Here is a 72,089-nt window from a genome sequence, read left to right on the forward strand (position 1 = left end):
AAGGAGTACCTTAATATCCAGATAGTTTCCCTTGAGGCCCGGCTGCCACCGGCTGGTAGGACAAAAGATGTTGTGCAAGTTTCTCATTGCGAGCACGTACGACTATAATTGGAACACATGCCTATTGATTGATTAGTACTTGGATACCGTTTTATTATTATCCGCAAATGCCCTGCTATGATTGTTACATGAGTTTCTCTCATCCATGCAACGCCCGTTATCCGTCCCCGTGCCTACAGTATTTTAATCCTCGCTGTTTACTAAAATCACTACCGCTGTCTTTGTTACTCCGCTGCTGTTATTTCACTACTCGCTATCGCTATAAAACCGTTACTATCGATAAACTCTTGCGAGCAAGTCTGTTTCCAGTGCAGCTGAATTGACAACTCCGCTGTTAAGGCTTTCAAGTGTTCTTTGTCTCCCCTTGTGTCGAATCAATAAATTGGGTAATACTTCCCTCGAAGACTGTTGCGATCCCCTATACTTGTGGGTCATCACTCCTCCAAGAAGAAATAAGTACTTCGGCTATCGTCCAAGGGCCGGATCTGAGGCTGATCGAAGAGACGAGCAGCGTCGGTGGGAAGATGAACGCCGCCGCGATGAAGATTGGCGTCGCGAGGAAGAAAATCGCCGCCGAGAAGATGAGCGGCGTCATGCAGATCAAGAGCGTCTCCGCTTCGAGGAGCGCAGACGAACTGATGAGCGTAGGCGCCTTGATGAGGAGCGTCAGCGTGAGGCGACCCGCATCTCGGAGATGGTTGCGCGTGAACGTGTGCTGGCTGAGAAGACTCGCAAGGAAGATGAGCTGCGCGCTCGAGATCGATGGGCTCATCGTTCCGAGATGGCTCCTGGAGCTTCCTCCAACCACAACTATGCTCGCTCTGCTGATGTAAGTCCCGTTGCTCCATCCTTACCATCATCTAATACTGTCGCCGCAGATGCAGTAGGGACTGGTTCTCATTTTCAATCTCAGCATAGATCTGCGGTAGTTGCTAATAGTTCTCAGTCGCTCGTTTCTCTGCCGGAGCCGGTGGGGTCCTCTGTACCACCACCTGCTCCTGCCTCCATGCCGCCAGCGAGTAGGAGAACTGAGACTCCCCGTAGAAACCTCTCCTGTTTCAATTGTGGTGAAGACCATCATATTTCTGTCTGTCAAGAACGTGATCCGTGGGAGTACAAGGCTCCTTTCTTTGGTAGTGAAGAATTTGGTTCTGGATTCTATTCTATTCCTGTCCCAGAGGAAGATAATTACCCTGTTGAACAACTTAATTATGCTCATATTACTGTGGAGAAGGGTGAGGTAAATTGTAGAAATATTGAACATGAATTCAATGTCTGGGCCGAATCTATGAAAATCAATTGGCGTTTTTTTGCCAAAGAAGTTTCATCAACTGAATTCAGGACAAGGTTCCCCTCAGCAAAAACGATTGAAGAACTTGCCCACTTTGGAAAATTATTCATGAGAATTGTTCCTGGTGCAATCATCAGCTTAGAGAAGTGGGTTGGTGACATTGAACCAATATCAGTCATGCAAGAAGCTTGGTTCAGAATCAAAGGCATCCCAATGAAATTCAGGAACAAATCCACTGCCTACTATGCTGCTAGTCTAGTAGGCAAACCTCTTGCTCTTGACAAAAATTATTTAAGGCATTTTGCCTTTGTAAGGGTGAAAATTGGCAGCCAGGACCTAGCTCTAGTCCCCAACTCTAGGATTGGAGAAATCAAGAAAGGTTTTTATGAATTTCAGTATTCCAGAGAGTTGTTTGATCCCTCATCTAATGCTGGCAATAAACCTGCTGTTCCTGTTGATGCTCCAAGTAAGGAAGGTGATCAAGGTACCCCCAAAAGGCAGAGAATGGGTATGCAAGATTCTGATGCTGGCTCCCAGTCAGCTGATACGTCTCCGACGTATCGATAATTTCTTATGTTCCATGCTACATTATTGATGATATCTACATGTTTTATACACATTATATGTCGTATTTATGCATTTTCCGGCACTAACCTATTAACAAGATGCCGAAGAGCCAGTTGTTGTTTTCTGCTGTTTTTGGTTTCAGAAATCCTAGTAAGGAAATATTCTCGGAATTGGGCGAAATCAACGCCCAGGGTCCTATTTTTGCACGAAGCTTCCATAAGACCGAGGGGGAAAGGAAGTGGGGCCACGAGGCGCCGCCACACTAGGGCGGCGCGGCCCAGGTCTTGGCCGCGCGGCCCTAGCGTGTGGGGCCCCTGTGACTCTCCCGACTCCGACCTTCCGCCTACTTAAAGCCTTCGTCGCGAAACCCTCTGTACCGAGAGCCACGATACGGAAAACCTTACTGAGACGCCGCCGCCAATCCCATCTCGGGGGATTCGGAGATCACCTCCGGCACCCCGCCGGAGAGGGGAATCATCTCCCGGAGGACTCTTCATCGTCATGATCGCCTCCGGAGTGATGAGTGAGTAGTTCACCCCTGGACTATGGGTCCATAGCAGTAGCTAGATGGTTGTCTTCTCCTCATGTGCTTCATTGTCGGATCTTGTGAGCTGCATAACATGATCAAGATCATCTATCTGTAATACTATATGTTGTGTTTGTCGGGATCCGATGGATAGAGAATACTATGTTATGGTGATTATCAAGTTATTACCTATGTGTTGTTTATGATCTTGCATGCTCTCCGTTATTAGTAGAGGCTCGGCCAAGTTTTTGCTCTTAACTCCAAGAGGGAGTATTTATGCTCGATAGTGGGTTCATGCCTCCATTAAATCTGGGACAGTGACATAAAGTTCTAAGGTTGTGGATGTGTTGTTGCCACTAGGGATAAAACATTGATGCTATGTCTAAGGATGTAGTTATTGATTACATTACGCACCATACTTAATGCAATTGTCTGTTGTTTTGCAACTTAATACTGGAAGGGGTTCGGATGATAACCTCAAGGTGGACTTTTTAGGCATAGATGCATGCTGGATAGCGGTCTATGTACTTTGTCGTAATGCCCAATTAAATCTCACTATATTTATCATATCATGTATGTGCATTGTTATGCTCTCTTTATTTGTCAATTGCCCGACTGTAATTTATTCACCCAACATGCTTGTATCTTATGGGAGAGACACCTCTACTGAACTGTGGACCCCGGTCCTATTCTTTTACATCGCATACAATCTACTGCAATTGTTCTTTACTGTTTTCTGCAAACAATCATCTTCCACACAATACGGTTAATCCTTTGTTACAACAAGCCGGTGAGATTGACAACCTCATTGTTTCGTTGGGGCAAAGTACTTTGGTTGTGTTGTGCAGGTTCCACGTTGGCACGGAATCCCTGGTGTTGCGCCGCACTACATCCCCCCCGCCATCAACCTTCAACGTGCTTCTTGACTCCTACTGGTTCGATAAACCTTGGTTTCTTACTGAGGGAAACTTGCTGCTGTACGCATCACACCTTCCACTTGGGGTTCCCAACGAGCGTGTGCTTTACGCGTCATCATCAGCCCCTCCCAAAGTTCCAGGTAATTACACTGGGTCACATAGACAGTCTGCTCTGCAAGCTTCCCCTTTGTCAAGGAAAGATACTGGCAAGAGGAAGCTGTTTGAAATGGAGCTTCCTGGTACTTCTGAAGAGAATTTGACTCCTTCCTCATGTGTCTCTGACATTCCTCCTCCTCTTTCTGGAGTTCATAAAGAGGTGGTTGATGCGCTTGCTTCTCTTCCATCTCACTCTGGAGATGGATCCTCCTCACAAAAAGTTGCTGACTCCTACAAGCAGTTCCTTAATTCTCTGGTGAAATCTGGCAGTGACAAGGTTTTCACAATCCAGAAGGAATACAAAGATCTTCTTGATCCTATTGCTGAGAATGTGAATGAAGGGAATGGCTCTTCTGAAGAATTAGTTGATTATGATGACAGTGACAACTCTCAGAACTCTGACACCCCATTCCTGTCACAGGGGCAGGGGATTCTTGCCTTGGCTGCTCCCTCTCTCAGAACTGAAAGAACTGCAGTGGTTATTCCTGTTGATGGCTCTCAGCCTTAACTTGAATCTCAAGAAGATCCTCTCTCACAGGTTGATAACCCTCCTATTGATGATGAATCTTCAGGTGGTGGCAACCTTCCCAGGGCTGGTGGAGATCAACAACAACCTGCTCCCAGGATGAGCTCCAGAATTGAATCTTTGGGAGTTCACAATACCAGAATTGAAGCTAGGGCTACTGGGGTTGCTGAAGCTACTAACATCCCAGGTCTGCATGGAGATCGAGATGCTTCTGAGCTTCGTGTGGGTGCCGATGGCCTCTTACGACTTGCTGCTGCAGCTGGAGCCGGAAACTCTTCTACTAGAAGTGCTGGGTGTGTCGATCAACTTCGCTTGGAGGATAAGAAGACTGATGACTCAAAAGATGACGCCGCTTCCTGATGTCGTGCTGAAGTTCTACCAAAAGTTTATCGAGTGCTGCTTGCAGTTGTTCCATTCTGTTCTGTTTTCCTAGATCCCCTTGCTGTTGACAAAGGGTTGCAAAAAACTCCTAGTCTGGTTCTGTAATAATGTTCCTGAACGTTAGCATTAGGCGGCGATCTCTCCCCCTTCTTTTGCTTTTTCTTTTGTGGCAAAACTGTGCTGTATTTTCGTTATCTCCATGGTAATGAAAATTCGATCCCCTGGTGGGTCGTTTGGAAAAAAAAAGAAATTGAGATTTTTGAACATCTCTTAGTGTGTCTCTCTAGAAAAAAGATTATATTGCTGCTTAGCCTCACGGATCACCACTTGAGCCACAAAATATTCAACCAAATAGTCACATCTTATTGAGAGATAGCAAGATAAATAAACTTATTTAAGAACTTATAGCAATCTGCAAGATTCTGCACCTGATCGCTGATGGATTTTGGCCTTCAACCTTAGCCCATGTCCCAATACAAATTCTAAAATTCTCTTGGTCCATATGACAATGGTAAGTGGTGGAGGTATATTTGCAATTTCCATCCATGCATGGCCTAGTAAGTAAAAGCACAAATTAGATAAAAACAAGCGAGCATGATAATAAGGCGAAATCAAACAACACAATGAGGAGGAGGTCAGGGCCAGCCTCCCCCAGCTCCTGCCCACGTGTGGTCGCCGGCACAGCCAAGGAGAGGCCACACGCCGGAGCTGCTGCAGGTGGGTGTCTGGACATCGACGAGGATGCACAAGGTGATGACGTCCATGACATGGCCGACCAGGAGGGGGAGCTTGCCTAGACCGATTCAGACCACCACGATGCCCACCAACCTGAAGGACCTCTCTTTCCCCCCTCTTCCTGTCATGATATAGAATGTGTTGTGTTGTGCTACCCTATAACTGAATCTTGATGAAGATGGCGACATGTTTGTGTGCATGAACCTCTGACTCGTGAGGATATAGATGTACATTTTTATTTTAAACTCTACTAATAAATGTTGTAGTATTGTTTCAGGCCATAAAGGGCATGGGATGCTTTACCATTTGACGGTTTTACAATCTTGCTTAGGCTTTTATGCTAATTATTGTTGTTAAAGCTCTGGTTCTGGTATTGTTTTCATTCTAGTTACTTGCTTATGCTACAAATCCTTATGTTTTCAGGTTTGTTACCTTGTATGTTAGTGATAAACTATGATAGCTAGATGGTAACTCTTCCTTATTTTTACTAATCATTTAATGGTTGGTAATTTTTATTTATGTTGCACATGTTACTAATCGAAGCACTTGTTGCTTTTTTTTTCCTTTTAACTGTATAAGACGTTATTATTGATCTTGGTAGGTAGGTACATGTTGTTTTGTCATATGATTTCTTGTTGTATTGGGGTACATGTTACAACAATATTTTGCAAGAAAGCATGTTGTTTCATCATCAGATTTCCATGCTCTCTTGTTTTTAAATCTGTCCATAGTTTGTGACGAAAGCAAGTGGTTCTTCTGTATTTATTATGTACCTTGTATGATGTAGAATTTGGAACTGCTGGAGATTGCGTAGACGTTTTAGGGCTTGGGTTTTATGGTAGAAGTTGATCTCTTGTTTGTGCTCCATGAATATTTCTGTTTAAGTCATTTTCTTGTTGTTATACTCGTTTTTAATTGCTTAGAACAAGTAATGTACTGCTTGATTTGATTAAAATGAGTTTTATTCAAGTTGGAGGTTTCCCTAAGTCTTTACTCATTTTCCTATCAATCTGATAAGAAATGTTTTGCTCTAGAAATATTGGTACTCGTTGGTGTCTGAAATATAGCTATCTGACTATTTATTGTAATTACATGGCTGGAGCTAACTTCTTTAGTAAATAAGTAGCTACTATTTTACTGAAGTTCACTTATACTATGAGCTTTAATGTTGTCCTATGAGCTTCAATGTTAAATATTTCACTGTTAAAAAAAATTGAATCTGAAAAGGAAGTTCCGAACAGGTAAAGCTGCATGCCAAATTGACTCCAAAAGCAGTTTTCATCCAAAATACTAGTGTACTAGTTTGTTCGGAATTCTCCGAACGGAGGTCTGTAGCCGTAGCGATCACGTATTCCCATTACCGTGGCCTAATATGTTTTGTTTCGTAGCGGCCGCGTTTCCGTTCCCTCCGATCGATCGCTATACGTATGTGTACATCCGCGGCGCTGCTCTGCGCTCACCCCACCACACGGCACCACCGGTCCACCGCCACCCACGACGATGCAGATCTTCGTGAAGACCATCACCGGGGCAACTCTCACGCTCGACGTCGAGAGCAGCGACACGGTCGACAGCGTCAAGGCCCAGATCCATGACAAGGGAGGAATCATCGTCACCTCCGACACCGACGACGACGACGACGACGACCAGCATCAGCTACCTTCTCTCGTCTACGCCGGGAAGGAGCTCGAGGCGGAGGACGGCCGAACGCTGGCCGACTACGGCATCTGCAAGGAGTCGACGCTGCACCTCGCGCTCGGTCTCCGCGGCGGCCGCCGCGGCCGCGGCTACGGCTACTACCGGGGGGCCTGCTTCCCCTGGGCCATCGAGCCAAACCTCCGAGCGATTGCTTTCGGCTACAGCAAGGACAAGATGATCTGCCGAAAGTATGTTGGTCTCGTTCTTTTTCCATCTCGGGCAGTCATATTATTACCAGACTCACTTTTCTCCGCCATTTGATTCATATATAGGTGCTATGCGCGCCTTCCTCCCAGGTCGACCAACTGCCGCAAGAAGAAGTGCGGCCGCAGCACCGACGTAAGTTTCTCTCTACAAATTAATTACCAGTAGTAAGTTCGTTATGTGATCTCTGACGACGAAATCTCTGTTTCTTCCTTCAGCTTAGGCGGAAGAAATTGCGTGGACCATGGTGAAGAACCTTTACCAGGAGAAGCTAGCGGTGGCATGCACACTACCACGTACGAAGCCACCAGCCTCCATAAGGACCCATGGATAGATAATTAGATATGTTTTCATAGGCTTACTCTGCGCCAACGCATGATCTGCATTTCTTGCTTGGCACACTATATATGTGCAGAATTGATGGTGTAACATTGTGTTTACATATTGTATTTTCTAAGCCATGGAGAATTCTCTTAAGTAACGAAGCGTTCTTAGGGTTCTTTTGATTCATAGGATTGACATAAGAATTATGTAGGATTTGAATTCTATGAAAACAAATTCTATACAAGCCATTTGATTCATAGGAACATATCCTATAGGAATTATTCCTATAGAAATCTTGTAGTGTAAATTATATAGGAAAAAAGCATTAGCTCATACCTTACGAAAAAAATTATTTGCTACAATCAAAGACACACCATATTCCTATAGAATTCAATTTACCAAGGCATTCTAATCCTACACCTTTCCCTATTCGTACACTCTTCATATTCCTATGAATCAAAGAAGCCCTTAACATGTACACAACTACCCTAAGAAAAATAGGGATGTGTCCGCCCGTTCCTTCAGCAGTTCAGCGGCTCTTTTCCCCCCTCGTTCATAAAGATGAGCCAGATCATTTGGGCGCCCTTTTTGTTATTAGACTATTCTTTTTCGATATGAACACATTGAAACTTCTCTGATATGTTTTGCATGCATGCCTATTTACCATCGGTTATTTTTTGAACAAAAAAGGATTTGCCTTAAACTCATTGAGTAAGGAGAAACAAGTTGTACAAAGTATTATGCTTAAGGCCGTAAAACGAAAAAAAAAAGAAACCTACTCTCCGGAATAAGGTGATCCAAATGTTTCGCACCGGTGAATATTCATGATCTCGCTCCCAATTTCATACGTGTAAGGAAAAACATGCTCATGGTGCTCATATTCTTGTAAACTCTAACATTACGCTGATTGCAAAGCTCCCAAGAGACAAGCATCACAAGCGCCATTGTTTCCTCATTTCGGGATGACATGAACAATGTGTAACCACAAAGATTTGATGTACTCGAAGGCAACAGTTCAACGAAGGGAGGCAAAGCCAATCTTTGACCATAGTACATATCCTAGTGGCTTAGTGGCATTTGAAGAGAACTAGGTGGAAAAGTGCGCTTCGCCGGGTCGCTACATTGTGTTTTCGCACTTTGTTGTACGGAAGGTTTTTTCTCGGTAGGCAAAAAATACCTATGGGTAAGGATATTTCCAGTATTTAGGAAATCTCAGAAATACCGGCCGAGATTTGTCAAACCAATTTACTATTTCGTCCAAAATTTACCAAAAAAATAAATTCAGATAAATTAAATTATTTGAATACCGGAAAATTTCGTTTGGTATTATTTTTCTCGGTGGTAACTCGTAAAACCGGTTTTCGCCGAAATCATGGAAATTCCGGCTGAGGAAAAAAACCCTGGTTGTAGGCGGGATTGGCTAGCAGCTGTTTTCAGCCAATGAACCGATGATTTGAGATTCGAACATTTTCAAAGCCTTTCATAACAGGATATTAAAATCAAAGCTGATGTATTAGGATAGCACCGGTTAAAAAGAATGTTTCAACCAACAATGGGAGATGAGACTATTTCATATCTAGGCAATACTTGTATCAGCTAAATTGAAGAGCACTTAAATATTGAACTATGACAAGTGCTAGGAATCAGCTGGTATGCTAGCCGTCCTATCTGATGTACGGTGAATACCGTCTAACAATTGAACATTCAACATCCAGAAACGTCCCTTTCACTGAGCCAGGTTTCATCTGGAGTTCAAGACTTCCAAGCACACCTATCAGTTCAATGCTGGGTTGAATATTCATTTTTTTCCTTTTGCAATAGTAGCTGCTAGCCATAGGCGTCAGTATAGTCCGCGTACTTGAAAATAGTGAGACGGTAGGGAGGCTGGCTTTCACAGTAATGCTGGTATACTCTTCGTGTAATAATATGTGCATGGTTATAAACAACCCAATGTGGTGACCTTATAGCAAGGTAATTCAACAGGCATGCATTCTTCAACTTGGTGAAAAGAACTCTGATCTCTCGCGCACCACGACCGTCTCGCCGAGAGCCGCCCCACACGCGCCCCGCCGTTCGTTCGTTCGCCCGGCCGCTCGGCATATTTGTTGTCCAGGCTCCACAGAGAATTGAATCGTCAGCGGTGGATTGGAGCGCGGTGACGGCGGAGGACTAGGTGGACGAGCTGCAGGAGGTGGAATGGTCCACGCCACCGCGCCCTGTCGCGGGGTTTCAAATTCATACGTCCAAGAAGCCCTTGGTGCTGTGATCGAGTAGATCTGCGCGGCATGACGAAAACGTATTCGTTGCGATCACGTATTCCAGTTATCGTGGCCTACTCTGTTTCGTAGCGGCGGCGTTTCCGTTCCTCCGAGCTCCGACCGATCGCTATATATGTACATTCGCGCGCGGCGGCGCTTTGCGCTCACCCCACCCCACGGCACAATCGCTACCACCGCGACCCACATCCACAACGATGCAGATCTTCGTGAAGGCCATCACAGGGGAGACTCTAACGCTCGAGGTCGAGAGCAGCGACACGGTCGACATCGTCAAGGCCTAGATCCAGGACACACCGGTAGAAAAAGGGCATTTAATCCCGGTTCGTAACTGCCATTAATCCTGGTTGCGCAACCAAAATTAAATATGCGGGACTAAAGGGCCCCCCTTTAGTCGCGGTTGCTTACGAACCGCGACTAAAGGTCATTTCATGTGGCCGCCAGCCGTCCGTCGGGGCGGAGGACCTTTAGTCGCGGTTCTCCTGGCCAACCACGACTAAAGACCTCCGCAGGTTTAGGGTTTAGCCCCCCCACCTAAATCTGGTTTCTTTTTAATTTGTATTGTCTTATTTCTTTTATATTTTATTTTGTGTTTTATTTAAATTTTGAAGAAGTTTCGGTACACATATTCTACGCCACTATATACATATGCATATGAATGTACAAATTCAAACAAGTTTGAAATTAGAACCAACAAGAATTCAACAAGAATTCAAGAGGAATATACAATATATATTCAATCTCGGATGACCATATATATATACAATTTCGAACAAGTTTTCATACACAATTTACGACATCAGAAGTTCTACGTCCTCGTAATATTGTGCGCCTTTAGGATGGAGGACTCCCCTCATCAAAAATCCTGCTATTTCCTTTGAATTGGTCGGAAGCGAATGATACGTCCATTTTGCATTACTATTTTATATATCATAATTTACTGTTATTCGTTGATATCTTTTCATATTTAGAGATGATACTTACGTTATTTCATCTATTTTGCATGTTTCATGATTATTGGAGAATCGCGCACCGGAGTCAGGATTCTGCTGGAAAAAGCACCGTCAGAATGCAATATTTCGGAAGATCAGCAATTGACGGGAATTATACTGCAAATCCTATTTTTCCAGAAGACGGAGGTAGCCAAAAGGAGGAGCCGAGGAGGGCCGCCATGGGTCCCCCCATAGGCCGGCGCGGGCCCTGCCCTGGCCGCGCCGCCTTGTGGGGAGGGGGCCCACATCCCCCTCTGGCCTCCTCTCCTTCGCGTACTTCTTCGTCCCAAAAACCTAAGCTACAGAGGATAGTCACGAAGAGTCACAGCCGTCTCTGCGGGGCGGAAAACACCAGAGAGAAAAGAGCTCTCCGGCAGACTGAAATCCGCCGGGGAAATTCCCTCCCGGAGGGGGAAATCGACGCCATCGTCATCGTCATCGAGCTGGACATCATTGGGATCATCATCACCATCATTTCCATCATCATCACCGCCATCTCCACCGCTGCACTTCGTCACCGCTGTAACAATTAGGGTTGGATCTTGATTGTTTGATAGGGGAAACTCTCCCGGTATTGATTTCTACTTGTTATTGATGCTATTGAGTGAAACCATTGAACCAAGGTTTATGTTCAGATTGTTATTCATCATCATATCACCTTTGATCATGTTCCATATGATGTCTCGTGAGTAGTTCGTTTAGTTCTTGAGGACATGGGTGAAGTCTAAATGTTAGTAGTGAATTATGTTGGTTAGTATTCAATGTTATGATATTTAAGTTGTGGTGTTATTCTTCTAGTGGTGTCATGTGAACGTCGACTACATGATACTTCACCATTTATGGGCCTAGGGGAATACATCTTGTATTCGTTTTCTAATTGCGGGGTTGCCGGAGTGACAGAAACCTAAACCCCCGTTGGTATATCGATGCGGGATGGATAGAAGGATCTCAGAGTTTAAGGCTGTGCTTAGATTTATCTTAATTACTTTTTTGTATTTGCGGATGCTTGCAAGGGGTATAATCACAAGTATGTATTAGTCCTAGAAAGGGCGGTGCATTAGCATAGGTTCACCCACACAACACTTATCAAAACAATGAAGATTAATCAGCTATATGAAGCGAAAGCACTAGACTAAATTCCCGTGTGTACTCAAGAACGTTTGGTCATTATAAGTAAACAAACCGGCTTGTCCTTTGTGCTAAAAAGGATTGGGCCACTCGCTGCAATTATTACTCTCGCATTTTACTTACTTGTACTTTATTCATCTGCTATATCAAAACCCCATGAATACTTGTCTGTGAGCATTTACAGTGAATCCTTCATCGAAACTGCTTGTCAACACCTTCTGCTCCTCGTTGGGTTCGACACTCTTATTTATCAAAAGTACTACGATACACCCCCTATACTTGTGGGTCATCAGCGAGCTTCTCGACTAAGCGTCTTCCGGAAGTTATTCCTCTTGACGTTGTTATCCGACGGCGTCCGCTCAGAGGTGTATCGAACTCACAAACATAGTATCCACATAGATTGGTCCCCGGTGGCTGAATATCCCCAGACAGTAACCTTCTAAATTCTAGCTCTTTTTTGAATTCACCGACCGTCTGATCTGAGAACCGTCTCCAAACCCGCCCCAAAGTTGTCCGGCGTCATTTGGGACGCGCTGGTGCGAGCCCATTTTCGCTCTCAATCCCCAAAAAGCTATCAAGGCCGCTATAAGGGGTGCCGGTGGAGATGCTTTTAATGTGCGGTGCGAAGCTTTTAATTCTTGACGCTTTTGGTCCCGATATTGATGCAGCATATATCTCCACGTAGAAACTACTTCTTATATAGTAAAGATAAAGATAGACCGTGTACATCATTTTGATGTTTGGTACTAGCTTGCAGAGGCTCGGATGTAGAGCTCCCATTTCGGAAAAAATATTGCAAACATAGGCGTAACTTGTACTTTTTTCAGTCATACCTGGAGGTTGATCTGAAAAAGAAAAATGTGCGTCGTCTTAAGTCTTAATCCACTACATGGCATCTGATGCCTTGATCTCACTCTCAAAGAAGTAGTGTGGCGCATCCTCTATTTGGGAGAGCTGTTTCCACACCGATGCTTCCAAAAACGGCGGTCTCGATAGATATTTTTTTATACAAATTAGAGATTCATTTTAGTGTCATTCAGGATGATCGAGGAATGAATAATATTTTCGGTTAAATTCGAGTAAAACATTATTCACTCCTCAATCCCGGATGACATTTGAAACCTGCTTATCTCTAACCTACTACCTACTGACCACTTGGCTCTTTGGAGGTGGACGATCGGCCGCTGCTCTCTCCGGTGGTCTCTCCCCTGCTCTCTCCGCTGCTCCTCCACCGATAATCTCCTGTTCTCTCCGCCACGAACATCAAGTACGCGGCTCTATCTGCGGCCACCGCCTCCTGATGCAGCTGCTGCTCCAGCTCCACCCGCCGACGGTGATCCAACTCCTGCCTCTGTAGCCGTAGCTGCATCTCCGCCAAACGACGCGCCTCGTAGATTTCATCCTGACGCTGCGTCTCCTCCCGCTGCAACTGCCGCAGCGCAAGCTCCTCCCACCCCTTCTGCCGTCGCGCCTCCCACCGGCGTTCGCTCGCCGCCTCCCACCGCCGCTGCGCCTACAGGATCTCCAGTCGCTCCGCCTCCTCGAGCGCCACCCGGTTCTCCTCCTCATGGTGCCGCCGCTCCGCCTCCTGCCGCTGCCACTCCGCCTCCCGTCGCGCCTCCCCGCGCTCCCTCCGCTCCCGCCGCTCCGCCTCCTGGCGCTGCCGCTCGCCCGCGTCGCAGGCATCTACGGTCGCCGCTAGCGCCGCCTCCTCCCACGCCTCGTACTCTGCGAGCTGCGGGTTCACCTCCAATTCTTCTACGGTCGCTTCTAGCGCCGCCTCGTCCCACCAATCCCACATTGTGCTTTTTTCTAGGGTTTTTGCAGCAATGGCGGGGGAGGAGGGATAATATAGGCCGCCGGCGAGGCGGGAAACATCCCGCGTGGTGTCGTGGCGGGAGAGTTTCCCGCGCGGCACCGTGGCGGGAGAGTTTCCCGCCAGGAGTCGTGGCGATAAAATATCCCGCGCGGCACCCTGGCGTCACTGACAAGCGGCTCCCACGCCCAAAAAAATTCAGCCTCGCGAGGCGCCGGCGTGCCCGATTCGCGCCCTTGGCGAAGGGGCCGGCACGGGGTTGCCGGCGATTCTATTGGGCTCGAAAATTGGCCGGCGGCATTTGGGGCGCGCCGGTGCGAGCCCATTTTCTCCCCCGACCCCCAAAAAGCTATCGGTGGCGCGGGTGGAGATGCTCTTACGAATGCAAGCGGTCGGATGTTAAATTTCCTCTTTTGGAATCTTTGTGGACGTGTTGATTGATGATATCTCCCTTCACATGTAACTCCAAGTGTTTATTTACGCAACTTTGCCACTTATCATGTAACTGTGACCTTGTTTTCTACTCCGTATTTGAAACTGCAAACCTCCTCGTGGCTCAGGCTACTTACTTTTAGCAATATAACTGTGTTTTTTTAGAAGAGGCCGTTTGGTTGTTGGAGGTTTTGGGGCAATCCAATGTCGTTCTGTTTCAAAAACAGCAAAAAGTTATCTTCTGCCGAAATCAGCAGTTCCTTCAGCTGGAACTGGAAGCGCTAGATGGAATGGTTCGTTCTCCGCAAAAGAGTGGCTCTAGAGTCTAGATTAGCTGAAGTGCAAAAAGGAAGAAAAAAAACGATTACGTGCTTTGATGCTTTGGGTTCGTGTGGGTGCTTGTCCTGCTAGGCTGCACCTCTTGAACATGTCCTAGTTAGCTGGTAATATGTAACCCATAATGTTTAACTGAATGTGCTTCTGTCTCACACACACTCACTGAAGAAAGTTCAGTTCAGTTGTTTTGGGAGCTGGAGTAAGTTCATTTTAGCTGAACTATTGGTGTACCCATTGACACTGAATCTTGTTAGTGAATAACTCAGTGCAGTGGCACATCAACTCAACCTCTAACTCTTACATCTTAGATACTCCAGCTAAGAGCATCTCCACCGGCGCTCCCGATAGCTTTTTGGGGGCCGGGAGCGAAAATGGGCTAGCACCGGCGCGCCCTATACGGCGCCGGCCAATTTTCGAGCCCAATAGAATCGCCGGCAACCCCGTGCCGACCATTTCGCCGAGGGCGCGAATCGGGCGCGTCGGCGCCTCGCGAGGCTGAATGTTTTGGGCGTGGGAGCCGCCTGTCAGTGACGCCAGGGCGTCGCGCGCGATATTTTACCTCCACGACGCTCCCGCCACGACGCTGCGCGGGAAATTCTCCCACCGTGACACCGCGCGGGAGGTTTTCCGCCTCGCCGGCGGTCCATATAATCCCTCCCTCCCCTACCTCTATAGTGCAAAAACCCTAGAAAAATAGCACAATGTTTGATTCGTGGGACGAGGCGGCGCTAGAGGCGGCCGTAGAAGTCGTGGAAGCGGACCCGTGGCTCGTAGAGTACGAGGCGTGGGAGGAGGCGGCGCTAGCGGCGACCGTGGATGCCCACGTCGCAGACGAGCGGCAGGGCCAGGAGGCGAAGCGGAGGCTGCGGGTGACCGAGGAGGCACGACGGCGGCGGGTGGCGCGGCGGGAGGACCTGGAGCGGCAGCGGGAGGAGTCGGAGCGGCGGCAGCGGGAGGAGGCGGAGGAGGCAGAGTTCTTGGAGGCGTGGTGGCGGCGGGAGGCGGCGAGCGAGCGTCGGTGCGTCGGTGGGAGCAGCGACGGCAGCAGGGGTGAGAGGACCTTTTGCTGTGGCGGTCGCAGCGGGAGGAGACGCAGATTCAGGAGGAAGTCTACGAGCGGCGGCGTTTGGCGGAGTTGCAGCTCCGCCTACAAAGGCAGGAGTTGGATCACCGTCGGCGGCGGGAGGACCTGGAGCGGCAACTGCGTTAGGAGGCGGTAGCCGCGGATAGAGCCGCCTACTTGACGTTCGTGGCGGAGAGAGCAGGGGATTATCGTCGGAGGAGCGGCAGAGAGAGCAGAGGAGAGACCACCGGAGAGAGCAGCTCCACCTCCATAGAGCCAAGTGGCCATTAGGTAGTAGTGTAGAGATGAAGCAGGTTTCATATGTCATCTGGGGTTGAAGAGTGAATAATGTTTTACTCGGATTTACCCGAAAATATTATTCAATCCTCAATCATGAATGACATTAAAATGAAATTTTAAGTATAATATGTAGTTTGTGTAAAAAAAAGCTACTATCGAGACCGTCTGTTTGGGAGCGCCGATGTGGGAACAGCTCCTTAAATAGAGGATGCACTGCCAGTGCTCCCAAACGAAAGTGCCGGCGCCCCTACTGGCGCCTACTTGGGGCTACCGGTGGAGATGCTCTAAGCGGTTGTTTTGTCAATGATTCTGGGCTCACAGTCCTCGCAAGATGCCACACTCTCTTGCAACCTGGGCTCCAACCAGAACACTGCACAGTGATCCATTTAGGCCTGATGGCCCAGTTTGGTTCTGCCTCTGCGCGGCCGTCTTCACCATTGAGCCCTTTCTCGAAAGATTCCTACTCAATCCTTGAAGCCGCACCTTCCCCTAAACCGCACGGCCGCCGCCCCCCGCCCCCCGCCGGCCATGAAAGCGACCAAGGTTCGCCCATCCAATCAGGCGAAAACGGCACCTTCCCCTAAACCGCGCCGTCGCCGCCGTCGCCCGCCGGCCATGGATGCGGCGAAGGTTCGCCCGTCCAAGCAGGCGAAAACCGAAGAGATCGACTTTATCAGCCTCCTCCCCGACGAAATCCTCTCCTCCATCATCTCCTTACTCTCCACCAAGGACGCCACCCGCACCACCGTTCTCTCCCGCCGGTGGCTTCCTCTGTGGCGAACGTCGCCCCTCAACCTCGACGACTCCCGCCTCCCACGGTTCGCCTGGAAATGCATCTCCAAGATCCTCTCCGAGCACCGGGGGCCCGGCCGCCGCCTCTCGCTCCGCCACATCGTCAACGTGAAAGCCACCCCCAACCTCGCCCGCTGGCTCAGCTCTCCTGCCCTCAACAACCTCGAGGTCATCAAAATCTACTACCACTACCAGCTTCTGCTGCCCGACTCGGTGTTCCGCTTTGCGCCGACCCTCCGCTACGCCTACCTCGGTGGCTGCCGTTTCCCGGAGGACGCTCCCCCGGGCCTCACCTTCCCGCACCTGAAGCACCTCATCCTCAAGGATGTGGAGGTCTCGGAGGACGCTCTCCACGGCCTTCTTTCCGCCTGTCCCGTCCTCCAGATCCTCCAGCTGGATTGGTGCTGCGGCTTCCACCGAGTGGTCATCAACTCGCCGACTCTCCGGAGATTCGGAGTGGTCGCCGACGGTTGCTTGGACAGTCTAGTCATACAGAATGCTCCTCGCCTGGAGAGATTGGTGGCGTTTGATTATATGGACATCAGGGTGATCTGGGCGCCTAGGCTGAAGGTGGTGGGCTTGTTGGATAGCTACAAGACTACATTCCATGTTGGAGCCATGGTTTCTCGGGTAACTGATGCCGTGCTTGATCACACACACATCCATTCACTACTCTCTCATGTTTTAACATTGGGCACATCTTTGTTCCTCAGGGAGTATCTACTAACAACCTGGCAATGTCGATGCAAAGTGTGAAGCTTTTCGTTCTTGATACTTTTGGCCCTGATCTTGATGCAGTTATAAACTTCATCAAGTGTTTTCCTTGTTTGGAGAAACTATACATCACGGTAACTTTCTTTTTTGGTAGTTTGTCTTCACTCAGTTCATACATCATCCAGTCAATTCAGGTAGCTAGTCCTTCATAAAGCAAACATAGTTAACGACTTCTACTCTTTTCAGTCATGTCTGCGAGTGGAGCTGAAAAAGAAAAATGTGCGTCGTCTTACCCCACAAGATCGGATTGAATGTCTTGACATCACTCTTAGAGAAGTAGTGCTGAAGGGTTACAAAGGCGAGCGGTCAGATCTCAACTTTGCTAAATTTTTTGTTCTGAATGCCAAAGTGCTCGAGGTAATGGAAATTGGTATCATGAACACATCCTATGAGACCAGTGAGGAATGGAAAGCTGACCAGCGTAGGCGGCTGCGACTGTATAGTAGGGCTTCTAGAAATGCTCGGTTTTATTTTGGAGATTACCCATATACTAAATTTGCATGCAGCAAGCACTCTCATGTTTTGACCATTGTTGACCCTGTTGGTTCCTCTTGTGGAATCTGTGGGCCATGCTGATTGATTATATCTCCCTTCATGTGTAATTTGAAGTTCTTCTGTATGCAACTTTGCTACTTGTCATGTATTATGATGCGACACTTGTTTTCTATTTCAAACTCCAAAATGACTGAGGACAACCTCGTCATCGTGAGGCAACTCCTATTTAGCAATATATATACCTTGTGTTTTTTCAGAAAAGTTTGTTTTGGGATTAGAGGTTCTGAGGCCAATGTCGTTTTGCTTCAGGGATTTTTTATTATTATTACTGTTCTTTCCAGCAGAAACTACTGGTTTGTACAGCAGGAAGCTCTAGATGGTATAGTTTGCTGCTCCCCACGAACTACTTTTGCCAGCAGAAATTAGCAGGCAACTTCTGTTTACCAATATACACTTGTGTTTTCTGAAAAAGGTCGTTTGGTGATTGGAATTTCTTGGGCAACAATCCAATGTCGTTTTGTTTAAGAAAAAAATAATTTATTACTTTTTTTTTGCTAGCAGAAATTAGTAGTTTCTACTGCGGGAAGCGCTAGCTGATATAGTTTGCTCCCTGCCAAAAAAGGAAGAAGATTATATGGTTTGGTCAAAAAGATTGGGCCTTCTCTTCAATCCTCAGTGGGTTAATCTGTTGGGCTGCTACACCTGATGTCAAAACTCGTTATGCTTTGGGAGCATATAAATACACAATATGTAGACACCATGTTACACCATTAATTCGACATATTTATGACAAGCAAAAAATGCAGATCACTGCTGCACGGGTAAAGTTGCTTCACCATCGTACCATTTTTTTCTTCTTCCTTAGCTGAAGAAGAAATGGAAATTTCATCAGATCACAGAATGGACAGGTACAAAAACTGGTAATTTGAAGAGAGAAAATTACGGCCGTGCTGCAGCCACACTTCTAACAATTTAACATTCAACATCCAGAAATGTCCCTTTCGCTGAGCCAGCTGATACTAGGAATTCACCCTACATCAGATCGGACGGCTAGCAGACCAGCTGATACTTGGCAGATTCTTAGCACTTGTCATAGTTTAATATTTAAGTGCTCTTCAATTTAACTGATACAAGTATTGCCTTTTGCGTGGGGATCTCGACTCCCAGCAAAGTTGAAGATCTTCGCCTACCTCGCCGACATTGACAGACTCAGCACCCGCGCCAACCTCTTCTTCAAGAACTGTGGCTCCCTCGGCGACCTGTGCCGCATGTCCTACCGAGGAGACCGGACATCATATCTTCTTCGACTGCACGTTGGCCTCTGGTGTCTGGGCTCGCCTTGGGGTCGATATCCCTGCTGACCGTTTCTCCTTCTGGGACCTTGCTCAGCCTCGCGACTTCCCTGTTGATGTTTGGCTGGTTGGAATGGCCGTGATGCTTTGGTCTCTTTGGAAGGCCATGAACGATTTGGTTTTCAACAATAGAAACTGCACGGTTCAGCTGGGCATTCACAGGGCTGTTTGGAGATGGCGCTTCAAAGTGGAAGACCGGCTACCTCTAGACTCCCTCCGATCATTCTTTCTTTCCTGTAACATGTAATAGAGATATGGTTCGCTTTTCTCTCCCCACCCCCTGCTGATTTATGTCGCATTATAAATCTTTGTATGGACTGACTGCCTAGTCACTTTGAGGGTAATAAAAATCACAAACGGGGGGGTCGAAAAAAAAGTATTGCCTAGATGAAATAGTCTCATTTCCCATTGTTGCTTAAAACATTTTTTTTTCCAGTGCTATTCTAATACATTGGCTTTGATATTAATAGGGTGTTACAAAATGCTTTGAAAATGTTTGAATCTAAAATCACCGTTTTATTGGCTGAAAACACCTGCCGCTACACCACTAGGATATTGCCTATTGTGGAAGATTGGCTTTGCTTCCATTGGCTGAACCTTCAGACTGGGTTGCCTTCGAGTATGTCAAATCTCGGTAGTTACACATTGTTCATGTCATCCCGAAAGAAGGGAAGCAATGGCGCTTGTGATGCTCGTCTCTTGAGAGCTTTCCATAGAGCGCAATGCTAGAGTTTCCAAGAATATGAACACCATGGCCATGGTTGTCCTTACATCAATCAAATCGACGAAGGCGAGAAGCTTTTGCCTCCGTTTCAAAAAAAAAAGATTATGAATCTTCGCTGGTGCATTTGGGTCACTTCATTTTGGGAGAGTATATGTAGGCTTTCTTTATCCGACTTATATCCTTCGGCATAATACTTTGTATAACTTGTTTCCCCTTATTGAATGAATTATGTCAATTTTTGCCTTAAAAGTAACCAATGATAAACTATGCGAGAGAAAAATAGACCAAGAGCAGTGGAAGCAACGGGCGGACAACAAGGCCTAATAATTTTATTACGGTAGCTATATACTACCTTTGTTCCTATTTAATAAACGCCGGCATCTTAAACATGCATGCAGAAGCCACTCCACGAGTCCATTAAAAAGCGAATGGAGGTATTACCAGTTAATAATGCTTATTCCCTCAGGGAATAACTGATTACAGTAGAGTACTCTCCATGGATTGAAAAACAATTTGAAAAGGGTAGCAAATCTCATGGGCATAGATATTTGCTACTCCCTCTATACCAAATATAGTACGTACGGAGTAGAAGTTTGATCAATGTGACATAATTCAGCAAACCCACGGCAAATATGCATTCAAGTTGATAGCTATCCTAATAAGTGGATAGTGCGACAATATGTCGAAGTTGTCACAAGATCACAACTATATATGAAGATGATAACATCAGCACCATAGAGAGCTGAACTTTTCGATACGATTTCTCTACTACTCTCTCGGTTCCTAAAACCAGAAATAGTTTGTCAAAATTCAACGTGTTGTAATACTCCCTCTGCCCTAAAATAAGTTGCTGAAATTTGTCTGCATATGGTTGCATTTAGACATATTTTTAGTGTGTAATATTTGTAATACTCTCTCTGTAACATTTTTAGTCTGTCCTAAAAATCGAACCTTGGGACATGTCGGCGCGGGGAGGAAGGCGGTGGCAGCGCGGCTTGCGGGAAGCAAGGCAGAGGAGGCCGGGAGCGGGACGAGGGAGCAACGTGGCCGTCGAGCGGCGTGTGGCGGCGTGGGGAGACGAGGAAGAGAGCGAGCAAGAGCGACGGGGCGAAGGGGAGTTTGGGATATGTCAGAAGTTTGCAAAGGATGTTTTTGTAAAATTGTCGGCGCGAAGCTTATTTCGGTACGACGGGAGTATAAAAATATGGTATGCCTAGGAGTACTCTTTAATTAAAAAAAAGAACAAAAAGGTGCAGCCATTTTGCTTGCGATCCAAAAAGAAGCCGCGGGCGCCAAGATCATAGGAACCTCACGTTCGCTCCAAAAAAAAACTGTTGTATAGATTTTGGTTGGAGTTAGGCCGTCTTATTAAGATTAGGATTCAAGCGCGCGAGCACTTGGCTTAGGCTGAACTCTTCAATCTGCCCCTGCAATTAGCACCCACCGGCAGAGTGTCACGCAGCCTAAAACCCCACCGAGCAGACCGGAGCTCGTGACACAGCACGGCGGAAGCTCCCCTGTACCGTACCGACGACGCGCGCGGGATCGGCGGCGGCTCCATCCTCCGTGCCATGCAGGGGCACGCACGCGATACGTCGCGTGATTCCGAATGAATACCAGGGCGCAACACATGGTGCCGCGTAAAAGCCGCAGGCGCAGGCCGGCCCGTGCTGCCGTGTCGTGGTGGCGGCGCGCATTCATGGCGGGTCTGATCGCCGCCGGTGGATCGCTCGGTGGCCGGTGGGTGCGGCGCCAGGATGGGCCCAGCCACCACACGCCAGGATCCAATGGCCTTGTCGCGGTCCGGGCAAGATTAAGACTAGTCATAGTGGGGAGTAACATAGAGTATTAACATGGTGCATGTTACTACCCTATGTTACTACCTTCATAGTGGATAGTCACTTAGAGCAAGTACAATAGAGTCTAGTCAGCTGACTATAAGACATTAAATAATATATTTTAGATGAGTTGGAGGAGAGAGAAGAGGAGAGAGAAGAGAGGTGGGCTACTATGCAATAACATACTCTTGCACGTGCTCCTAGAGCACTCTTGTGAGAGTGAAAGGTGGACCATATATTAGTAAAGTACTACATTCTTATAGCCAACTATTATACATGTTAGCTATATGATGACTACAAATGATATGACATCTTGTTATAGCCAACAGTTGGCTATACTATTAGAATTGCTCTTATATGTGGTATCATGGTGCATGCTATATTTATTAGATTGTAGACTCATCTTGTCTTGAGAAGTGTGATGTTATGGTAACATAGCTAGTTACCACCTCCCTCTTTTTCTTCATTTATTATCATGCCATGTCATCAAAATGCTTTGGAGTGTGTGATGTTACTTGCTATGTTACTCCCACTATGAGTAGTCTAAGATTAGGCTAGTCATAGTGGGGAGTAACTTAGACTAGTCCATAGTGGGTACTACCTCCGTTTTAAGGAATAAGGCGCACACGTATTTTAAGACGAACTTTGACCATAAAAATTGAGCAACAAAATCTTGATTATATTATATGTATTTAGTATCGTTGGATTCGTATTGAAAAGCACTTTTTAATGATATTATTTTCATACAAACAATCTTTATCTATTTGAAGTAATTCTTGGTCAAACAAAAAGCTCGTAAAACGAGGGCGCCTTATTCCTTGAAACGGAGGTAGTAGTAACTAATATGTGGTGTCATGCATTGTGTCATTTACTATGGTGTAGACTCAACTTGTCTTGGAGTGTGTGATGTTATGGTAACATATCTAGTTACCACCTCACTCTCTTTCTTCATTCATTGCTATGCCATGTCACCAAAATGCCTTGAGTTGTGTGATGTTACTAGCTAAGTTACTCCCACTATGAGCAGTCTTAGGGGCCTTCTTATTATGCCGCTGCCGCCCGGCGCACCCAGCGGCGAGATCCCAGATTTGTCTTCCTTCCTGGAGGCCTTCTTGTTCTCTTCCCTGCGTTCGTGCGTGACCATGACCATGACCATGGTTGTTCTCTTCCTTGCGGACCCTTCCGTTTTTAAAATCGAGCGGTGAGGCGGTGGCCAAGTGGAGCTTCGATCCAACTGTGACACCTAGGCCTGCAAAAATAGCTCCTGGCTCATGACCTGCTTAAGAAATCTGACTGTCTTGTAAGCTCGACTGGAGGTCGACTCGAAAACAAATGAGTTGAGTAAGTATATTCCATGGTTTAGACTTGAAAACGAGCTGAATCTTTAGATTATGTTATATAAGTAGAGGAAATAACTTATAATATTGTTGAGCATAAGGGAGATACCTTACAGAAGATGATGGAAACTTCCACACCCTCTATGTCGTTCAGACATGATCTTATTGATCCTAGACTGGCTACTTGAATGAATTGCTACAGTGGTTAGCTTTAATCCAGCTACTTCATGGAGTCGATGAATTCCGTTGGAGTCTTACCAAGAACGACAAATTCTTGATCAGCTCTATGTACAAAGCTTTAATTATACTCAGTCAGCCGGTTGTTAATAGTAAATTCATCTAGAAGTTGAAAATACCTCTGAAAATAAAGGTCTTTGCATGGTATCATCGTCGAGGTGTATTGAAGCTAATGAAGCTTAGCCGTGATCGTGTTTTGTTTTTCTTCTATGATTACTTTGTTAAATGCTACTGATACTTGAACGGCTGTGTGCATCCTAATTATGCAGAGGTTGAGTGTAATACTTAAAACTTTTGAGTAATAAAGTATCCTTTATCGAAAAAAAATAAGAGGAAATTGAATAGTTTGCTAACTTATATGTGGTGGGAGATTTTTCTTTCTTTCTACATGCGAACATAACCGAAAGGTTAATTAAGCGTGAAAAAATGATGTTTATTTGCTAATTCATCCACAATCTCTCACTCATTCGTTCACGGTAAGCACTTCATCTTTCATGCCATCTCTATGTATGTAGTTGTTATTAGTATATGATATTATACATATTTGCAGTTTCTTTTTCTAGTTAGATCCCAATGATAGTTGGATCATCGGTGCTTATATTTTGGCTATGAAATGTTTTATATGTTTTTTGTGTAGCTTCTTGTTTAGCATATAGATCCAAGCTTGTAATTTTCATCACATGAAAAACACTCCCTCTTTTCTTAAATACAAGGCCACTATAAAAAATACAATTTTCATATATATATGGCCACTAACACTAATCATCAAGAAAAAAAAATTAGGTTTCTACTTCGTAAGATGGTGCTCATTAGTATGAATGTTGCATTCAACCGTAGAGAAAGATGCACCACTTGAAACACATTTAATTAACTCGGAGTAGTTAATCGTGCTATTAATTAGTTGGCTTTATTTTCTTGATACAGTACTACCTGGAACATGAGTTTGTGACCTTGTATTCAGTACCGGAGGGAATATTAAAGATGTAACTATATGCTTTGTTGATTAAACCTGGCATCGATGTGCCAAGACCAAGGCCCAAGGGTTCACGTTTGCTACAACTACTAGATGTCTAGCTTAGCTAGCTTATATACCTCACTCGAGATCGTTATAAGCTAAGCATGTTTTAACTCAACTCGGTTGAAACTCGCATAACTTTTGTAGTATAAACTAAACCAAGTATAACTCGCAGGTACTCGATTCGTTTGCAGGCATAATGACACCGCTGGTAGTTGGGGAGTCCGGAGTCCGGACTAACATGGAAAATCATGGCGTCGATACGACGATACGGTAGGATATGATATCTTTTGCTCGGGCTTTAGTATCTTTCGTCGTAGACTGGTAGTGCTCTGGCCGAGTGATGTTCCCCGCTGCGGCCTGCAGGCAGACGGGCAGTCAAGCTGTTATGACGAAAGCTTGACTTTGGCCGGTAGCATGCTTATCTATATGTAAATCACGAAGTTAGCTGGTTTTGTGATTTAGAAAAGGCCATTACACATGATTGCTGAGCTACGAAAGCAACGCGTGCAGGAGTAATGTATGAATGAAGCATGTCGTACAGGGCGCAACCCTGTATATACGACGTGTTAACGGAATAAGTGGCTAGTTAATTGTGATGTCGACCGCCATTAAACACTCATGTACTGATTGTTACTCTATCCAACCAAATGAATAAGGCGTTTTTTTTTGTTTTTTCTTTGATCAAGGATTACTTTAAATACATAAAAAATGTTCTTATAAAACTAGCACCATTAGAACGTGTTTTTCAATGCGAATTCAATGATACTAATTATGTACAATATAATTTTATTCATTTTTGAAAAAATTAATATTTTTTTGTTTAATATTTCGGTCAAAGTTCATTGTGAAATACTGCCTGACATCCTAAGACGGAGATTGTTAGTAACCGTCTCTAACTGGCTGAACTCCTGACTGGGTTGTTTCGTAGTGCCGTCTCTATGTGTTGATGCGGGTTGGTAAAGAGGCCGACTCTAAGCAGATTATGGCTCTTAGAGATGGGTTGGTAAACTGACCGCTTCAGAAAATTGGAGACACATTGGTTAAGCGAGCACCTCGACTAATACCTAGCTGTAACCCATCGAATTCAGCCATGGTGTACATCTAGCAATATTTTTGGAGGGTTTGAAATAATCCTGAATGCAACTGCTGCACGTACTACCAACAGGAAAATGCAAAGAGTTGTGAAAGAGAAAGGGAAAATAGAGTTAGTGTTGGCCGATATGATCGATGAACATAACATCAGGAAGCAAGAAGCTAGGAAAACAACTAGGTCGAAGATGAATAAGACAAAAAAAAGTATGGTCTCTAGAAGGAAATGTGTCAACGGTACGTTTTCGGTGTTGTTGTTATGCTAGTCGTTGTTACAATCGCCATGTACGGGTTTCTTAAAATGTGCAAACTAGCTAGTTATCATGATTGTATTCATAACAAGGAAAGGAATTGTGAGCATTGTATGTGAGAATTGTTTGCATGATATTTGTTATGTTTGCATCAAAAAATAGATTGTACAAAATAAAAGTGGAGAAGATAAAAAAACATACCTCCAAACATCACTACCAACCTTGGGTAGCCTAGTGACCCTTCATGGTTCTGATCACTAGCACGAATATTATGTCTTTAACATATAGTCAGACACGCAGGACATCTCAAACGACTTAGCAAGAAGATAGACATTGTGTTTACCATATAGTTAAACACGAAGGACATCTTAAACGGCTTATTACACAAACCGCTTCTAAGTCCAGATATACTGGAGACCTCCAGAATATAAAACGGTCCGGGTAGGAATAACGTGAGTCTCACTATATAGAGATGGTCCGGTGATGCGTGTAGTTGACACGTCCGTTGGGAACCCCAAGAGAAAGGTGTGATGCGCTGATACGTCTCCGACGTATCGATAATTTCTTATGTTCTATGCCATATTATTGATGATACCTACATGTTTTATGCACACTTTATGTCATATTCGTGCATTTTCTGGAACTAACCTATTAACAAGATGCCGAAGTGCCGGTTCTCGTTTCTTGCTGTTTTTGGTTTCAGAAATCCTAGTAACGAAATATTCTCGGAATTGGACGAAACGAAGACCCAGGGGCCTATTTTTCCACGGAGCTTCCAGAAGACCGAAGAACATACGAAGTGGGGCCACGAGGTGGCCAAACCACAAGGCGGCGCGGCCAAGGGGGGGGCCCGCGCCGCCCTGTGGTGTGGGCCCCTCGTCTGGCCCCCGACTCTGCCCTTCCGCCTACTTAAAGCCTCCGTCGCGAAACCCCTGATGCGAAAAAACCACGAGACGGAAAACCTTCCAGAGACGCCGCCGCCGCCGATCCCATCTCGGGGGATTCTGGAGATCTCCTCCGGCACCCTGCCGGAGAGGGGATTCATCTCCCGGAGGACTCTACACCGCCATGGTCGCCTCCGGAGTGATGAGTGAGTAGTTCACCCCTGGACTATGGGTCCATAGCAGTAGCTAGATGGTTGTCTTCTCCTCATTGTGCTTCATTGTTGGATCGTGAGCTGCCTAACATGATCAAGATCATCTATCTCGTAATTCTATATGTTGTGTTTGTCGGGATCCGATGGATAGAGAATACCATGTCATGTTAATTATCAAGTTATTACATATGTGTTGTTTATGATCTTGCATGCTCTCCGTTTCTAGTAGAGGCTCTGGCCAAGTTTTTACTTTTAACTCCAAGAGGGAGTACTTATGCTCGATAGTGGGTTCATGCCCGCATTGACACCTGGGACAGATGACAGAAAGTTCTAAGGTTGTGTTGTGCTTGTTGCCACTAGGGATAAAACATTGGCGCTATGTCCGAGGATGTAGTTGTTGATTACATTACGCACCATACTTAATGCAATTGTCTCGTTGCTTTGCAACTTAATACCTGGAGGGGTTCGGATGATAACCTGAAGGTGGACTTTTTAGGCATAGATGCAGTTGGATGGCGGTCTATGTACTTTGTCGTAATGCCCAATTAAATCTCACTATACTTATCATGTCATGTATGTGCATTGTTATGCCCTCTCTATTTGTCAATTGCCCGACTGTAATTTATTCACCCAACATGCTTTTATCTTATGGGAGAGACACCTCTAGTGAACTGTGGACCCCGGTCCATTCTTTAATACTGAAATACAAATCTGCTGCAATACTTGTTTTTACTCGTTTTCTCTGCAAACAATCATCTTCCACACAATACGGTTAATCCTTTGTTACAGCAAGCCGGTGAGATTGACAACCTCACTCGTTTCGTTGGGGCAAAGTACTTTGGTTGTGTTGTGCAGGTTCCACGTTGGCGCCGGAATCTCTGGTGTTGCGCCGCACTACATCCCGCCGCCATGAACCTTCAACGTGCTTCTTGGCTCCTCCTGGTTCGATAAACCTTGGTTTCTTTCTGAGGGAAAACTTGCTGTTGTGCGCATCATACCTTCCTCTTGGGGTTGCCCAACGAACGTGTGAAATACACGCCATCAAGCTCTTTTTCGGCGCCGTTGCCGGGGAGATCAAGACACGCTGCAAGGGGAGTCTCCACTTCTCAATCTCTTTACTTTGTTTTTGTCTTGCTTTATTTTATTTACTACTTTGTTTGCTGCATTATATCAAAACACAAAAAAATTAGTTGCTAGCTTTACTTTATTTGTTGTCTTGTTTGCTATATCAAAAACACAAAAAATTAGTTTACTTGCATTTACTTTATCTAGTTTGGTTTATTTACTACTGCTAAAATGAGTAATCCCGAAGTTGAAGTTCGTTCATTTAAGCAACAAGGGGGAGAATGTTTAAAAGATGCTTGGTATAGAATTAGTGATGCCCATAATAGGTGCACTAATAAACACTCCACCACTATCCTACTCAGGAATTTTTATGTTGGTATCTCTAGCTGGAATAGATATGTTCTTGATTGTCTCGCGGGGGGTAACTTCTTAGGTGCTCCCGCTTTAGAAGCTAGCTGCATTATTGAGAGTCTATTTGGAACACCACCTGTTAATGAAACTAAAATTGAAACCTCCCTTGAGGATGTTATGAAAAAATTGGAAACCATAGAGAAAATTTTTCCGAGTGTTGAAACTAAGTTGGAGATATTACTTGATAAAACTGATGAACTTGATAAATCCTTAGGAGGAATTGATGAAAGAATTAGTGTCCTAGGAACTTGTGTTGACCATGATAATCAAATTAATAGGATTGGCGAACTTGAAAAAGCTATGGGAATCTTGGGTTCAACCTTTTCATCTTTACAGTTTAGAGAGAAAGCTTATGTGGGAAAGGAGCAAAAGTTTATGTATGTGTCTAAAGTGCCTAAACCAAAGAAATATTATTATAGGCCTAAAATTGACAAAGCCCCTAGTACCACTACAAATGGGGGAGCTTATGATATCAATGCTCCATCTCGCGGTAACACTTGAGATACACTTTCTGCGCCTAGCTGAAAGGCGTTAAAGAAAAGCGCTTATGGGAGACAACCCATGTTTTTACTCCAGTATTTTTGTTTTATATTTGTGTGTTGGAAGTTGTTTACTACTGTAGCAACCTCTCCTTATCTTAGTTTTATGTTTTGTTGTGCCAAGTAAAGTCTTTGATAGAAAAGTAAGTACTAGATTTGGATTACTGCGCAGTTCCAGATTTCTTTGCTGTCACGAATCTGGGTCTATCTCCCTGTAGGTAGCTCAGAAAATTACGCCAATTTACGAGCATGATCCTCAGATATGTACGCAACTTTCATTCAATTTGAGCATTTTCGTTTGAGCAAGTCTGGTGGCCTAATAAAATCCATCTTTACGGACTGTTCTGTTTTGACAGATTCTGTCTTTTATTTCGCATTGCCTCTTTTGCTATGTTGGATGAATTTCTTTGATCCATTAATGTCCAGTAGCTTTATGCAATGTCCAGAAGTGTTAAGAATGATTGTGTCACCTCTGAACATGTGAATTTTTATTATGCACTAACCCTCTAATGAGTTGTTTCGAGTTTGGTGTGGAGGAAGTTTTCAAGGATCTAGAGAGGAGTATGATGCAATATGATCAAGGAGAGTGAAAGCTCTAAGCTTGGGGATGCCCCGGTGGTTCACCCCTGCATATATTAAGAAGACTCAAGCGTCTAAGCTTGGGGATGCCCAAGGCATCCCCTTCTTCATCGACAACATTATCAGGTTCCTCCCCTGAAACTATATTTTTATTCCATCACATCTTATGCACTTTGCTTGGAGCGTCGGTTTGTTTTTGTTTTTTTGTTTTGTTTGAATAAAATGGATCCTAGCATTCACTTTATGGGAGAGAGACACGCTCCGCTGTTGCATATGGACAAATATGTCCTTAGGCTCTACTCATAGTATTCATGGCGAAGTTTCATCTTCGTTAAATTGTTATATGGTTGGAATTGGAAAATGATACATGTAGTAACTCTAAAATGTCTTGGATAATTTGATACTTGGCAATTGTTGTGCTCATGTTTAAGCTCTTGCATCATATACTTTGCACCCATTAGTGAAGAAATACTTAGAGCTTGCTAATTTGGTTTGCATATTTGGTTTCTCTAGAGTCTAGATAACATCTAGTATTGAGTTTTGAACAACAAGGAAGACGGTATGGAGTCTTATAATGTTTACCATATGTCTTTTATGTGAGTTTTGCTGTACCGTTCATCCTTGTGTTTGTTTCAAATAACCTTGCTAGCCTAAACCTTGTATCGAGAGGGAATACTTCTCATGCATCCAAAATACTTGAGCCAACCACTATGCCATTTGTGTCCACCATACCTACCTACTACATGGTATTTATCCGCCATTCCAAAGTAAATTGTTTGAGTGCTACCTTTAAAATTCCATCATTTACCTTTGCAATATATAGCTCATGGGACAAATAGCTTAAAAACTATTGTAGTATTGAATATGTACATATGCACTTTATCTCTTATTAAGTTGCTTGTTGAGCGATAACCATGTTTCTGGGGACGCCATCAACTATTCTTTGTTGGATATCATGTGAGTTGCTATGCATGTCCGTCTTGTACTGAAGCAAGAGAGATCTACCACCTTCATGGTTGGAGCATGCATGTTGTTAGAGAAGAACTTTGGGCCGCTAACTAAAGCCATGATTCATGGTGGAAGTTTCAGTTTGGACATATATCCTCAATCTCATATGAGAATAATAATTGTTACCACATGCTTATGCATTAAAGAGGAGTCCATTATCTGTTGTCCATGTTGTCCCGGTATGGATGTCTAAGTTGAGAATAATCAAAAGCGAGAAATCCAAAATGCGAGCTTTCTCCTTAGACCTTTGTACAGGCGGCATGGAGGTACCCCATTGTGACACTTGGTCAAAACATGTGCATTGCAAAGATCAGGTAGTCCAAGTTAATTAGGACAAGGTGCGGGCACTATTAGTATACTATGCATGAGGCTTGCAACTTGTAAGATATAATGTACATAACTCATATGCTTTATTACTACCGTTGACAAAATTGTTTCATGTTTTCAAAATAAAAGCTCTAGCACAAATATAGCAATCAATGCTTTCCTCTTTGAAGGACCATTCTCTTTACTTTTATGTTGAGTCAGTTCACCTATTTCTCTCCACCTCAAGAAGCAAACACTTGTGTGAACTGTGCATTGATTCCTACATACTTGCATATTGTACTTGTTATATTGCTCTATGTTGACAATTATCCATGAGATATACATGTTACAAGTTGAAAGCAACCGCTGAAACTTAATCTTCCTTTGTGTTGCTTCAATGCCTTTACTTTGATTTATTGCTTTATGAGTTAACTCTTATGCAAGACTTATTAATACTTGTCTTGAAGTACTATTCATGAAAAGTCTTTGCTATATGATTCACTTGTTTACTCATGTCATTACCATTGTTTTGATCGCTGCATTCACTACATATGTTTACAAATAGTATGATCAAGGTTATGATGGCATATCACTTCAGAAATTATCTTTGTTATCGTTTTACCTGCTCGGGACGAGCAGAACTAAGCTTGGGGATGCTTGATACGTCTCCGACGTATCGATAATTTCTTATGTTCTATGCCATATTATTGATGATACCTACATGTTTTATGCACACTTTATGTCATATTCGTGCATTTTCTGGAACTAACCTATTAACAAGATGCCGAAGTGCCAGTTCTGTTTTCTGCTGTTTTTGGTTTCGAAATCCTAGTAACGAAATATTCTCGGAATTGGACGAAACGAAGACCCAGGGGCCTATTTTTCCACGGAGCTTCCAGAAGACCGAAGAACATACGAAGTGGGGCCACGAGGTGGCCAAACCACAAGGCGGCTGGGAAAAATAGGCCCCTGGGAAGCTCCGTGGCCCCTGGGAACCACAAGACTTCGTATGTTCTTCGGTCTTCTGGAAGCTCCGTGGAAAAATAGGCCCCTGGGTCTTCGTTTCGTCCAATTCCGAGAATATTTCGTTACTAGGATTTCTGAAACCAAAAACAGCAGAAAACAGGAACTGGCACTTCGGCATCTTGTTAATAGGTTAGTTCAGAAAATGCACGAATATGACATAAAGTGTGCATAAAACATGTAGGTATCATCAATAATATGGCATAGAACATAAGAAATTATCGATACGTCGGAGACGTATCATCCGGATAACAGGATTACTTTAGAGGCGGTTCATAAACATAACCGGCTAGAAAGCCAAAAATTATAGAAGTGGTTGCAAGTTCCTAGTAATACACACTCATCTGAGGCTATTTTGGGGAGCCGGTTTATTTCATAACGAGTGTAATCCGGCTTAACAAGCCGTATCTAAGTAGCGAGTTTGTACCGGTGGCTATTCACAGATCTAAGGTTTAATGTCAAAACATTTTACTGAAATAGTAGCACTAGCAATAACCTCTAATTTTTTAATTAATGTACAGTACTAAAAAACTGGCAAGAGGTTTGGCTCGCCATTATTTCACAATTTCACGCATCAAAATATAGTTTTGGTTAGGCGCGTAAACGGATATGATAATTTCGGAACCGAATCCGTTCTGCGGTTTGGTTTACCTGCATTTTAATCCACAAACAGGTGAATTGGTACGGGGTAGCAGAAGAAACAGGAGGCGATCCTGAGGCGCCTCTAAAACCCATGTAGGGTTTTGTCGCTCTCGCCAGCGATGCTACCGGTCTGCTCCAGTGGCGGACCGTGGCCTCTCACCAGTGTCTTCTTCGTGATGGTGAGGTGGTGGCTACATCCTGAAGTCAGAATAAGGTCATTCCTGCCCTATCCTCGCTCCGCTGGCGCGTCTAGTGCTGGTGGAGGACGCGTGGAGTCGTGTGTTTGGCAGATCTTTTGGAGTCCGGTAGGGGTTTTCGTGTTCGCTAGTACAGTTTTAGGTCAGTATATTCCGATCTACGGTTGTCATCATTGGCGATGGTTGTTACTCTGATGCGTTGGTCCTTTGGGGCTTAGCACGATGATTCTATGTTTTTCTACTACAACAAGCTCTACTACGACATGATTTGCCTGACTCCGGTGATGGAGGGGCGAGGACGGCGGCGCGCCTTTGGCTGGCGCCAGTGTTTGTGGTCTTCGCTAGGTGGTCCAATGACATATTTATAATTTCTACTTTTTTGGGGCCTATTTGTATTGTTGTTGATGATCATCGAGATTAATTTGCTTGATTTTGGTATACTCTCCATAGTTCAGTTGATTGAAATCTGTATAAGAGTATGCACAATTGTAAAGAAGATAGGTTTTTTGTTGGCCCTCCAGGTAATCTTACCCCTCCACGTAATGTAAGGAAACGCGCGATATAAGTAATATAATGCATTATCTATTGTTGTCATCTCTAACAACTAATGAGAGTTACCTAAATTTTAGTAAGAAAATTATGTTGCTAATAAAAAAGTATGATGCAATAGAAAAAATAGCTTTCTCTTGTTTTTTCAAGAGCTCATCTTTTAACTAAGTGAAGACAACATTTCATTTCTTCATTCTCTCTCGCCAACTAGTAAGAAAAAAATCCAACCTGAGTCTGAGTGTAAATGTCCTAAAACAGTTATTCGGTTGTGGAGTTAAAGCATGCCATGCGCTACAGCAGAAATGCCTAATCTAGCTTGTCAAGCTGAAAACTAGCATAAACGGGCACCATGCACGCGTGGACGGGTCAACAAAACATAGCGGCTAATTAAATCGTGAGAGCGACCGAGCTAGTCATCAGCACAGTAAAGATAATACGAGCTGCAGGGCGGCTAAACGCCCAGTGAGCTAATTTGTTTTCTTGATGAAAAGAAATGAGCTTGCCATGTGACACGGATATAAGTGCAGGCGTGCAGGGCAGCTAGCTAGCACTCATGCTACAAGTGTAGAACAACATACTGCCATTACAAACCACCACCCACCACCATTCCCCCACACCAACGCGAGGTCGGAGCAAGCTCGAGGAGCCATGGCAGGCGCTTCGGCCACCGGCGCCCGCAAGGGCGGCATCAAGGCCTACCGGAAGCTCCGCGGCTACGACCGCCTCGACGCCGCCGACGCGCAGCGCCGCCCGCCCCTCGCCACGGCCGAGCTCGGCGCTGGAGGCGCCGGGGCCGTGGCAGCGACGACGACCGCTGCGAGCCGGCGCCGCGGGTGGCGCGTGCGCCGGCGCGGGCTCGGGCGGCGGATCCTGCGCGCGCTGTCGCCGCGGCGGTGGCTGGTGCGGCTCCGCGACGCGTACGTGAACGCCATGCTCCGGCTGGCCTCCTCCGCCGCCGTCGGCTACGGCTCCGCGCCCTACTGCGTGGCCGGCGCCGACCCCTTCGCGCGCCCGCGCCCGCCCAAGGAGTACGAGGACAAGGTCCTCGTCGAGATGTACCGCTCCATCCTCGCGCGCGGCGGGGTCATCCCCATCTCCGCCGACACCTCGCTCGTCATCGGCGCCGCCCGGCCGCCGGCCCCGGCTCCGGCGGCCGCGGTGGCCTGACCGCGGACCGATCCGTGCAGCAGAGGCTAGCTTGTCACGCCATTTGCCCCCTTGTCTCGCCGTGCAGAACTTGTGATGTACTCGTCCTAAATTGTACTAGCACAAAAACTGATTTCACACACGGCTGCTGTCGATCCTGCGACGTTCTGTACCGTAGCACTCTTGATGCAATTTGCAAAGTGATATGCTTACAGGTTTGATCTTGCACTGGTATATAGATTGTGTAAGAATAACGAGAATTACCTGGCTCTACTGCATGGAAAGTTTGCAGGAATTTGCATAATTGTATGGATAAGTTCAATCCCGTGGAAATACGGAAGACAAAGCTGTGGCTGAATTATTAGTTAGTAGAATTATTAGTGTTCAAGAATCAGGACCCGGAGATTGCTCAACTTTTAGCTTACAGAAATCATGTTGATGGATGGTACCATACAGACTGTCTGGGCTGCCGATATTTAAGTCAGTAGATTCCCCAAAAACATGTTTGCGTGAGCTGGGTGTGCTAGCCGCGCCCTCGTGGGCTTTCTCAACTTAGCCATTTCCTTATATGTGCATGGCTCAAGGTTTCTCATGTGATTATATCGTTGAAATTTAACCCCCGGAGGGATTGTGCTGTTTCAGTCGAATTTCACATTCATTTCTCAAACTATATTATAGTTTCGGAATGGATCCACAATTCCACATCAGCTCAAGATTGAATTGCAGTTTTTACCCGCATATTTCTATCAACACTATCGCGTTTAATAAATTTCTATTGTATTACCTTATTTAGTGACTATTTACCGATTGGTGGGTTCATCTACCGAAGACACTTGGCTTTGCTAGGTAAGTGGTTTTTCCGCGTGCCAAACTTGGTCATCTCATTCTTATTGTTACCGATTGGTGGACACGTGGCTTTGCTAGGTAAGTGGGTTTTTCACATGCCAGACTAGCTCCTCTCATGTTTATTGTTATCCATTGCTGGGTTCATCTGCTGGGGACACGTGGCTTTGCTAGGCAAATAGTTTTTCTGCATGCTAGGCTAGCTCCTCTCATGCTTATTGTTGCCTATTTCAAGTGATGATTGCACTGTTTATACACAACCGGGAGAGGTGATCCAGAGACAACAAGTGAGATACAAAAAAATTATTCAAATATGTATTATTTATTGATGATGGCATTGTTTCTATACGGAGAGGCGCTTACGGAGAGGTGTCAGAGGGAGGATTAGGAGCGCTAACTCATGCGAGCGGTTGCCAATAAGGCAAGTGAGGGAAACGTGGGGACCCCCCCCCCTAATTAACCATGTGGTTATTTAGTGGTAACACTCTCTTAATGATCACATGACTATGTGAGTGTTCATCATCTTGATAAAGTCTCCCCGTGGACAGAAAGTGAGTAGTGTAACATATGTTATTTAAACTATTTCAGACCTGGTGAAAAAATAAGGAGAAAATAATACAACATATAATGGTTATTATCTATGTCAACTCAATATGAAGTGAATCTATAGATTTTAGAGATAATATATATGCCTTATACTATCCTAAAAAAAGGGGTGAGGAAACAAAAAGCGTGGTATATAATTCTATGTTAATATTACCTCATTAAAATCTTGACGAGAACCTGGATAGTATAGTCATAAAGGGAAACAAAGTGTACTATGATGCTTTAAATACTAGTAATTCAAATCATACCCTCCGATTCTTAGGGACGGAGATAGGAAATTTTGGCACTGGGGTAATAAAAAATTCCTCTCTTTTCCAGTGGTGTTATTCTCTATAACTTAATAGTATTTAACACTAATTAGTGAAGGTTTTGCTAATATCCACTGGTGTCATCTAACAACATTGCCTATAAGGGGAGCTCCTTCCGTGCTAATTCTTGCAAATCCCGAAGTCGTTGCATACCAATCCCAACAACATATTTCTTAAATGTTGAAGTCGATAGAGACTTCATAAACAAGCATGCAAGGTTATCAGATGATTTGGCTTGCAAGATGTTTATTCCTTGCATATGTGCAATACAAAAAACACTATCTTGGTAGATAGTGGTTGATGATTCAAGAGAAACAATACCACATGATGCATGTGGTTTATCATTCAGACGCCACACAAGTTAATATGGACCCTTGTATTTCATCAATGGAATGACAATTCTATTGTATAGGCACACATTATGGGGATCAGGAAAGTAGCCATTTTTCAGTGTGCCCTGATGATCGATACTAGGGCTAATAGGTCAGAATATGGTGCACTGGAGAAATAGAAAGATATTGTTGATTCCCGATCAATTGCATTGATGGGTCCAATGGCAGTGAGTGACATAGGTATGCCTAAGTGGCATGTCGCATGAATACCCCTGGTCCATAATTGACGTAGAAGGCCCATGGACTCGAAGATTTGGAGGCCCAGAAGATTGAAGATGTTCGGATTAGGAAAGTAGAGTTATTATAGGAAACTTGTATCAATATAGGGAAAGGCCCAGCGTGGCCTGATAATTTGTACTTGTACGACACGAAAAACCCTCGGCTTCACATCCTATATAAAGGGGAAGCCGATGTCGAAATAAAGATCGAATCATTGCAAACCCTAGCAACCGTATTTCGTTGAGTTGGATACCTTTGATCGTATGACAACCTTCGAGATCTACTTGCCCTCTACTTTCTACAAAATCCTAAGTCTACAATCTGTAGGCATTGACGAGTCGATACCTCGTCACTGAGATATGGAACTTTAGATCCTAATGTCTCTTCTATGTCTTCATGTTGTTTGAGTGTATCATTTTCTATTTCTATAGACCGAGCAACCTTGGATGATGGATATGACTTGTTCGTATTAAGTTTCTCCAATATTTTCTATATGTAGGCTGCTTGGTGTACAATAGTACTTGAGTGAATAAGCTTGATTTGCAGTCTAAAGCAATATTTAGATTTATCGAAATCCTTCATCCCAAATTCCGTCTTTTAGATGGTCACAGGCTTCATCATTATAGGAGTAATCCTTGTGTATGACAAACACACATGTGCAATCATCATTGTAGAAGTAATCCTTATGTATTGTTGTTGTCGACACATTTTGGTACAACCAACATAGTGAGTTCCTTATATAAAAGTGCCTTTTTGATTCTTACACGATGTATGTTGCATTTGTGTTTTGATTCAGATCGAGAGAACCATACATGTTTGAATCTAGTGATACACATGGAATGTAGTCACTACATTTATCGACTGCATAGATAGATAATTTTGCAATATCATGCAAATTGAGAGATAGAGAGAGAGAGGAGCGAGAGACAAGCAAATGCTCAAGTTTGTGTTCTTTATTGGTGATTGCGCTGTTTATATACAGCGTGGATAGCCACTTCCGGAGATGCATTGGTTAGAGGGGACACACGCTTGGCAACGCTAACAGCTGCAAGCAGTTGTCAGTAAAGAAACATCCCCAGTGAGGAAAACATGAGGATTTCCCCCCAATTAACCACGTGGTTAATTAGTTGTAACACTTATTTCCCCAAACCAAAATAAAGAGAGCAGAAACCGCCAACTTGGCACACCACATGTACCTTTAGAGCGTAGACCCACCAATATGATTATCCCCGAATCTATATAACGGTAAAAGCTCACAAAAGAATCACGAAATGATATATAATTAATATGTATGAAGATCTGTTAAAATGAAGTAGTCACCTTAAAATGGTAAAATATTAACTCTAATGCTAGATTTTTTTGCGAAACACAATACAGATGCAACTGCTCACAAATATGCACATACAATTCAATCCTATGAACACAAGCACATTTATCCTACCGATATGAGCACCTTCGAGAAACTAAGTTCAAATAATTTTTGATTCAACAGGTCTTGATGTTGCCAAAGTCACCACAGATGTCTTGTTATTGACACGAAGACCCTCTCCTGCTGGAAAATATTCCACATTTATGAGACACCATAATATCAAACCTTAAGTCTGAACTCTTGTAGGATGGAGGTGTGAGTGGCCTCCTAACCATCCAACCATATGTTGGCTCTCTACTCTAATCTTAGCTGACCATTTGTTTTCTTCTCCCTCAAACCCTGAATTGATGTGTTGTACGTCTCTCCAATGCATGGTGTGGCTTCAACATAGGTCAAGCATAGGTGTGGCAAACCAACTAAATCACTCTGTGGCTATCATATATGCAGATTCATTAAAGGTGTTGTCCTTGCCATAATACGACGCACCTCTCTTGCGTGCATAGCAAGAACGGGTGTCGGTTGATAACGGAAAACAAAAGATGCCTTGTGTCTCTACCAGTAGTTGCAAGTCAACTACCATAGCAAAATAATACGCAGAGAGTGCATGAAAACTGAGCTGTGCGTAGGCCGTGATGTCCTCAATGTTTATTCGAGGAGAGGAGAACACAAGTTGATCACGATATGGCACGTATACGTAGGGTACAACATGTGCGATTATTTTTCTTCCTGATTCGACAAAAGACAAAAGCTGCCTTCTAGTAGGTCGTCGGTATCAAGTCGGCTAATTTGTTGTTGAAGTCCGGTGCACATGCTCTGATTGGTTTCTAGAAGAAAATCGATCTGCGTGCTGCATGTTACTCCACCCAGGCTAAATCAGGCATCATCTTCCTTGATGATAAAGATTAAAGAACCAGCATGTAAAAAAGAAGATTAAAGAACCAAGATTATATTACAGATTTTTCTTGTACATTTGCCAAAAGGGGTAATTGTCGATCGAGGAAGTTAAAAAGTTAAAAAAAGAAAGATAGTATTTTTTTGGGCCCAAATCGTTATCAAAGTTTAGTCCCTCATTCTCATACTCCATCCTTGCCATAACATAGTGCGTATTGATTTTCACAAAAGTTAAACTTCAGCAAGTTTAACTAGCCATATAGGGTGCCATATATAGTACTGTTCGCCATATGATCGTCATAGCCCTTTCAAGGAAGAGGCTGAATTTTGGGAGTGGTGTTTTCGCTCATGGGAGCATATGCTCCTTTCTTGAAATGTCAAAAAAATGAAATTAAAAATTCACACGTACATCTTCACATGCTACGCGCCTTCAAATTCGTTTCATGAACAATCAACTTGTCGTATGATGTGTGTAAAAAGATAAAATTTGGTGCTAAAAATAATACTTTTGACAAGACAAATTTTCTCTTTTTTACATAGACCATAAAAAATATTATTTTTCACGAAACTTGAGGAACGCAGATATATTATGAGATGTACATTTAGAATTTTTTGCCAATTTTTTTTAACCCATCGAACCATATTTTTGTGGTAGAGGGGTCATATGCACCTGGGAGCTGGATTGAATTTCCGCCAAATCCAGAGGGCTTCGACCCTTGAACTACCTATATTGTTTCAAAACGCTATAGTTGATGGACTGTAAATCTAAACATCAGCAATAGCGCCGAGCGAAAATACTCTTTTTTTTATGTTATCCTTCTCTTTAGTGTGTGGTGGATAAAACTTGTAATGAGAAGGTGGCGGCTATAGTAGTGTGATAACTGATAAAGGCAAAGCGGAAATGTTAAGTATGGAGTACACTTATTTTGTTGTGTAGGGCTAGACGTAGGTAAGCAACGGCAGGTGCCGCAGGTCGTCATGCATTATGCAATCCCTAAAACGACGTTACACTAATGAAACTTGCGTAACACGACTAACAACATCGTGGCACTAAACACTAGTGCGTGTCTCCGTTGTGTAGGTCGATCGCCACAATAAGTGTCTCCATGCCGATCGCTGTCACGTCCATGTCGAGCTAGCTAGCTCAACGTCGGAGAGTACCGAAATGGGTGTGTGCGCGCCCAACCAACTGCCCGTGGCCATGCTGGCCGGCGTACGTAGTCAATTAAGGTGTCTTCATGCATTAAGCGCCACCGTCCCTCGCCGCAGCACGGCGCGGCCATCGCGCGTGATGTGACGCGTAACGATCGAGCTCGGGCCATTTAGTACTTACATCTTTACAAAATATAAGATGCCTATAGCTTTTAATCAAAATCAAACATTTCAAATTTTCATCAATTATATGAAAAAATTGTCAATATTTGTAATCTTAAATTAATGTTATGAGAATCATTATAAAATATATTTTCATATTGTGTGTATTTTTCTATATATAGTGGATCAAACTTTGAAAATTATTGGAAATGCTAGTTCTCAATAGACAGAAAAAGAAGTCCGTACTCAGTAGACTTCTGCCGTGTTGGATTTGCATTATGATCCCTGTACTTGAGTTGCAAATTTATTTGCAACTAAGATTTTCTCAGTTGAAAATATCTCCGAGTAGTTAGATTTGCTTTGTGATCAGGTCTAACATCGATTGCAACTAAGATTCGATTACATTATTCTACAAGGACGAAGTTATTTATCTGCAGCATGAGAACTAGTCACACCAATAAAATCATAGGCATCTATTTTCGGAACAACAAAGTATTTTTTGTTTGTGACGAGACGTACACTCTCGTCTCGTTCTGACCTGACGTGTCCGCTGTCACGTCTCGCCACGTCGGCGGGCTGACGGGACACAAGGCACGTTCTGGCGGCGACAAAGGCGGAGTCCAGCTCTCGTGGCGGAATACCAGGCGCGCGCATCTTTCGGGTTCGGGAGAACGACGTGCGCGCGGACGAAGACTCTGACCGGGATCAGGCCGAACCGCCGAATCTTATCTGTGACCGTGCACGTGAAACGAGGTACGCACGCCGTTGGCGCATGCAGCGAACGAAGTGGGGAGACGTCATGGCTTCGGCCAAGAACTCAAGGTGTCAAGGTCCGACTGATCATCAATCAGACAAATGAAAAATGGTGTCATGATTTGCCATGTTGCATGGATCTACCAACTCCCTCCATACAAGTTTATCGGGTATTAAATTTAACAAGCCTGGGGAAGCATCTCTTCAAGAGTCCTCCGTGTGCATCACGAGATCCATGATTAGAAAACTCGCAATCAACTTCGAGCGAATTTAATTAGGAGTATTTGGGCTCACGTAGGATAGGAAACCACTTGTCATCTCATGTGAAATATATTATTTATTTACTTGCAAGCCATATAAATATATTTTGTTGTAAACTACATTGTTGTTTTCTTTTTTTTAAATGGTGAAATGGAAAAAATAGATAAAATAGGTAAAGAGCGGAACAAATTCAGCTCTTTGTTAAGTTTGCCCCCCCCCCCCCCCCCCCCAGCCCAAATAGACCATAGATGAACAAGTCCACATTTCAAAGCAAAAAAAAATAAAAAAATTCATGTCCAATATGGGTCTTGTTGATACAAGCATCTCCCATAAGATCGTCGACGTCCATATCCAGGTCATGCTCCCGATCGAGATCGAGATCGGCATTAAACGATCCGGATCATGTGGCACCAACGCTGGAGGAGGAGGGAGCCCCAAACGAACACTCGGGGGTGGCTGATCGCCTCTCCTCAACACCATGATGTCTATTGGGAGCGGTGAAGTGAGGCTCTGATTTATGAAACTTGTATTGTCATGCTTGGGGGGGGGGGGTTAAGGAATGTGACTTTCATTTGTCTAATCAAAAGACTTTGTCAACAAAATTGTGAAATTTAAGTCACATCAATAATCAAAGCATGTGGTGGTAGGAACTAAATGAGATACCAATGAATCTTGTGACTTACTTCTTTCACAATGGAGGTTTCTTAGCGCGATATTCTATGTACTTTGCTTATGGGCATCCTATTTAATGATGAAAGAGAGTGGTGTTTCATATTACACTTGCACGCGACCATATGCAAAAGAAAGCAGTAGTCCAATCATATGCATACCAAAATTATTAAATTTAGATACAACACTAGTAAGAAACAACGAATTGGATCACTAGTATCTCAAGAAACAACACTTCATGATAACATGCTAAGAGCCAACCTATAATGAAAGACCTTTTCAATTATGTGTTTACCAAGAAACTGGACTCCATATTACTATGCGTTACTATAAGAGTGGACTTTGTACACACATATGGGTGTGTGTTCTGGATCGTCGATTTATTACTTGAGATTCACGCTCACTTTGGCAGATGGAAAAATTCTTTAATGGATGGTAACAGAAACACCCACGCATATGCGTGTACTATACTCCTAATCTTATATCTAGATTTCATACATGGGTTTGTTCAAGACACAGAGCGTTGAAGTGAGTCGCTCTGATTTAGGAGAATTGTCGGAAATTGCACAAACCACTTATTTGTGTCTTTTTGCACAAATCATGAATTATACGTGTATTTGTTTGATAGATATACACATCTTGAGTTAAACTGCTTAGCCTTAAACTTTATCTCGTAACTAATTTACTTATGAAATTTCTATCGATTATCTATATTACACATGCTATATTGTTTCAATTACTAGATTTTTTTGAAAAGTTCAAAATTTTCATCAATTTTGCCTGAATCTTAGAAAATGTGAATTTTTTTGAACAAGAAGGTCAATTATTTTCAAACTTTACAAGATTATTTTGTTCGTGTTATTTATGTACTGGATTTTTTTTTATTTATTTTCGTTATTAAAAATTCACCAAATTTTGCACGAATCTCACAAAAAGTGATAAATACTTTTAACAGATGTTGAAACTGATTCAAATCTTCCCAAATTTATTAATTTATATTGTGTTTAATTACTCAAATTTTCTCATATTGGTAGAAATGTTTGAAAAGTCTTCTAGTTGATGACACATAGATGCCACATCATCACTAATGTGTGCGCCCCGGTCATCAGATCTGTTATCAAGCAGCTTAATCCTAGATTTGAACCTTGATTATATGTATAGTTAGTGATTTGTTCAAAAGACAAGTTAAGTGAGCGGTTTTTGCAGCGAAAACAACAAAAATAAGTGCTTTGTGCAATTTCCTCCTTATCTTTTTTTTTTGAAACGAGGCAAAAAAAGCTTTTGCCTTATATTAATATAGGAGGAGCAAACATAGGTCTGGCTGATGCCAACAACAAAAACAAAAGAAAGGGGAAGGAGAAAACCCCAAAACTAGAGAAAGGGAAAAAGGGTCAGCTCACGAGCTCCGCAAGGTTTTTAGCGCCGGCAAGAATCCAATCTCTTCCTTCTTCCCTGATCTTGTGCATGATAACCGAAGGCAAAGAGGATTTATTATTGAAAACTCGCTCATTTCCTCCTTATCTTGTCATTCTTCTAGGCGTGATCAAGAAATTTGACTTCCATTTGTCTAATAGAACGCCACTGTCAACAAAAAGGTGAAATCATGTATGCACATGCATGGATCAAAGCCGCAATGGGATGACGAGTTCGAATTGGGGATATCATCAAGGTTCTAGGGAAGGAGAGAACAGTGGAGAAGACCGTGTGGAGAAGTGTTTCCCACGTCGTCAACGTTGGCGAGAAATAATGGCCCATGTCATCAATGTCGAGGAGAAATAACATGTACTCCTTCCAGCTCTTTTTAATTGACTCAATTTTAGTATAAAAATTGTACTAAGTCCGAGTCAATTAAAAAAAGTCGAAGGGAGTAGAATTGATAAGATGACCACTTTTAGACGATGGGTGTAGACGTGAGCTCACGAGCACACGCCCCGGATCTTGGGTCGGCCACCCCATCATCAACCCTATAGGTGTTACGTTTATCTCCAAGAAGGTGGCTTCGATTAATTCGATGTATTGTCTTGTAAGATCCTATATTTCTAGTTAATAATTTAACAAAAAAATCATGTGTATCATTTTGATAGTGATATTAGACCATTCTAAATGTGTGACATGTTAGGTGGGTGGTTGTCCACTCAGCCCACCAGAGTTCAAGCTTCAGGTTTCACATATGTGTGTCTTATAAAGGCAAAATATTCATTCAGTAGAAGGCGATATTTCCGTCGACAACGAGACGCTTATGGTGACTTCGCCAATTTTAAGATCCAATCCGCTGGTTCAGTCTTTCGAAGATCCTTATAGGGATAGGGTGTACGTGAGTACGTTCATAGGGATGAGACTATACGCGTGTATATGAGCGTTTAGGCTGTAATGTGTTTCTAAAAAAAAGGAACTTCCAGTCCTACTGGTGGAATAAACTTGTGATGAAATGGCGGCGGCTATGCTGTGGCCCGGAGCTATATAAAGGCGAAGTGGAAAAGCTAAATATATACAATTATTTGTTGTGCGTGTGTGTATGGCTAGACGTAGATAGCAACAACAGGTCGTCATGCATTATGCAATCCTCAAAGCGACGTTACACTAATGAAACATGCGAAATACGCCTACATACATATCGTGGCATCCCGTGTCTACGTTGTAGGTTGCCACCATTAATATGGGCGAATGGCGTGTTGATCGCTGTCACGTCCATGTCGAGCTCAACGTCGGAGAGACCGGCTGCCCATATCCACCATGCTGGCTGGTGTAGTTAATCGGTGTACGATCTCCATGCTGCGCCGTGCTGCGGCCATCGCGCCCTGACGTGACGTGTAACGATCAAGCCTCAGGGCCACTAGTAGAAAAAGGGGCAATAGGCCCGGTTCATTTGGGCGCTTCGGTCCGGTTTAAGCCAGGACTAGTTGGGCGGGACTAAGCGGTACTCTTTAGTCCCGGTTCAGCAATGGCTCGGGCCTAAAGGCCTCGACACGTGGTGCGGCCGGGGAGCTCGCGGTGGAAGGCCTTTGGTCCCGGTTCGTGGTACGAACCGGGCCTAGGTTCTCTCGCTGCGGCGGAGAATTGCTATTTCTGCCGTCGCGGGTTTCTCGCCGCGGCGAGAAACGAGGCGTTTCTGCCGCGGCGAGTTTCAGCAATGCATATATATCATTCAAGAAACCACAAAAAATCGTCATGAATATATATAGACATCGTCAACGGTACACGACATCGTCAACAGTACACGTAATGCATGCATATTTACAATACAACATCTCCTCGACGAATTTCCTCCGCCGTCACGATCCGCCGATAGTGCTCTCCACCTGGGGTAAGGGCCTCGGTAATAAAGAATCCCGCGATTTCCTCTTGAATTGCTTTTATTTGATCCTCCGTTATGAGAGTGTTCCGCGGGCGTGTCATCTATATTTAAAAAGGGAGATCAATATATGAATGGAACTCAATACAATAGATGGTACTAATTAAGATTAATTGTGAAATTTTGTTATCGTACACGACTGTGGTGTATACGGGCATCCCCACCCTTGGGACAGGCCATGTCACGCATGAAGGTGCAGACGTAGTATCCACATAAATTATTCCCTGGTTCCTGCCTCATACACTTTACGAAAAAATAGTTCGATCAAACTAATAATCAAGCATCGTATTGAAAGTAAATATCATATATAAAGTTTCACGGACATAGCTATATATATAGTACTACTTACAGGGTAATCTTCAAATGTAAGCTCCGGTTTCCATTTACCGGAACAGTATTGATGAACCGTTTCCAAGCCCTGCCCGGCAAAAAATAATGAGTAAATGAGTAATTGATTAGTTGATGATATCTTCGAATTAGAACGGATGAAGATGCCAATACGAAATTGATTGAAACTACCTCCGGAGGATGGCAGCCATGTCCGCCCATTCCGCATATTCTTTACGTTTCGAGTCCATGACTTTTACAACTCCAAGGGGAAGATCAATGATTAGGAGAATAAAGTGGAATCTGCACAAGCATAGCTCAATGATTACGAGAATAAAGTGGAAGGTGCACAAGCATAATGTATGTTATATATAACACTCACTTGAAGTTGTAGGGAAAGAATATATCCTCTTTGTCTGCTTGCTTCTCTAAAAACATTACAATGTTGTCCTCTGTGTCCTTGGGGTACTGTCGAACCGTAACTTCATGAACTGTGTTTGGGTCTATGAACCTGATGGCGTGTATTTCACACGTTCGTTGGGCAACCCCAAGAGGAAGGTATGATGCGCACAGCAGCAAGTTTTCCCTCAGAAAGAAACCAAGGTTTATCGAACCAGGAGGAGCCAAGAAGCACGTTGAAGGTTGATGGCGGCGGGATGTAGTGCGGCGCAACACCGGGGATTCCGGCGCCAACGTGGAACCTGCACAACACAACCCAAGTACTTTGCCCCAACGAAACGAGTGAGGTTGTCAATCTCACCGGTTTGCTGTAACAAAGGATTAACCGTATTGTGTGGAAGATGATTGTTTGCGAGAGAAAACGGTAAAAACAAGTATTGCAGCAGATTTGTATTTCGGTATTAAAAGAATGGACCGGGGTCCACGAGTTCACTAGAGGTGTCTCTCCCATAAGATAAAAGCATGTTGGGTGAACAAATTACGGTCGGGCAATTGACAAATAGAGAGGGCATAACAATGCACATACATGTCATGATAAGTATAGTGAGATTTAATTGGGCATTACGACAAAGTACATAGACCGCCATCCAACTGCATCTATGCCTAAAAGTCCACCTTCGGGTTATCGTCCGAACCCCTTCCGGTATTAAGTTGCAAAGCAACAGACAATTGCATTAAGTATGGTGCGTAATGTAATCAACAACTACATCCTCGGACATAGCGCCAATGTTTTATCCCTAGTAGCAACGACACAACACAACCTTAGAACTTTACGTCACTTGTCCCGGTGTCAATGCGGGCATGAACCCACTATCGAGCATAAATACTCCCTCTTGGAGTTAAGAGCAAAAACTTGGCCAGAGCCTCTACTAGTAACGGAGAGCATGCAAGATCATAAACAACACATATGTAATAACTTGATAATTAACATAACATGGTATTCTCTATCCATCGGATCCCGACAAACACAACATAGAGTATTACGGATAGATGATCTTGATCATGTTAGGCAGCTCACAAGATCCAACAATGAAGCACAATGAGGAGAAGACAACCATCTAGCTACTGCTATGGACCCATAGTCCGGGGGTGAACTACTCACTCATCACTCCGGAGGCGACCATGGCGGTGTAGAGTCCTCCAGGAGATGAATCCCCTCTCCGGCAGGGTGCCGGAGGAGATCTCCAGAATCCCCCGAGATGGGATTGGCGGCGGCGGCGTCTCTGAAAAGTTTTCCGTATCGTGGTTTTTCGCATCAGGGGTTTCGCGATGGAGGCTTTAAGTAGGCGGAAGGGCAGAGTCGGGGGGCTGGCGAGGGGCCCACACCACAGGGCGGTGCGGGCCCCCCCTTGGCCGCGCCGCCTTGTGGTTTGGCCACCTCGTGGCCCCACTTCGTATGCTCTTCGGTCTTCTGGAAGGTTCGTGGCGAAATAGGCCCACGGGTCTTCGTTTCGTCCAATTCGAGAATATTTCGTTACTAGGATTTCGAAACCAAAAACAGCGAGAAAACGACAAGCGGCACTTCGGCATCTTGTTAATAGGTTAGTTCCGAGAAAATGCACGAATATGACATAAAGTGTGCATAAAACATGTAGGTATCATCAATAATATGGCATAGAACATAAGAAATTATCGATACGTCGGAGACGTATCAAGCATCCCCAAGCTTAGTTACGCTCGTCCCGAGCAGGTAAAACGATAACAAAGATAATTTACTTAAGTGACATGCCATCATAACCTTGATCATACTATTTGTAAACATATGTAATGAATGCAGCGATCAAAAACAATGGTAATGACATGAGTAAACAAGTGAATCATAAAGCAAAGACTTTTCATGAATAGTACTTCAAGACAAGCATCAATAAGTCTTGCATAAGAGTTAACTCATAAAGCAATAAATCAAAGTAAAGGTATTGAAGCAACACAAAGGAAGATTAAGTTTCAGCGGTTGCTTTCAACTTGTAACATGTATATCTCATGGATAATTGTCAACATAGAGTATTATAACAAGTACAATATGCAAATATGTAGGAATCAATGCATAGTTCACACAAGTGTTTGCTTCTTGAGGTGGAGAGAGATAGGTGAACTGACTCAACATAAAAGTAAAAGAATGGTCCTTCAAAGAGGAAAGCATCGATTGCTATATTTGTGCTAGAGCTTTTATTTTGAAAACATGAAACAATTTTGTCAACGGTAGTAATAAAGCATATGAGTTATGAAAATTATATCTTACAAGTTGCAAGTCTCATGCATAGTATACTAATAGTGCCCGCACCTTGTCCTAATTAGCTTGGACTACCGGATCTTTGCAATGCACATGTTTTAACCAAGTGTCACAATGGGGTACCTCCATGCCGCCTGTACAAAGGTCTAAGGAGAAAGCTCGCGTTTTGGATTTCTCGCTTTTGATTATTCTCAACTTAGACATCCATACCGGGACAACATGGATAACAGATAATGGACTCCTCTTAAATGCATAAGCATGTGGCAACAATTATTATTCTCATATGAGATTGAGGATATATGTCCAAAACTGAAACTTCCACCATGAATCATGGCTTTAGTTAGCGGCCCAATGTTCTTCTCTAACAATATGCATGCTCCAACCATAAAGGTGGTAGATCTCTCTTACTTCGAGACAAGACGGACATGCATAGCAACTCACATGATATTCAACAAAGGATAGTTGATGGCGTCCCCAGAAGCATGGTTATCGCACAACAAGCAACTTAATAAGAGATAAAGTGCATAAGTACATATTCAATACCACAATAGTTTTTGGCTATTTGTCCCATGAGCTATATATTGCAAAGGTGAATGATGGAATTTTAAAGGTAGCACTCAAGCAATTTACTTTGGAATGGCGGATAAATACCATGTAGTAGGTAGGTATGGTGGACACAAATGGCATAGTGGTTGGCTCAAGTATTTTGGATGCATGAGAAGTATTCCCTCTCGATACAAGGTTTAGGCTAGCAAGGTTATTTGAAACAAACACAAGGATGAACGGTGCAGCAAAACTCACATAAAAGACATATTGTAAACATTATAAGACTCCACACCGTCTTCCTTGTTGTTCAAAACTCAATACTAGATGTTATCTAGACTCTAGAGAAACCAAGTATGCAAACCAAATTAGCAAGCTCTAAGTATTTCTTCATTAATGGGTGCAAAGTATATGATGCAAGAGCTTAAACATGAGCACAACAATTGCCAAGTATCAAATTATCCAAGACATTTTAGAATTACTACATGTAGCATTTTCCAATTCCAACCATATAACAATTTAACGAAGAAGAAACTTCGCCATGAATACTATGAGTAGAGCCTAAGGACATATTTGTCCATATGCTACAGCGGAGCGTGTCTCTCTCCCATAAAGTGAATGCTAGGATCCATTTTATTCAAACAAAACAAAAAACAAAAACAAACCGACGCTCCAAGCAAAGTGCATAAGATGTGACGGAATAAAAATATAGTTTCGGGGAGGAACTCGATAATGTTGTCGATGAAGAAGGGGATGCCTTGGGCATCCCCAAGCTTAGACAGCTTGAGTCTTCTTAGAATATGCAGGGGTGAACCACCGGGGCATCCCCAAGCTTAGAGCTTTCACTCTCCTTGATCATATTGCATCATACTCCTCTCTTGATCCTTGAAAACTTCCTCCACACCAAACTCGAAACAACTCATTAGAGGGTTAGTGGACAATAAAAATTAACATGTTCAGAGGTGACACAATCATTCTTAACACTTCTGGACATTGCATAAAGCTACTGGACATTAATGGATCAAAGAAATTCATCCAACATAGCAAAAGAGGCAATGCAAAATAAAAGGCAGAATCTGTCAAAACAGAACAGTCCGTAAAGATGGATTTTATTAGGCCACCAGAGTTGCTCAAATGAAAATGCTCAAATTGAATGAAAGTTGCGTACATATCTGAGGATCATGCACGTAAATTGGCTTAATTTTCTGAGCTACCTACAGGGAGGTAGACCCAGATTCGTGACAGCAAAGAAAATCTGGAACTGCGCAGTAATCCAAATCTAGTACTTACTTTACTATCAAAGACTTTACTTGGCACAACAAAACTCAAAACTAAGATAAGGAGAGGTTGCTACAGTAGTAAACAACTTCCAAGACACAAATATAAAACAAAAATACTGTAGTAAAAACATGGGTTGTCTCTCATAAGCGCTTTTCTTTAACGCCTTTCAGCTAGGCGCAGAAAGTGTAACTCAAGTGTTATTGAAGGGTGGTGCACCTACAGCGGGGTTTGGAGTTTTCTCAACCATGCATAGTATATTGGATACATAAGTTTCAGCGTCTCCCTTTTCATTGGTCTTGGGCTTGCTACTCTCATCAAACAAATTTTCAGGAACAAGCCAAGCATAGTTATTTTCTAGTGCATCATTCATAGCTAGGAGTTTACATGGTATTGGTGCTTTGATCTCCCCACCATCATTATCATTATTAGTGTACCTTATCCTATCCATATCCATTTTTTCAAGGAGACCAACAAAATTAGTATGAGAACCAAGCATATTAAATTTAGCGAAGACTTTTCTAGCCTCTCTTGCTAGACCACCAAATTCTCTAAGAAGGGTTTCTAAAACAAAATCTTTCTTTTCCCCCTCTTCCAAATCACCAAGTGTAAGAAACATGTGTTGGATTAGAGGATTGAGATTAACAAATTTAGTTTCCAACAAGCGAACTAAAGCAGCAGCAGCAATTTCATAAGTAGGAGCAAGTTCTACCAAGTGTTTATCTTCAAAATCTTCAACGGTACTAACATGGGTGAAAAATTCTTCTATATTGTTCCTCCCAATTATAGACCCTTGTCCTACCGGTATGTTTTTTGTGGTAAAATTAAAAGAAAACATGATGAATCAAGTAAAGTAAATGCAAGTAAACTAATTTTTTTGTGTTTTTGATATAGAGTGCAAGACGAGTAAATAAAGTAAAGCTAGCAACTAATTTTTTTGTGTTTTGATATAATGCAGCAAACAAAGTAGTAAATAAAATAAAGCAAGACAAAAACAAAGTAAAGAGATTGAGAAGTGGAGACTCCCCTTGCGGCGTGTCTTGAACTCCCCGGCAACGGCGCCGGAAAATATGCTTGATGGCGTGTATTTCACACGTTCGTTGGGAAACCCCAAGAGGAAGGTATGATGCGCACGGCAGCAAGTTTTCCCTCGGAAAGAAACCAAGGTTTATCGAACCGGGAGGAGCCAAGAAGCACGTTGAAGGTTGATGGCGGCGGGATGTAGTGCGGCGCAACACCGGGATTCCGGCGCCAACGTGGAACCTGCACAACACAACCAAAGTACTTTGCCCCAACGAAACGAGTGAGGTTGTCAATCTCACCGGCTTGCTGTAACAAAGGATTAACCGTATTGTGTGGAAGATGATTGTTTGCGAGAGAAAACGGTAAAAACAAGTATTGCGGCAGATTTGTATTTCGGTATTAAAAGAATGGACCGGGGTCCACGAGTTCACTAGAGGTGTCTCTCCCATAAGATAAAAGCATGTTGGGTGAACAAATTACGGTCGGGCAATTGACAAATAGAGAGGGCATAACAATGCACATACATGTCATGATAAGTATAGTGAGATTTAATTGGGCATTACGACAAAGTACATAGACCGCCATCCAAGCGCATCTATGCCTAAAAAGTCCACCTTCGGGTTATCGTCCGAACCCCTTCCGGTATTAAGTTGCAAAGCAACAGACAATTGCATTAAGTATGGTGCGTAATGTAATCAACAACTACATCCTCGGACATAGCGCCAATGTTTTATCCCTAGTGGCAACGACACGGCACAACCTTAGAACTTTACATCCTTCGTCCCGGGTGTCAATGCGGGCATGAACCCACTATCGAGCATAAATACTCCCTCTTGGAGTTAAGAGCAAAAACTTGGCCGAGCCTCTACTAGTAACGGAGAGCATGCAAGATCATAAACAACACATATGTAATAACTTGATAATTAACATAACATGGTATTCTCTATCCATCGGATCCCGACAAACACAACATAGAGTATTACGGATAGATGATCTTGATCATGTTAGGCAGCTCACAAGATCCAACAATGAAGCACAACGAGGAGAAGACAACCATCTAGCTACTTGCTATGGACCCATAGTCCAGGGGTGAACTACTCACTCATCACTCCGGAGGCGACCATGGCGGTGTAGAGTCCTCCGGGAGATGAATCCCCTCTCCGGCGAGGTGCGGAGGAGATCTCCGAGAATCCCCGAGATGGGATTGGCGGCGGCGGCGTCTCGGAAGGTTTTCCGTATCGTGGTTTTTCGCATCGGGGTTTCGCGACGGAGGCTTTAAGTAGGCGGAAGGGCGAGTCGGGGGGCTGACGAGGGGCCCACACCACGGGGCGGCGCGGGCCCCCTTGGCCGCGCCGCCTTGTGGTTTGGCCACCTCGTGGCCCCACTTCGTATGCTCTTCGGTCTTACGGAAGGTTCGTGGCGAAATAGGCCCCCGGGTCTTCGTTTCGTCCAATTCCGAGAATATTTCGTTACTAGGATTTACGAAACCAAAAACAGCGAGAAAACGAGCAGCGGCACTTCGGCATCTTGTTAATAGGTTAGTTCCGGAAAATGCACGAATATGACATAAAGTGTGCATAAAACATGTAGGTATCATCAATAATATGGCATAGAACATAAGAAATTATCGATACGTCGGAGACGTATCAGAACCCCAGCGGTAGGAGCTTGCCTCTTTTGTATTCCAGCTTCTTCATTCTGCATAATTAAATGTATAGCGTACACAAAGAATATAATGAGGATAATTGTTAGTGCAAATGAATGAGCTACTGATACGTCTCCGACGTATCGATAATTTCTTATGATCCATGCCATATTATTGATGATACCTACATGTTTTATGCACACTTTATGTCATATTCGTGCATTTTCTGAACTAACCTATTAACGAGATGCCGAAGAGCCGTTGCTGTTTTCTGCTGTTTTGGTTTCGAAATCCTAGTAACGAAATATTCTCGGAATTGGACGAAATCAAGACCCGGGGTCTTATTTTTCCACGGAGCTTCCGGAAGACCGAAGAGCATACGAAGTGGGGCCACGAGGTGGCGACACCACAAGGCGGCGCGGCCAAGGAGGGCCCGCGCCGCCCTATGGTGTGGGCCCCTTGTCGGCCCTCCGACTCGCCCTTCCGCCTACTTAAAGCCTCCGTCGCAAAACCCCGAGGCGAAAAACCACGATACGGAAAACCTTCCGAGACGCCGCCGCCGCCAATCCCATCTCGGGGATTCGGAGATCTCCTCCGCACCCTGCCGGAGAGGATTCATCTCCCGGAGGACTCTACACCGCCATGGTCGCCTCGGAGTGATGAGTGAGTAGTTCACCCCTGGACTATGGGTCCATAGCAGTAGCTAGATGGTTGTCTTCTCCTCATTGTGCTTCATTGTTGGATCTTGTGAGCTGCCTAACATGATCAAGATCATCTATCTGTAATACTCTATGTTGTGTTTGTCGGGATCCGATGGATAGAGAATACCATGTTATGTTAATTATCAAGTTATTACATATGTGTTGTTTATGATCTTGCATGCTCTCCGTTATTAGTAGAGGCTCGGCCAAGTTGATGCTAGTAACTCCAAGAGGGAGTATTTATGCTCGATAGTGGGTTCATGCCTACATTGACATCTGGGGAGTGACGAAAGCCCTAAGGTTGTGTTGTCTTGTTGCCACTAGGGATAAAACATTGGCGCTATGTCCGAGGATGTAGTTGTTGATTACATTACGCACCATACTTAATGCAATTGTCTGTTGTTTAGCAACTTAATGCTGGAAGGGGTTCGGACGATAACCTGAAGGTGGACTTTTTAGGCATAGATGCAGTTGGATGGCGGTCTATGTACTTTGTCGTAATGCCCAATTAAATCTCACTAGTACTTATCATGACATGTATGTGCATTGTTATGCCCTCTCTATTTGTCAATTGCCCGACTGTAATTTGTTCACCCAACATGCTTTTATCTTATGGGAGAGACACCTCTAGTGAACTGTGGACCCGGTCCATTCTTTAATACTGAAATACAAATCTGCTGCAATACTTGTTTTTACTGTTTTCTCTGCAAACAATCATCTTCCACACAATACGGTTAATCCTTTGTTACAGCAAGCCGGTGAGATTGACAACCTCACTGGTTTCGTTGGGGCAAAGTACTTTGGTTGTGTTGTGCGGGTTCCACGTTGGCGCCGGAATCTCCGGTGTTGCGCCGCACTACGTCCCGCCGCCATCAACCTTCAACGTGCTTCTTGGCTCCTCCTGGTTCGATAAACCTTGGTTTCTTTCGAGGGAAAACTTGCTGCTGTGCGCATCATACCTTCCTCTTGGGGTTCCCAACGAACGTGTGAAATACACGCCATCAAGCATATTTTACGGCGCCGTTGCTTGGGAGATCAAGACACGCTTGCAAGGGAGTCTCCACTTCTCAATCTCTTTACTTTGTTTTTGTCTTGCTTTATTTTATTTACTACTTTGTTTGCTGCACTCTATATCAAAAACACAAAAAAATTAGTTTACTTGCATTTACTTTATCTAGTTTGCTTTATTTACTACTGCTAAAATGGCTACCCCTGAAAATACTAAGTTGTGTGACTTCACTAGCACAAATAATAATGATTTCCTATGCACACCTATTGCTCCACACTGCTACTACAGCGAATTCTTTGAAATTAAACTTCGCTTTACTTAATCTTGTTATGCGAGAGCAATTTTACAGTGTTAGTTACGATGATGCTGCTGCCCATCTCAATAATTTTGTTGAATTATGTGAAATGCAAAAATATAAAGATGTAGATAGTGACATTATAAAATTAAAATTGTTTCCTTTCTCATTAAGAGGAAGAGCTAAACATTGGTTGCTATCTCTGCCTAAGAATAGTATTGATTCCTGGACTAAATGCAAGGATGCTTTTATTGGTAGATATTATCCCCCTGCTAAAATTATATCTTTGAGGAGTAGCATAATGAATTTTAAACAATTGGATAATGAACATGTTGCTCAAGCTTGGGAAAGAATGAAATCTCTGGTTAAAAATTGCCCAACCCATGGACTGACTACTTGGATGATCATCCAAACCTTCTATGCAAGACTAAATTTTTCTTCGCGGAATTTATTGGATTCAGCTGCTGGAGGTACCTTTATGTCCATCACTCTTGGTGAAGCAACAAAGCTTCTTGATAATATGATGGTTAATTACTCTGAATGGCACACGGAAAGAGCTCCACAAGGTAAGAAGGTAAATTACGTTGAAGAATCCTCTTCCTTGAATGATAAGGTTGATGCTATTATGTCTATGCTTGTGAATGATAGGACTAATGTTTATCCTAATAATGTTCCATTAGCTTCATTGGTTGCCCAAGAAGAACATGTTGATGTAAACTTCATTAAAAATAATAATTTCAACAACAATGCTTATCGGAACAATTCTAGTAATAACTATAGGCCATATCCTTATAATAATGGTAACGGTTATGCTAATTCTTATGGGAATTCTTACAACAATAATAGGAATACACCCCCTGGACTTGAAGCTATGCTTAAAGAATTTATTAGTACACAAACTGCCTTTAACAAATACTGTTGAGGAAAAGCTCAATAAAATTGATATTCTTGCTTCTAAGGTTGATAGTCTTGCCTCGATGTTGATCTTTTGAAATCGAAAGTTATGCCTAATAGGGATATTGAAAATAAAATTGTTACTACAGAAAATGCCATCCAAGTTAGAATTAATGAGAATATAAGATTAATGGCTGAACTGCGTGCTAGGTGGGATAGAGAAGAAAATGAAAAACTGGCTAAAGAGAAAAATGTAGCTAAAGTTTGGACTATTACCACCACTAGCAATGCTAATGATTCACATGTTGCTGCACCTCCTACTATTAATGGTAAAATAATTGGTGTTGGCAATGCTTCTAATCCTAGTGCAAAGCGCGCAAAATTACTCGAAGCTGCTAAAGCTGCTGAAACTGCCTATGATAAAGCTGCTGAAATTTTTTCCAACCTTGGGGATGATAATCCCATTGCTTTAGATTGTAATGATTTAGATTTTGATGATTGCCACATCTCTGAAGTTATAAAGTTCTCACAAAAACTTGCTAAGAGTCCCAATGCTAGCGCTGTAAACTTGGCTTTCACAAAACATATTACAAATGCTCTCATAAAAGGTAGAGAAGAGAAACTAAAACTTGAAACTTCTATTCCTAGAAAGCTAGAGGATGGTTGGGAGCCCATCCTTAAAATGAGAGTCAAAGATTTTGATTGTAATGCTTTATGTGATCTTGGTGCAAGTATTTCTGTTATGCCTAAAAAAGTCTATGATATGCTTGACTTGCCACCGTTAAAAAACTGTTATCTGGATGTTAATCTCGCTGATAATGCTAAAAAGAAACCTTTGGGAAAAGTTGATAATGTTCATATTATGGTTAACAATAACCTTGTCCCCGTTGATTTTGTTGTCTTGGATATTGAATGCAATGCATCTTGCCCCATTATATTGGGAAGTCCTTTTCTTCGAACCGTTGGTGCTACTATTGATATGAAGGAAGGTAATATTAAATATCAATTTCCTCTCAAGAAAGGTATGGAACACTTCCCTAGAAAGAGAATGAAGTTACCTTATGATTCTATTATTAGAACAAATTATGATGTTTTTGCTTCGTCTCTTGATGTTACTTGATATACACTTTCTGCGCCTAGCTGAAAGGCGTTAAAGAAAAGCGCTTATGGGAGACAACCCATATTTTTACTACAGTATTTTTGTTTTATATTTGAGTCGTGGAAGTTGTTTACTACTGTAGCAACCTCTCCTTATCTTAGTTTTGAGTTTTGTTGTGCCAAGTAAAGTCTTTGATAGTAAAGTAAGTACTAGATTTGGATTACTGCACAGTTTCAGATTTCTTTGCTGTCACGAATCTGGGTCTACCTCCCTGTAGGTAGCTCATAAAATTAAGCCAATTTACGTGCATGATCCTCAGATATGTACGCAACTTTCATTCAATTTGGGCATTTTCATTTGAGCAAGTCTGGTGGCCTAATAAAATCCATCTTTATGGACTGTTCTGTTTTGACAGATTCTGCCTTTTATTTCGCATTGCCTCTTTCGCTATGTTGGATGAATTTCTTTGATCCATTAATGTCCAGTAGCTTTATGCAATGTCCAGAAGTGTTAAGAATGATTGTGTCACCTCTGAACATGTTAATTTTTATTGTGCACTAACCCTCTAATGAGTTGTTTCGAGTTTGGTGTGGAGGAAGTTTTCAAGGATCAAGAGAGGAGTATGATGCAATATGATCAAGGAGAGTGAAAGCTCTAAGCTTCGGGATGCCCCGGTGGTTCACCCCTGCATATTCTAAGAAGACTCAAGCGTCTAAGCTTGGGGATGCCCAAGGCATCCCTTCTTCATCGACAACATTATCAGGTTCCTCCCCTGAAACTATATTTTTATTCCGTCACATCTTATGCACTTTGCTTGGAGCGTCGGTTTGTTTTTGTTTTTGTTTTGTTTGAATAAAATGGATCCTAGCATTCACTTTATGGGAGAGAGACACGCTCCGATGTAGCATATGGACAAGTATGTCCTTAGGCTCTACTCATAGTATTCATGGCGAATTTCTTCTTCGTTAAATTGTTATATGGTTGGAATTGGAAAATACTACATGTAGTAACTCTAAAAATGTCTTGGATAATTTGATACTTGGCAATTGTTGTGCTCATGTTTAAGCTCTTGCATCATATACTTTGCACCCATTAATGAAGAAACACTTAGAGCTTGCTAATTTGGTTTGCATATTTGGTTTCTCTAGAGTCTAGATAATATCTAGTTTTGAGTTTTGAACAACAAGGAAGACGGTGTAGAGTCTTATAATGTTTACAATATGTCTTTTATATGAGTTTTGCTGCACCGTTCATCCTTGTGTTTGTTTCAAATAACCTTGCTAGCCTAAACCTTGTATCGAGAGGGAATACTTCTCATGCATCCAAAATCCTTGAGCCAACCACTATGCCATTTGTGTCCACCATACCTACCTACTACATGGTATTTATCCGCCATTCCAAAGTAAATTGCTTGAGTGCTACCTTTAAAATTCCATCATTCACCTTTGCAATATATAGCTCATGGGACAAATAGCTTAAAAACTATTGTGGTATTGAATATGTACTTATGCACTTTATCTCTTATTAAGTTGCTTGTTGTGCGATAACCATGCTTACAGGGACGCCATCAACTATTCTTTGTTGAATATCATGTGAGTTGCTATGCATGTCCGTCTTGTCTGAAGTAAGAGAGATCTACCACCTTAATGGTTGGAGCATGCATATTGTTAGAGAAGAACATTGGGCCGCTAACTAAAGCCATGAATCATGGTGGAAGTTTCAGTTTTGGACACATGTCCTCAATCTCATATGAGAATAATAATTGTTGCCACATTCTTATGCATTAAAGAGGAGTCCATTATCTGTTGTCCATGTTGTCCCGGTATGAATGTCTAAGTTGAGAATAATCAAAAGCGAGAAATCCAAAATGCGAGCTTTCTCCTTAGACCTTTGTACGAGGCGGCATGGAGGTACCCCATTGTGACACTTGGTTAAAACATGTGCATTGCAAAGATCCGGTAGTCCAAGCTAATTAGGACAAGGTGCGGGCACTATTAGTATACTATGCATGAGGCTTGCAACTTGTAAGATATAATTTTCATAACTCATATGCTTTATTACTACCGTTGACAAAATTGTTTCATGTTTTCAAAATAAAAGCTCTAGCACAAATATAGCAATCGATGCTTTCCTCTTTGAAGGACCATTCTTTTTACTTTTATGTTGAGTCAGTTCACCTATCTCTCTCCACCTCAAGAAGCAAACACTTGTGTGAACTGTGCATTGATTCTTACATACTTGCATATTGCACTTGTTATATTACTCTATGTTGACAATTATCCATGAGATATACATGTTACAAGTTGAAAGCAACCACTGAAACTTAATCTTCCTTTGTGTTGCTTCAATACCTTTACTTTGATTTATTGCTTTATGAGTTAACTCTTATGCAAGACTTATTGATGCTTGTCTTGAAGTACTATTCATGAAAAGTCTTTGCTTTATGATTCACTTGTTTACTCATGTCATTACCATTGTTTTGATCGCTGCATTCACTACATATGTTTACAAATAGTATGATCAAGGTTATGATGGCATGTCACTTCGAAATTATCTTTGTTATCGTTTTACCGCTCGGGACGAGCGAAACTAAGCTTGGGGATGCTGATACGTCTCCGACGTATCGATAATTTCTTATGATCCATGCCATATTATTGATGATACCTACATGTTTTATGCACACTTTATGTCATATTCGTGCATTTTACGGAACTAACCTATTAACGAGATGCCGAAGAGCCGATTCTTTGTTTCTGCTGTTTTTGGTTTCAGAAATCCTAGTAACGAAATATTCTCGGAATTGGACGAAATCAAGACCCGGGGTCTTATTTTTCCACGGAGCTTCCGAGAAGACCGAAGAGCATACGAAGTGGGGCCACGAGGTGGCGACACCACAAGGCGGCGCGGCCAAGGAGGGGCCCGCGCCGCCTATGGTGTGGGCCCCTCGTCGGCCCTCCGACTCCGCCCTTCCGCCTACTTAAAGCCTCCGTCGCGAAACCCCCGAGGCGAAAAACCACGATACGGAAAACCTTCCGGAGACGCCGCCGCCGCCAATCCCATCTCGGGGGATTCGGAGTTCTCCTCCGGCACCCTGCCGGAGAGGGGATTCATCTCCCGGAGGACTCTACACCGCCATGGTCGCCTCCGGAGTGATGAGTGAGTAGTTCACCCCTGGACTATGGGTCCATAGCGGTAGCTAGATGGTTGTCTTCTCCTCATTGTGCTTCATTGTTGGATCTTGTGAGCTGCCTAACATGATCAAGATCATCTATCCGTAATACTCTATGTTGTGTTTGTCGGGATCCGATGGATAGAGAATACCATGTTATGTTAATTATCAAGTTATTACCTATGTGTTGTTTATGATCTTGCATGCTCTCCGTTATTAGTAGAGGCTCGGCCAAGTTGATGCTAGTAACTCCAAGAGGGAGTATTTATGCTCGATAGTGGGTTCATGCCTGCATTGACACCAGGGGAGTGACGAAACCCCTAAAGTTGTGTTGTCTCTGTTGCCACTAGGGATAAAACATTGGCGCTATGTCCGAGGATGTAGTTGTTGATTACATTACGCACCATACTTAATGCAATTGTCCGTTGTTTAGCAACTTAATGCGGAAGGGGTTCGGACGATAACCTCGAAGGTGGACTTTTTAGGCATAGATGCAGTTGGATGGCGGTCTATGTACTTTGTCGTAATGCCAAATTAAATCTCACTGTACTTATCATGACATGTATGTGCATTGTTATGCCCTCTCTATTTGTCAATTGCCCGACTGTAATATGTTCACCCAACATGCTTTTATCTTATGGGAGAGACACCTCTAGTGAACTGTGGACCCCGGTCCATTCTTTAATACTGAAATACAAATCTGCTGCAATACTTGTTTTTACTTGTTTTCTCCGCAAACAATCATCTTCCACACAATACGGTTAATCCTTTGTTACGAGCAAGCCGGTGAGATTGACAACCTCACTTGTTTCGTTGGGGCAAAGTACTTTGGTTGTGTTGTGCGGGTTCCACGTTGGCGCCGGAATCTCCGGTGTTGCGCCGCACTACATCCCGCCGCCATCAACCTTCAACGTGCTTCTTGGCTCCTCCTGGTTCGATAAACCTTGGTTTCTTTCTGAGGGAAAACTTGCTGCTGTGCGCATCATACCTTCCTCTTGGGGTTCCCAACGAACGTGTGAAATACACGCCATCAGCTACAAACTTAATTACACAAATAAATCACTTACAGGCAGTAGCAACTGATGACAGCTTTGTCGAGGGCGTCTTGATTGAATAACTGAAACAGTTCTTCTAACTCAAGGTTTATCTCGTCTTCCCCCCGGAAGTAATGCTCATCTCTAAGATACACCGTGAGGTAGCTTTCACATCTTCGACGAAGCTTTCAGGTACCATTCATGCAACCGTCGCATCCGAGTCCCTAGACGCGCGAGCTCGCCAGGTTTGACGAGATCAGATCCGTATCTATACTTGTTTACCACTTGAGCCGTTGGATAGTAATCTTCGTACTCAACTGATGCTCCCTGAGCTCTAGCCGCCCGTTCGATCATCGATGCCGTCTCTGGATCATCGATGCAGAAGGTGGCTGTGAATGAGACTCGAGTGAGCGTAATTTACGGTATTCTTGCAGTTCACACATGGACAATACATGAAGCCACCATGTTTGTTTGTCTCCGCCACGGCCATAAAATTATCCAGGCCCGAAGTGAACTCGTCAAACCGTCGGTCAATGTACATCCATTGCCGATTCATCTGCATGATATAATTTAGCTGATCAAAACCATTACGTAACATCACGATGTATATATACACATGCATTTTATCAATTACAGATGAAAAGGATAAAGTTGTTAACCTCGATGAGAAGAAAAAAACAAGTTAAGTGTGGCTTGATTTGTGTAAACTCAAGTGGCAAATCCTCTTAAGCATTTCATCAAACACCTCTTGTGCATGTGAAGAAGAGAGGAGAGCAATACACCCTCTTGTGAAGAAAGTGAAAAAACGGCCAAGTGTGGCTCACACTTGGGCAGGGCAAGGTAATATAGCCGGATTGGGGACCTTGTCCCGGTTTGTAACACAAACCGGGTCCGGAGGGTGGAGTGTGAACCCGGTTTGTAATACAAACCGGGACTAAAGGTTTCCCACGGCCGACACGGCCTGTCGCGCCCTGCGTGGACCCTTTAGTCCCGGTTTGTATTACAAACCGGTCCAAAGCGCCACTACCGGACAAGCTCCGACGGGTGGGGTCGTCCCGGCGAAACGAACCGGGACCAATGCCACCATTGGACCCGGTTTGGTTCAGCAGATCGGGACATTTGCTTGGGACCAAAGGCCTCTTCTCCACTAGTGGGCTATTTAAGTACTCGTTATTTTCATAAAAATATCTTGAATTTTTCTATATTTTAATATATATACAAAGTAGTGTATATATACTAAATAATGTTTATATACATCAAACTTTATACAAATCTAAAACATCATTTTATGGATAGATATAGTAGTATTTTCCGTGTTCCATAAGTTTGTCGTGGTTTTAGGTCCACAACTGCAATTACGGAACGCATCAAAGTTTTTTTTTTCATTGGACTCTAAACCAGTGAGATTGCATTGTGATTCATGCTAAGATATTTTTTTTTGTTATACATGAGGTTTCAACCAGTTATAGCTATTTATACATTATAAATCACATGGTCAAGAATTAATTTAATGGTTCCAAGGTATGTTGCAATTGAAAATTGATAGCATCATCTCATGAGTTGTAGGAATCACAAAGCAGTCAAACTATCCTGGAAGTTGCAACCCATGTTGCAACTCATAAGTCATGACTAGCATGGATCACGAGACAATTTGACGATGTAGATATTTTTCTCAGCTACAACGTCATTTGCAACTAAAATAATCTTAGCTGCAAATCAATTGTAACTCATTTTAACATGAATCACAATGCAAATCTCAACTAAGAACTCACAATCATCAGTCACAACTTTTTATTTTTCTGAGAGGGGAACTCAGGTCTCGTTCGATCGGTGCCCTACCTGAAGCGTCACTGCTGTCGCCGGTTGCCACTTCCAACGGCGGCGGGCACATCGGACAGAAGGAGAGTAAGACGACGTAGAGCGGCGACGAAAGCTCGGCCGAATACGAGAGGCGCATCTTTCGGGAGAGATACGTGCAGCTTCCACGGCATCGGATCTTCATGCCTACGGAGGGTTGAGATTCGCTTTACCGGCCGACGAAACGGAGTAGGACGAAGACAAATGGGGGAATAGCTCGGATCAGGCCGAACCGCCCAATCTTATCTGATCGTGCGTACGTGGAATGAGCTACGCACGGCATCGGCACATGCAGCGAACGAAGTGGACGTCATTGCCAAGATGGGTGTCCAGGTCCGACTGATCGAGATCAGACAAATGAAAAATGGTGTCATGATTTGCCATGTTGCATGGATGTTCCTGTGTTTCCCGCTTTTTTCCTCTACCGTTGGTTCCAATGCCAGACTGGAGCACTGTTCAACTGGCTCAGCTCGCTGGGCTCGAGGCTTGGCTTGGTGGGCTCACGAGCCGTCCACAAAAAATTTACCTGTGGCCCTATCTATACTCACGATGCGATTTTCCCTCCTAGTCTCGCTCGCTCTCGTTCTCCTCTGATAGCTAGGGCTAGCTGCCACGCCGCGCCACCGCCCTCGCCGGCCTCCAATACCAACGTCGACCGCCACCACCTCATCTCCTCCTCCGTCTGCTAGGAATAGCGCCGCTAGTCACCGCTGCCAGCCATTTCCACCAACGCCGGCTGGCACCGCCCCTATCTCTTCCTCATCTTGGCCTTCCATGGCTCCCTCCCTGTACCACCTATCCCTCCTGGACTAGATCCTCGTGGAGGCCGCCTCCCGCTGGCCCTCGTAGGCTCCTCCACCGATGGTTGACGCGATCGGCCGACCACCAACGCTAGTCACCGTGACAATCTCGTCCTCCCATGGCGGTGGCAGCCTTGATGGTGCTTGACTTGAGCCTGGGGATGCCGTCCATGGCGACGGCGCGGCCGTTCATCTTCGTGGACTACTGGGCCACGGCGACCATGGCCGTCGTAGCGCCAGAGCTGGTGCTTTGCTGGGCAGCAGAATGCGTGGAAGGGGAGAGCGACACCGAGTCATCACCGATCTATTTATCCTCAATTGTTGATTAAAATCAGGATTTGACACATATTTTCTCAAAGGCTACCGTGAATCTTTTTATTACATCGAGCCTTCAAGCCGGCTTGCAAGCTTCGTCGAGCGGGCTTGTTGAGCCTCGAGCCTCGACCGGCAGTTTTAGGCTTGGCTTGTCCAACCTTCGAACCGAGTCGAGCCCCGGCCGAGCCTCGAGCCTTGAGCTTTGTGTCCACCCCTAGTTGGACTTAGATCATTTTCAAGCGGTCCAACCTAAGCGAGTGTCTTTTTTTTAATAATTTTGAAAATTCAGCCAATCTATTAATAATCATCGGTACAAACCGAAAAGTGCCTTTGGCACATGAGCACCAGTACTCCCGGTTTATAAGAAACATATTTCTGGAATTTCAAAATATCTGAGCATAAATACGCACATACATAAATTTTTTCTAAAAGCATGGTTGAAATTTCAGAAAAAATATGTTGTATTATAAACTAGACAGACAAATTTCTAACGGAAACTATTCCTACACACATCCATAATTTTTTTTTTCCTATAGATCAAAGTACAACACAATTTCTACTGAAACTTCACACGAGCATTCAGGACATGTGTATGTATTCAAGGAACAAATTCTATGATTTTTTGAAACATAGAAGTTTAATTTTCAAATATTTCAATAACATGAGCACATGTGCACCAAATCTGCATTCAGTACAAATAGTCTTAAAAGTAAATTTTTTTTTTGGACCAGCTAGCAGCGACTACAAATTCTACCACGGGCCGAAGGAGGGCCACCGTCCTAGCCTATCCACCATCAAAGTCGAACAAAGCTTACTGTAGCAGAACTTGATATAATAGACAGATGAAAATTCGCCGTGCTAACACCCCAAAGAAATAGCCTACTAGAGCAGCCACCATCATCAATGATGACTAGCGTAGATAGGGGAAGAGGCTGACATAAAAGCACACCAACGAACACGAAAACCATCTGAATTCTAAACAGATCGATCTTGTTCGAACGTGCATGTCCAGATAAGGAACGAGACCCAGTGGTCCGACCCAAACGAATGGAGCACCGTGAACCAATCTGCAAAGACATATTTTCAGCCCAAAATTAGGATGGGAACAGTCACACGAACAACGTCATGTGCACACGCGTCCTCCTCTTGTCCTCTCCTCCCCTCAGTGTAGTCCACACCCAAATAGACCCCATCCTTCTTCGCCGGAACACCACCGCGTTGTTGCCACCTACGCCATTCCTCGTTGTTGTCGGTGCGCCGCCCACTTTGGACGCTACTTGGCGGAGGTTAGTACTCTTGTCGGCGTTTATGTATGCACTTTCCGTTGTCGGAGGACCTCGGGCACTGCAACTGTCACCTCCATCGTCTTGTTTCTTCTTCCAGCTAGCCATCGCCACCTCAGTTCACGTCATTGTTGGGGGTGGTTGGATTTTTTCGAAGCCTGGGGCAGCATCGTTTGAAGAATCCTCCATGTGTGTCACGAGATCCATGATCGGAACACTCACAATCAATTTCAAATGGATTTGATTAAGCATATGTGGGTTACTGGGTTTCATGTAGGAAACCACTAGTCATCTCATCTCATCTTTTTAATTTTCTTCTGAAATATGTTATTTATTTACTTGCAAGCTATTTCAATTTATTTGGTTGTAGCATTTTTCTTTTCTGTTCAAAAAATGATGAAGTGGAAAACAAGAAAGAGATAAAATAGCCAAACCAAATGGGGCTCTCCGTTAAGTTGCACACCCTGCCCAAACGGACCATGGATGAACTCATCCACATACATATATCCGTGGGCCAACCCAAGCAGACCAAAATAAATATATTTCATGTCCAGTATGGGTTTTGTAGACACAAGCATCTCTCACAAGGTTGTCAGCGTCCATATCCATGTCATGCTCCCCATCAATCTGGGTCATGTGGCACCAACATAGCAGCAGGGAGCCCAAGCAAACATCCTGGGTGGCTGGTCGCCTCTCCTCGACCACATGAAGTCTGTTGACTTCTAGGGGCGATGAAGTTAGTCGCTCTGACTTATAAGACTTATCTTGGGAGAAAATTGCACAAACAACTCACTATTGTTGTCTTCACTGCTCAAACTAGTGCACTTTATATGTCTTTGCATAAATCACCAATTGTAGGTGTATTTGTTTCATAGAGGTCTAAATCTGGAATAAACTGCTTAACCTTAAATTTTATCTTTTACCTAATTTACTTCTCTAAATTATGTCACTTACCTAGATTACCAATAATCCTACACCTACGGAAACCATCCTACAAAATAATCTTACGGGCTGACGTGGTGGCCTGTGTTTGGTCCTGATTTTTTTCTTCCTTAATTTGTGGAGGACGTTGTGATCTGCTAACCCACAGGTGGTTGTCCGTAACAAACTTTTTTAGGATCGTCCGTAGATGTAGCATTGCTCCTAGATTACATATGCCATATTATTTCAGTTACTATATTTTTGAAAAGTTCAAAAATTGATAACTTTTAAATGGGAAGGTCAATTCTTTTTACACGTTTTCTGATTATTTAGTTCATGTTATTTTATTTACTAGATTTTTCCATTTTTAAAAGATTCACCAAATTTTGCCCGAATTTCACAACAAGTGATAAATATTTTTAACAGATGTTGTGAAGTGATTCAGAATTCGTAGAATTTTTAGTCTATATTTCAACGACTTCAATTTTTTCATATTTTCTGACGTGTTCGAAAAAAATCTAGTTGATGACACGTAGACGCCATATCATCACTAACATGTGGGTCTCGACCGTCAAATTTGTTGTTAAGCAGGTTGATCCCAGATTTAGATCATAGTGCAACAGATTACACGTATAATTGGTGATTTAGGCAAAAGATAAGTAAAGTGTAATTTACTCAACGAAGACAGCAACAGCAAAGGGTTTGTACAATCAAACACCATTATCAGGAAAATAGTGAAATTTAATTCGCGTCATTTGAAGCATGTGGAATCAGGAACTGAATGAGATACGAATGGATCTCGCGATGCAGCAGTACTAAAACTCTCTGACGAGGGTCTACAGATTGTCTGTTTATACTCCTAGACCTAGATTAGGCATCTACATTTTTTTTTTTGCGAACCTATTAGGCATCTACGTATCGAAACAGGAGTACAGTACGTCTTAAAGTGTCCCATGTTGCCCTCTGTTTTTTTTTAGACAATGTTGCCCTCTGTTTTATCAGCAAGATCAGCACTCTGTGAAACTTAACGGGCTTTCCAAACCTGGTGACTTAATGGGCATAGGCCTACTAAAAATTATAAACCGCAAAATCTGGCCCTCTACAAGAATTGACGGGCGTTGTAAACTTTGAGAATTAATGGGCTTACGCCCACACAAAATTGTAAACGAATAAGCTCCTGGCCCGCCTTGAAAAAAGAAGCTACTGGCCCAATAAATATTACTCCCCCGTCTCGGTTTAATAGCACTTGGATGATCAGATTTATTTTTTTGCCGCTCGCCGTATTTTCAGTCCGTGTACTCCATATACCGGGACACCTTTTTTTTTCCGCTTCCCACATTGCCACGAAAATGAGTGCGCATGCGTTTGCGCTCGGAACCCTCGCACCGCCCACGCCGCCGCCATCCTTCAGCCTTGATTTACGTCGCTCCGGCCACGCCGAGCCACCGAGAAGCACACCCTCCGCCTGCATCTCCTTTCCATATCTTGAAAGTAGCTACGCTCCTCCTATTTCGTCGTGATTGCCCCGCTCGCCGGGCATGGATTCCGAACAAAGCTCGATGGGAGGCAGCGACAGGCGCGGATCCACAATGGTTCGTCCGGTGCCACCGTATCCGCACTTAGCGTCCTCACTCGTTTGGGACCTGGTCGATCAAATTTACGCTCTCAATTTGGAGTTCAACACATGATTTTCCATCTCTTTTCAGTTTTGTGTTTAGATTTAGGAAGAAATCCTCATAAAATAGTGTAACTAACGGACGAAGTACCCCGCAATAGATGAGTTGCTTGTGGAGTGAGTGCTGGACTTCATCATGGAGCTCGTCGATTGATTTTGATTGGGAATATGTCGTCGATGAGGACGAAATCGAGGACATGCTTATGAAGGTCGCCATGTAGAACCTCCACGTCGAAGCCAACAGGAAGAGGAAGCGCTCGGGATCTACCATCGGCCGGCTGAGCATTCCACGCAACCACGTTCTCGGTGCCGGGATGTTGAGATGTTGATGAACGACTACTTCCTAGCTAGAGGTACATGTATATTCCCGCACCTATATATTCCGTTGACGCTGCCAGGTGAGGGGATGATAACTCTTGGTCCATATAGTGGAGGCATGCGAGGCGATTTGCATGGAGCACCAATACAGTGAAATCTTCACTTACCCTGCTAGATCATTTCCCTTTACATATTTGGGAGCTCCTACCTTGATAGACTCCAAAGATAACATGCTATTCATTGACTAGGTACATCTTTTTTAAAAAAATAAACTTTAAATCTACTATAATTTTTAAAATAAAAGCTACGTCCTCTATTTTGAGTTTTCATCTTCTTATTATTAGCTTTTGAATGTGGGATAAGGTTGGGTACACCCGGTGCACCGACAGGTTCCACACACCCTGATCCTCTAAAAAAAAAAAGATATGCTCTACTGATCTGATGGGTGATGCACTCATGCACAGACACACGTATCACTGACAACGATGGCCCATCGTCCCCACCTTTCCGTTTGGAACCGCGCAATCACTCGCAACCGACCCGCTCTGGCAAAAAGCCAACAGACACCGCACGCTCGCGCGCACACAGAGACACACACACTGAAAAGAGGAGAGCGGACAGAAAAAAGCCTGGCAAGAAAATCACGGCACCATCCGAAAGGGGAAAAAGCGAAGCTAGGGTTTCCTCCGGATCCACCCCGCCATGGACGCCGGCGACGCGTGGGGCCGCTCCTCCTCATCCTCAGCCTCCGCCGCCGCCGCCGCGAGGCGCCTGCAGTCCCGCTACGGTACGGTCGGATTGATTTCGTCCTGGGTTGTATTTGGCTTGGCTGATTTCCGATTCAACGTCTGGGTCTGATGCGCGCGCGCGCGTGATGGCTGTGGCTCGTTTCCGCAGATCTGTACATGGGGTTCGATGACGTCGACGCCGGCGGCGGGGACGACGCGGATGCGCGCGGGGCGGAGGCCTACAACTGCCCCTTCTGCGGCGAGGACTTCGACTTCGTCGGCCTCTGCTGCCACATCGACGACGAGCACGCCGTCGAGGCCAAGCGCGGGGTACGTCATCTCGCCCCGTCCTGTCTGATTCACGGTCCCGCGATTCCCTCGGCTCGGCTCTGTTTGAGCCTTTCACATAATTAATTTAGCAAAAACGCCACATTTCTAAGCCCGTGTGTCCCTGTAGCTATTAAGATTCGTCACGCTGGAGGTCGGAAATGTTGATAACGGCAATTAAAATGCATGGAACTCACAGGCTTTAATTGTTGGTAATATGCACTGCTGTCATGTAATTCAGGCGTAGATTAGGTTTGTTGCTTTGTGGATTGCTAGGAAGACGAGATCTTTGCGTGTTCCTCTAGGAAGTTTTTTGTTTTGTTTTGTTTCTTAGGTGTTAAAAATTTAGGAATAAAATTCCTTTTAGGGCGATTATGATTGCTTTGGAAACTTAGAAACCGAGCTATTTGAATGAGACCCTTTTATGGTCTTGCTGGTTGGAATTATGGAATGGGGTTGGCCTCTGGAGTTCCCATAGCTGTATTTATGTGTTACTGCTGGCCAGTACAATTGGCTTTACAAAAAAATTTAGATGCTGTACAGATTTCAGTTTCTTGTTGTTAGTCTCAGGCCCTCTTTGGCGACGTGTATTATCGATTTGGGTCCCAACTTTTGTTGCTTTTCTTATTTAGAATTAAAATTCCAAGTCCTTTAAACTGTAAAGGTTCAGCCTTCTTTTCATAGTGGCTGTGCGTTGTTTCGTTTCGTGTTGTTTGAGGTATAGCTGCTCTCTGCTATGCAGGGCATGTTCGTTCAGTGTGTAGCTAAGAGTTCGGATCTATGGTTCTTAAACATTCCATTAGGTCAAAGTTGTGTCACGCTGATTAATTGGTGGTGGTGCTGGAGTATAGTTGTGTATAGAAGGGAAAGAGTGGCACTCGATATTCCAGAGTTAGTTTCTTCTTTTATTGCTACACTCTGGGTTACCTTTAACTTACTTAAATTACCAAAATCCTAGAGAGATGTAGCTACACATAATTTGTTTTTCACTTACATCAGTTCAGTTGCTTCTTTTCTTCCCCATAGGACTTGATGTAAGCAGTGCTACAGTGCTTAGTGTCCCTGTCAGAAAATAAATGCCTATAGAATATATATAGAGTGAATTCAAATAATAAGCACTCATGGAATTACATGAATTGCACTTTCAGGTTTGCCCCATCTGTGCTGGAAGGGTTGGGATGGACTTGATAGGCCACCTGACAGTGCAGCATGCAAGTTACTTCAAGATATCCTTTTTTTTTTTACTTCTCACCGTAGTGCTTTCATCGAGCACATATGACTTCACTATTTAACATTTTGCAATATGTTCTCTTCAAAATACATGGTTTTCTTAGGAACATGACTTATTCATGGCTTTCCTTAATGAATAACACATGCAGCGCAGACGCAGAGTCCGAAAAGTATCTTCTGGGTCTCATTCTTTGCTGTCTTTGCTGAGAAAAGATTTAAGAGATGGCAGTTTACAATCCTTTCTTGGTGGACCATCTTATGTATCGAATCCTCCCGCTGCTGCCCCAGATCCATTTTTGTCATCTTTAATTTGTAGTTTGCCTGTGGCTGAACCGTCGAAAGATTTTCATTCCGACTCTTCTGACAAAACATTTTTGCTAAATAAATTCCGAGATGAAAAGACTGTAGAGAGGTATGTCACCTCAAGCTTTGCTCTTTCTGCCGCCTCACTCCACTCTCTTTTTAACACGATACTACTGTATCTGGTCAGTGGATGCTAGCTTTTCCGCATTCTATTTTTTCCCTGGTCCTTCTGCACAGTACACCTTTCTGCTCTCCAAGCATGAATAATAATTGTGAAGGCTTTGATTTATTTATTATTATCCATGGTACAAATTATTTAGTAGGTTGTCCTCCATGGTTATGTGGTTATTTGCTCCCTTTTCTGCAGCTAAGATGTGCTTTGTTTTGATTACATTCTTGAATCTGTTTTGACTCAGTTGATTTGGAAGCAAGTAGGTTTACTAATCATGTTTTTAACCTAGGTTTGATGTAAGTTGAAAATTTCAAGTTTTGGATTGTAGGTTTTGCTGTAATTTCAAGTATTTGATTGAATATATTTTTACAGAGCTGAGACATCTCTGTCAGAGAAGGATCAGAAAGAGTTGGCTCAGAGGAGTGCATTTACCCGTGAGCTTGTTCTCTCCACAATATTCGATGATGGTAGCTTGTAAGGGAAATCCACCTTTATAGTGGTTGCATGACATGGTCAAGGGCTCGCAAAGCAAGAGAATATTATTGGCAACGCTGCAACCTTGGTCATGCTGCCGCTGCTGCTGCAAGGCCTTCACGACCAGGACGAGGCCCATCAAATCAAGTTATGTATTGGTGTATGTTTCTCTCTGCATTGTGGAGATTGCAACATGAGAATAGTGGAGGAAGTCTTGTAGCTCCACACATGGAATAAACGAGGACACTGTCCTTATAGTGGCATTGTGCATATAGGAAGAGGCTACCCGCCTACTTGCCATGTATTAGGCATTCTGTTTCATCAATGTAATAACATGATGTGTTGTATACCCATGTCATGCGTATTCATATGTATTTTGTCTGGTACAATTGAGTAAAAGAGATGAATTTATTTTTATTGATGTTTGATATGTAGTAGGAATTTCACAGCAAACAGTTTCTTGTACAAACTGAATGAAATCTCCATTCAATCAGGAATGGATTGGTCTGTGCATTGCCACTTTTTTACATGTTAGTTGTTACAGAAATTCTGTCATATGTTGTGTGTTGCTTGACTGCTCGTTGCAGGGTTAACAACGGTTCTTTCCATCAGCTGGTGGAATTGCATGATACTAAAAGGCTGGAGTTAAGGAGGCTGAACGTTGGAGTTAAGAACTGTGGTAGCTGGTCACTAAATTTGTAGCCATGCAGACCTGAGTGAGCTGGTTGAATCAAACATTACAGACGATAGGAGAGACGGGCAGATGGCAGCTGCTGTCTCGAGTATCTACAACTGGACTTCTAATTC

General features: G+C 43.6%; 3 protein-coding genes across 3 annotated transcripts; all 3 read left to right on the forward strand.

Annotated features, from left to right (window-relative positions):
• The first annotated feature begins 6,659 nt into the window (after positions 1 to 6,659).
• On the forward strand, positions 6,660 to 9,945 carry LOC124707024 (polyubiquitin-like). Its single transcript, XM_047238687.1, has 2 exons — positions 6,660 to 6,931; positions 9,858 to 9,945. The coding sequence occupies exons 1-2, from the start codon at positions 6,660 to 6,662 to the stop codon at positions 9,943 to 9,945; spliced, it is 360 nt and encodes a 119-aa protein (XP_047094643.1).
• A 23,630-nt stretch (positions 9,946 to 33,575) lies between these two features.
• LOC124647973 lies at positions 33,576 to 34,217 on the forward strand. The gene has a single exon (XM_047187810.1). It carries the CDS (start codon positions 33,699 to 33,701, stop codon positions 34,215 to 34,217), a length of 519 nt encoding a protein of 172 aa, XP_047043766.1. The 5' UTR covers positions 33,576 to 33,698.
• Positions 34,218 to 68,653: 34,436 nt separating this feature from the next.
• LOC124706746 (protein DEHYDRATION-INDUCED 19 homolog 2-like) lies at positions 68,654 to 71,809 on the forward strand. The gene is made up of 5 exons (XM_047238414.1): positions 68,654 to 68,835; positions 68,946 to 69,106; positions 70,252 to 70,329; positions 70,477 to 70,745; positions 71,181 to 71,809. Exons 1-5 carry the CDS (start codon positions 68,751 to 68,753, stop codon positions 71,284 to 71,286), a joined length of 699 nt encoding a protein of 232 aa, XP_047094370.1. The 5' UTR covers positions 68,654 to 68,750; the 3' UTR covers positions 71,287 to 71,809.
• The last annotated feature ends 280 nt before the right edge of the window (positions 71,810 to 72,089 follow it).

This window comes from Lolium rigidum, chromosome 4 (assembly GCF_022539505.1).
Source record: "Lolium rigidum isolate FL_2022 chromosome 4, APGP_CSIRO_Lrig_0.1, whole genome shotgun sequence".
Classification (NCBI taxonomy): domain Eukaryota; kingdom Viridiplantae; phylum Streptophyta; class Magnoliopsida; order Poales; family Poaceae; genus Lolium; species Lolium rigidum.

What these genes read in the sequence shown, in the direction of transcription:
- LOC124707024 (XM_047238687.1), top strand. Translation starts at nt 6,660, where the DNA reads ATGCAGATCTTCGTGAAGACCATCACCGGGGCAACTCTCACGCTCGAC. An exon ending in GCGCTCGGTCTCCGCGGCGG is followed by an intron (nt 6,932 to 9,857) that starts CCGCCGCGGCCG and finishes CACATCCACAAC; the next exon opens with GATGCAGATCTTCGTGAAGG.
- LOC124647973 (XM_047187810.1), top strand. Translation starts at nt 33,699, where the DNA reads ATGGCAGGCGCTTCGGCCACCGGCGCCCGCAAGGGCGGCATCAAGGCC.
- LOC124706746 (XM_047238414.1), top strand. Translation starts at nt 68,751, where the DNA reads ATGGACGCCGGCGACGCGTGGGGCCGCTCCTCCTCATCCTCAGCCTCC. An exon ending in CCGTCGAGGCCAAGCGCGGG is followed by an intron (nt 69,107 to 70,251) that starts GTACGTCATCTC and finishes TTGCACTTTCAG; the next exon opens with GTTTGCCCCATCTGTGCTGG. An exon ending in GATGAAAAGACTGTAGAGAG is followed by an intron (nt 70,746 to 71,180) that starts GTATGTCACCTC and finishes ATATTTTTACAG; the next exon opens with AGCTGAGACATCTCTGTCAG.